Source organism: Pipistrellus hanaki (genome assembly GCF_964339955.1).
Source record: "Pipistrellus hanaki genome assembly, chromosome: 5".
Classification (NCBI taxonomy): Eukaryota; Metazoa; Chordata; class Mammalia; order Chiroptera; family Vespertilionidae; genus Pipistrellus; species Pipistrellus hanaki.
Window position 1 is genome coordinate 88,813,098 of NC_140507.1, and position 70,323 is coordinate 88,883,420.

Sequence of the window (70,323 nt, forward strand, 5' to 3'; positions counted from 1 at the left end):
CTCACCTTCTCCAACACTTGCTTTGTCCAATGTCTTCATTTTTGCCAGTTGAATGGGTCTAAAATGGTATGTCTTGATTGGCATTATCCTGATCATGAATGAGATTGTCTTCATGTGTTTATTGGTCATAAATGTCTTCTCTTCTGTAAGTGTGCACTGTGTATTTTTCCCTATTTTCTCTTTAGGTTGGTTGTCCTTTCTTTATTGATTTGTAGGCGCACTAGGGAGCTCTTGATGTCTCTTTAGAGATGAAGATGAAATGCACCTGTCCTGCCAGCGAAAGCCCAGCTCCCCTCAATGGCACGTGCCTTAGCAGCTCCCTTCCCCTGCAAACATCGCCACCAGAGGGCGCTGTCACTTTTGCCAGGATAGCTGGTGAGAAACAATTTGTCATTTTCATCTGCACTTTAAAAAAAAGTTGAGCATCTTTTTTATTTGCTGCAAGGCCAAATTGCACCTTTCCCCTCTGAGTAACCTGTTCATCTTCCCATGCCTCCTCCTCTGCTTTTCTCTCTCAATATTTACTGCAACATTCCTACTTGACAACCCTTTCACACCCCGGCTTTTCCCACTTCGCCATTTCTCAATTTTCTCTCTCCCCCACCCTCCCAATATACTTGCTCCTCACAAATCCTTCTGACACTTCATTCATCCTCTCTCCAGTGCCTTTCCCTCCCATGACCCCGATGTCCCTTGTCCCCATACCCCTACCCCTCTGCCCTCTATCTGTTCCTCACCCGCCCATCTTTCTAGTCCCTCTTTCCATCATCTTAAACACCCTTTCTCTCTCCCTCCACCCTCATCTCTCAGTGGAGACAAAACAGAGACCTTCCTCCTCTCTGCCCCGTGTCCACACTCCATTCTCTCCCGTTGGTTTGCCTCCCAGCTCCTGTCCCTCAGCCCAGTCTTGACAGGGTGTCTCCCCTGGCTTCTCCTGTCCCTCTCCCACGGCCCCCTCTCCTAGCCATTTCCTCTCACATCTGCTCCTCTCTGACCGTTTTCCTCCTCTCAATGACTTGTCCTCCATCTCTAACCCATCTCCTCCCCCCCTTGTCCCCACGCAGTGCCCTCCTCTGCCATTTCCTACTTCTTTAGTTTCTGCCACTCTTCCTCTTTGTTCTCCTGAGGGCAGCATGCTCCGGCCCTGCACGGGGCAGGCTGGCTATGGTTTCGGGGTACGGGACACAGCCGGCCTGTGTCAGCAGGGGGAGAGGGGGCATCTTCCTGTACAGCTCCGAAGAGAAAGTGACCTCGCCCAGGCTGACCCGGGGAGGCCCATGGGGGCGGGGCTCTGCCCGCACTGAGCAGGAGCTGCAAGGACAGGTACGAACCTCCCTTCGCCCTTTTGCTTGGCCTCTGACCTCTGTGACCTCCAGCTGTGAGCCGGGTAAGAGGCTGGCTGAGGCTGTCTGGGAGGCGGGCGGTGGCTCCCGCTCACGAGCTGCCTGCGGTCTGGGTCTCGTGGGGCCGGGCATGTGTGTCTCGGGGTGGCAGTGAGTGTCCTGTCAGCGGGGTATGCAAACAGAGTCCGGGCCTCCTCGGGCCTCTGAGGAGCTGGGACAGGGACACAAACTGAGGCAGAGAATTTGGCTCTGTTCAAGTTTTATTGTCCCCCTGACTGCCCGGGGATGGCTCCGGCGGGCTGCAGCACCCGGCTGCTGCCCGCCCCCAGCTCTGTCTGGTGGCCTGAGGGGAGGCGGGAGGGGAGGCAGAAGGAAGGGGCTGGAGACAGATCATCAGCCCTCCTCCCGCCCTGGGTGGGGCCCTCTCTGTCTCCAAAGAGCTGGCCCAAAGGCCACCAGTCCAGGCGCCCCACAAATCCAAGGCACTGGGGCGGCCCTCACAGCCAATCCTCGGCCAGCTACGAGGCCACTGTGTGCCCATTGGCCAGCCGCCCGGCCGCCCGGCTCCGAGGGCCGTCCGTGGGGGCTGCCTGGGGGCCCTGCGCTGCTCCATTCTTGAGCTGCGGGTGCTCCTCCCCTTCGCTGGAGGCCGACTCCTCCACGTCGCTGCGGATGTCCTTCTCCATCTGGGGAACAGGGAGGGGGCTCAGGCTCGGCGGGGCCCCGGGCGGCGGACAGGAGCCCACCCTCGCGCGGCCCTACCTGGCCTTTCTTTACGAAGCTGCGGATCATACGGAGGATGAGGCAAGACCAGAACACGTGCAGCAGCTGCAGTATCGCCAGGAGCGCGTTGAAGAAGTAGTAGCCGAAGAAGGGGCCGGAGTTGGCAATGGACTCGTAGTACGTGGTATAGAGGATCCTGGGGCAGGAGGGAGGGAGCAGCTCTCACTTGTGTGACCGTCCCTACTCCAGAACCTTCCATGGCTCCCCGTGGTCCCCAGACTGACACCAATGCTTCAGCTGGGCATGGAAATGCCCCTTCACTGGGTGGTGAGCCGGTCACACAAGCTTACTGACTGGCCTGTGCACAACCACGAGCCCCGAGGGAGCAGCACTTTGTATCCCCACTGCTCTGCTGGGGTCTTTCCACACCTTCCCTCCTCTTCTCAGGCCCCCCCCCCCCCAACCCCCCCCAGCAGGCTTTCGCCTCCCGCCACCCTCCCCCAGACCAGCTTGTAAGATCTGCTTGGCTCATGCAGCGGGCCCAGCTGGCCCTCCCTTCTCCCCGGTACCCTTTCCTCCAATGCCTCAGGGACCCACTCCCCCACCCCCACTTCATGCCGCTCCCTCTGCATCTCCCTTGCAGGCTCCCCTTGACCTGCAAACACCAGGGGCTCCAGCACTGAGACCCTGTCCATACCTGGCCCCTGGATGACCCTGTCCAGTCCCATGGCTGCAAACACTCTCCAATTGGTGTGCCCACTGTTTCCTCACGTCTTTTCTGAGGGTCTCTGGAGGCCCCTCAACCCCAACACAGAGCTGAGCTCCTGATCCTGACATGACAACTCTGAGCTCATAACCATCTCCTGACCCCGAGTCATCTCTGAGTCCACCCACTTCACCTGTGCTGTTCTGGACCCATCATCGCTCCCCTGGATCAGGGCAGTGGCCTCTGCTCTGGCTCCCAGGCTCCTGGGCCAGGGTTGGGATGGGACGTAGGGGTCAGGGTGTTGGTTCTGGGGCTCTCACCAGCTATTCACTCTGCAGCCACCAGAGGGCGCCTGTGAGCACCCGAGTCAGGTCCCCTCGCTCCTCTACTCAGAATCCTTCACTTCACTTGGTGTAAAAACCCGTCTTTCCCAGTGGCCCATAAGGCCCCCGCTCAACCTGTCTGGCCCCTACCTGCCCTCACAACCCCCCTCCCAGTGTCTAGCTCACTCTGCTCCTGTCACGTGGGCCTCCTTGCTCTCAGGCCCAGTGCAGCCTCATCAGGGCTTTTGCCTGTGGTGTTCCCGCGGCTCTTCTGCTGTGATCAGCACTGCCCTCTCCCTCACCTCCCTCCAGGCTTCCTGGAGGGGCGCTGTCAGCGACACCCCTGACCGTCCAGATCCACACTTCCTGTGCCTGACTTCACCTTCTCTTTAACACGATCCACTCCCTCACACGCTTTCTTTTCTACTTGCCTGCCTTATTTCATCCCCCGATGGCAGCTCCATGTGAGCAGAGGCCTTTACATCGCTCCCTCCGCTGGGAGAGGCCCAGCAAGTGAACTGGGCAGACCTGAGCGAGCTGGGGTCCGACCGGCCATCCGCTCCACGTTCCGGGCCCACAGGGGGTGAGGATGGAGCCCAGCTTTCCGCCCCTTTGCCCCGGGCCTTGGCACGTCAGTGCCCGGGGCTGGGAGCACAGCACCCTCCCAGCAGCACCCCTGCGGCCGGTCTGGCTCCCGGCTGCGCCCACGCCCCCGGTCTGACTCACTGCGTGGGGAAGAGCACGAGGCGGGTGTAGAAGAAGACCACGGAGAAGAGCAGGAAGAGGGTGTTGCACACGCGCCGCCGGTGCGTGTAGTTGAACATCTTACAGGCCTGGCGGAGGGAGACAGCAGAGGGGCTCAGGCGGGGTGAGGTGGGGGTGGGGGAGAGCCAGGTAGGAAAAGGGGCCTGGGGCAGAGCCTCATGTCCAGGAGCTGCCTGGAAAGGGACAACGTGGGTCTCTGAGTGAGAAGCTTCTGCTACCAGAATGAAGGGGGGGCCTCACCTCCTAGGCAGACGGAGGGTCAGGGACACAATTCCTAGAAGCCTGAGTAGGCGGGGCCTCCTCTCCCGGGAGGCTGAGGGGCAGGGCCCCGCTCGGGGGACACCAGGGAGGGTGGGGAGGGGGGGGGACCGGGGAGGGGGAGCACAAGGGAGGGTGGGGGGAGCACCGGGGAGGGTGGGGGAGGCCACCGGGAAGGGGGGGGTGAGGGGGCACCGGGGAGGGTGGGGGGGCACCGGGAAGGGGGGGGCACCGGGGAGGGGGGTGGCACCGGGGAGGAGGGCACCGGGGAGGGGGGGCACTGGGAGGGTGCGGGGGCACCAGGGAGGGGGTGGGGGGGCATCGGGGAGGGTGGGGGGGCACCGGGGAGGGGGGGCATCGGGGAGGGGGGGACAGCGGGGATGGTGGGGGGGCACCGGGGAGGGGGGGGCACCAGGGGGGGCACCGGGGAGGGGGGACAGTGGGAATGGTCGGGGGGCACCGGGGAGGGGGGGTGCGGAGGGGGCGGCTGGGGCTGGCCCACCTCCAGCAGGTAGTCCGCGGCGTCGTGCAGCAGCAGCACCAGCGAGCCGATGCGCAGCAGGTTGGCGCTGTAGGAGAAGGTGATGAGGATGATGGTCACGAGGTGGTGCGCCACCTGCTCCTTGAAATCCTGCGAGAGACAGCGGGTGACCCCGGGACCAGGCCGGCCGGGGGCCCTCTCGGGGACTGGCTGCACCCTCTTCCCGCCCGAGGCAGCGGAGGGTCCCAGCGGGGGCGAGGCCGTCCCTCCCCACCGCCCTGGATGCCGCCCCCCGGACCTCCCTGCCCCGGGAACCTGCCGGTCCTCACCTTGCGCCGGATGTCGAAGGGCAGCGTGATCAGCAGCGAGATGTAGAAACTCAGCTCCAGGAGGTACCAGCAGTACAGGGCCGGCTTCAGGGGCTGTGGTGGGGGTGGACAGGGTTAGCTGAGGGAGGGGACCTCTCAGGCCCCTCCCCGATTCGCTCAACATCAGGACAGTGAACCCCAGTGAGCGAAGAGGTGTGAGATCCTATCCCCGGAGGTGACCGAGGGCCCCTCCTGCTCCGACTCCTGCCTCCAGCCCCTCTGCGTTCCGCGGGGGAGGCAGGACAGACGGCGGGCTCCGAGGGGGACCAGACCTTCATGTCCTGGTGTGGTCCTGCCGCCTTCGGCCACAGGGACCCTGGCTGCCCCAATCCTCTCTCCAGCCCAGGCACACGCCACTCACCTGGTTTGGGTAGTTTTCCCAGCACATTGCTGGCCTCCACAGCCATGACTCCTGCGGAGGGGGGAGGGGGGAAAGAAGGGAGGGGCACAAACACAGACATCTGAAGCTGCCCGAAGATCAGACCCCAGGTCCCCATCCCGGGCCTGGGGGATGGGGAACTGGGGCCTGGGACCACCTTGGCCCTTGAGGTGCTGCTGTCACTCATCTCTGATCTTTTTTTTTCTTCCTGCACACCTGCAGGGAATTGAGCCCGCAACCTAGGCATGTGCCCCGACGGGAGTCAAACCAACCACCTCTGGGTGCACGGAACGATGCCCGACCAGTGAGCAACACCAGCCCGGCCGCTCCGCTCTGATCTTTCCCGCCTGGTCACGTCTCCGCTCTCACCACGGTCTGCCAAGTTCTCCTCCCGCTGCTGTGCACAAGCTTTCCCCACGGCTCACCCCCTCCACCCGCTCGCCCCCAGGCCGGGCCCAGTGCCCAGCAGGTGCCTGCGGGGCAGGGGAGGGACAGGAGCAGCCAGAACACTCACGTGGTAGAGGACGGAGAGGCCGCCGATGAAGGAGCACAGATAGAAGAGAAACCGCCAGCTGCGGACAGATGGGAGCCCTGAGGGGGCTGCTGACCCAGCGGACCCGCCCCTCCCCACACCTCCTGAGCCCCACCCCGCACCCCACACCCCCCACCCCCGACCCCTCACCCCTCACCCAGGGCTGACCTGGCTTCACAGAACTTCTTGGTCAGGCAAGGCCGGTCCTGGTTCCGGCGTCTTCGGAACCAGCGCTGGGTCTGCCGCAGCGTGAGGCCGCACTGCGTGGCCAGGACAGCTATCCGAGGCTGGGACAGGGGCGATGGGGGCCGGGTCAGAGAGGTGCGCCCCATTCCTGTCCCAGGAAAGCGGGGACCCAGCTCTGCTACTCCCTCCCCTGCAGCCCCAGACCCCACCGGCGATGGAGATGGGGGCATAGTGGGGTGTGGGGTAGGGCCCCCCAATAAGCCAGGCCTCTGAGAACCCAGCCCTGCTCACAGGACAGGCAGATGACGGAGGGGGCTGGGATTAAGGAAGGGGCTGGGGCATGGGGGCGGCTCCCCAGAGGTTTTCCTGAGCCCCCCATAGAAGAGAGCGCTCTCAGCCGCTCCAGGCGGGCAGCGGGGACCTTGTGCGGACCCCGCCCCGCAGAGGGGGGCTGGTCACAGGCTCTCTGCTCTGCAGGAGCTGAGCCCCCCACCCCCACCCCAGGGTAGGGAGACCTTTTCCCTCCCTCTTCCCGCTCAGGACCCACGGGCAGGACCTGAGGAAGTCACATGACTGCAGAACCCCCAGAATAGCCAGCCCTTCCACTCTTCCCCGAACGAGAGACCCCCTCCCCTCCCCCTCTCCAGGCCCCGGAGCTGCCAGGTGGCCAGCCAAGCTCCCTGATAAGGGGCCCGGTGCGGTGGGCGTGGGGGGGGGCTGCCCTGGGTTTCTCTGTCCCCGGGAAGCGGGCCACATGCCACCCGCAGCCCCGCCCCCCGGCAGCCCCCGGCAGACGGGACGGAGGGCTGCAGGGTGCTCACCTTGTCGGGTTTCCATCCTTCCAGGAGGAAGTACTTCTCCAGCGTGGCGTTGGGCTCCACCGGCCTCCTGGCCTGGTTCTGCACACCCAGCCACCGGCTCAGGGGCAGGCCGACGAGTCTGGGTGCAGGGACACAGGGCTTGTCAGCCGGGTGAGAAGGGGAGGACATGCTAAGGCGGGGAAACTGAGGCCCGGAGGGGCCAGCACATACCCGGGGCCCTGGAGAGCTTGGCTGCCGCTTTAAACGGAACGTAAGAAAGGCAGCTGGACTGGTCTTCAGAATCGGGGTGTGGTGAGTTTTGGGGGTGCCAAAGCACCTTCCTTCAATCTAATCCCAAACCAGGCGTCAGAGTCCCCTCACTGCCTGTCTCATGGTGGCCTACATCCTGGTCTGGCCCCCACCAGGCTGGGGCTACCCCTCTCCTCTCCCGTCCTCCCCGACTCCAGGGTGGACGCTTGGAGGAGCCGGACTCTGATCAATCCCCACACTGCCCACAAGGGGGCTCCTCAGGCCGGGAGTCAGGACTGAATTTCCCATCTATCGTTCTAATATCGAGGCTTCATTTGGGGAAACCGAGGCTCAGAGCAGCCCTGCAAGGAATGCATCCCAGACTCAATCATGATGGGAGGACAGCATGCACTGACATACGTTGAGGGCTTACGATCTGTCAAGCACTTAACCCTATGTCATTCCCGTGTCCTGGGACAAAGGCTCAGGTCAGAAATGTGCCCGAGGAGACACTGTGGGTGGGAAACCTGGAATTCAAATTCGGGATTCACTTTCCCTTTAATGAAGGGGAAAACCCTGCCTTCCACCCACTGCCCTTGGCAGCCATCGGTGCCTTTGGGATGTGGTAACACTTCCACATCAGTCGGGGCCATCAGTCAATGGGGCCATCAGTCAATGGGGCCATCAGTCAATGGGGCCATCAGTCAATGGGGCCATCAGTCAATGGGGCCATCCGTCAATGGGGCCATCCGTCAATGGGGCCATCCGTCAATGGGGCCATCCGTCAATGGGGCCATCAGTCAATGGGGCTATCCGTCAATGGGGCCATCAGTCAATGGGGCCATCCGTCAATGGGGCCATCAGTCAATGGGGCCATCAGTCAATGGGAGTCAATGGGGCCATCAGTCAAATACGCAAGCCTCCCTTGGGGAGCCAGCAGTGAACCTGGGCACACCCCTCCAGCACGCCCCACCCTGTGGGAAAGCAGACCCCTCATCAAGGACTGGCTAACGTGCCTCCCAGAATAACAGGCTCTACTGGCCAACCCACTGTGTGGCCTCACGCAGGCCCCCGGACCTCTCTGTGCCTCCCTGTCTTCTGTCCGATGGGGATGGCAACAGCAGTGCCACCTCTCGGGGCGGCAATGAGGGCAAAGTGGGTTAAGACACATCAACTGTCTTAGCGGCTGGCACAGAGGAAGTGCTCAAAGGGTGCCTGTGAGATAAATTCACCGGTGGGTCCCCCGTGTCCGAGGAGCCCGTATCCAGGAAGCTCCTGATGCGGGAAGAGAGAAAGATGCTCCCACGTCCCTGTGGCCGGGGCTGGACGGGGGTGGGGGAGTGAGGGGGAAGGAAGGAGGGGGGAACCCAATGTGGCCGAAGGGGGTGAAGGGCTCTGTGGTGGGAGGGACAGGGCAGGCTCCCCTGGGACCCAGCCTTAAAGGAGCCGCAAAGGAGGGTGTGCAAACCAGGGGTGGGTGAGAAGTGGAGGAAGCGCATGTGGAGAAAGGAGAGGGAGAGGGATCCGCCCCTGGTAAGGCAGGTCTAGGAGTCATGAGCACAGCACTGGTCCCAGGGGAAAGGGCAGGACTTCCCAGGACGGGGAGGGAGCCTCGGAGAGATGCCTAACCCAGGAGGACACCCAGGGAAAGAGGGAGAAGCCCAATTCTGAGCAGCGTCCGGGTCATCTGAGAAATGAATGAACATCTACAGGGTTTGGCAATGGGGAGGGGCGGGTGCCAGGCTGAGGAGACGGGGTGAGGGGAGGGAATCCCAAAGGGAGGCCGAGGCTCCTCCTTTGGCTGAAAGGGGCAGGAGGAGGAGGGGGAGAGGAGCAATGGGGAACCAGAGAGGGTGAGGGACTGGCTTGCTTGCAGAGGAAGAGGAGGAGGGAATGGACCGGAGCTTCCCTGCTGACCGACCGACCGGCCTCTGCAGACCTGTCCTTGGCCAGCAGGTGGGGCACGTGCCCACCGGGTCCTGAAGACGCTGGCACAGCGGACTAGGGCTGCAGGCAGAGTTGCCATAGGACAGCCACCAGAGACCAGAAGGAACGTGGGTGGTGGCAGCGGGGGGCAGGACGGAGGGAGGGGCAGTGTGGCCCAAAGCCAGAGGCGCCTCAGGACAGAGCCCTGCACCGGGTGGCCGCTCAGGACCGCAGCGGGCACTCACCTCTCGAAGGTGAAGCGCATGGCGACCAGGGCCAGCGCCAGGGGCAGGGCTGCCAGCAGGTCCTGGGGGTGGGCGTAGACCAGGCCATCCCGGTCCTCCAGGTCAGCCCACGTGTGGTTGGGGGGGAGCCAGAAGCGGTCCTGCCACAGCCACTCGTTCAGACTGGACCACATCCTGCGGACAGACGGACAGACGGGGTGAGGGGAGCTCACCGTGGGGTGGGCGAGGCTGGGCGGCCCCCACCCGGCCCGCGCCCCGCACCTGCCGCCTGCAGCTTATTCCAGCCAGTGTTAGCGGAGCTCGGTCCGGTGTCTTCAGACAGATGACCCGATCGCTCCGGACCTCAAGTTCATCTGTAAAACAGGGGCAGCGATACCCACTGCTCAGCGGGGCCCGGTCAGGCACACAGGCGCTCAGCCTGGCGCCCACCGACCTCTGACAGCCCGGCCGATGACAGCTGTGGTCACTCTGCACTTGGCAGACAAGACAACGATGGACGAAGTTAAGGACGTAGGGTCACGACCTCAAGTTGTCAGACGTCGGGAAATGCAACCCAAATACCAGAAATGTAAGGAAACCTATCACTCCCTCGCTGGTTACCCTTCCCAAGGCGGAGCCCCTGTGAGGAATGAGTGCCTCCTGTGCTCCCCCAAACCATGGTGGCAGCTGGGCGAGAACCAACAGCAAGACCGAGCTCCTGGGAACGGAGCAGGAACAAAGGGGGGCCAGCCCCGCCCCCCTCCCGCCCGGCTACACGGGACCAGCCCATCTGCAGACCCTGAGTAGCTCAGTTTCTCCCTTTCTCCAGACCCTCCTGCCTCCCCCCCCCCCCCCCCCGTAGGGACCCCTGAGGTTACTTTGGGCCCCACAGGTAATCCAGATGCAATTACTCCCATCTCAAGGTTAGCCCGTCAGTAACCTTAATTCCTTCCGTAAACCAACTCCCCTTCGCTACGTGAGGTAACATTTCCCAGGTCCGGGGTTAGGACAGGGACATCGTTCAGGGGCGTTGTTCTGCCGGCCACGGAGAGAGGGGCTGCCCTTGGGGACAGGGAGCGACCGAGGGGCCTGTGGGGGGGCTGGAAGGCCCAGCCCTCAGTTAAGAAAAGTGAGCTGTGTGTGCTTGATGTGGGCCCTTTTCTCTGCGCAAATGAAAACACTTGTATTTAAAAAGTCTCTATAGTTCTGCCACCTGGCGTGGCTCAATGGTTGAGAGTCAACCTATGAACCAGGAGGTCATGGTTTGTGTCCCAGCCAGGGCACAGGCCCAGGTTGGCAGGCTTGATCCCCAGTAGGGGGCGTGTGGGAGGCAGCTGATTAATGATTCTCATCATTGATGTTTTTATCTCTCTCCCTCTCCCTTCATCTCTGAAATATATATATATATATATATATATATATATATATATATATATATATTTTTAAGTTTATAAATCTGATTTTAGGTCTGACATGGGGGTTTTCTCCTGGCACCAGCAAGCAATGCTGACACCACACAGGAGACAATGTCAGATCCCACAGGTTACGGACGCTGTCCTGCAAGACTGCCGCCCCCCCCCGCCCCACCGTCACCGGCTTCTGACTGACAAGGGCTGCAGATCAGGTTGCCGCCATCCCGCTCTCGGGTCCGAGGCATTTGCTAGAGCGGCCCACAGAACTTGGAGAGAGTCTACCTGCTAGGTCACTGTTTGTAAAGGATGCAGCTCAGGAGCAGCGGAGGGGAGAGGCGGGGGGCCAGGATGGGGAAAGGGCAGAGCTCCATGCCCCCTCCACGCACCCCTCCCCCAAACCCCCATGCGCTCACACCTGGAAGCCCTCCGAGCCCGTCCTGTCGCTTATGGAACCTTCACTGCACAGGCATGACCGATTAACTCACTGGCCATTGGTGACTGACTCAGCCTTAGCCCCTTCCCCTCCCGGGAGGTCCTGGGAGGGACGGGCACATAGATGGGTCCCCGGACAACCAGTCCCATCCTTAGGTGACTAAGGGGCTTTCCAAAAGTCACCTCATTAACCAGAGAACTCTATCTGTCTCAGTTCCCAGAGTCAGGAGCTCTGTGCCAGGGCCAGTGACAAAGCCAGATTTGTATTTATTATTATTAATCACAAATGAAATACAGAAAAAAATAAAAATTCTTAAGAGTCTGAGGAAGTGAGTGAACCAGGATGGGTGAGAGGATTTTGGGGTAGTTGGGTTCAGTGTGGAGAGACAAGCTGGGTGTGTGTGTGTGTGTGTGTGTGAGATGTCCCCGTGGACACACAAAGGAGGCAGAGCTCCTCAGGCCGGGAAGGCCAGGCAGGACTCATGGGCATGGGTGGACCTGCACATGTGTGTGAGGCGGGGTGTGTGTGTGGCTGAGGAGCAGCCCCGGTCACAGGGAGGACCAGCCTCAGGCTTCAGTGAGGGAGGAGTAGTGACCACGGCACTGGACGCTGGTGGGGGAGGGGCGCTAGCCGGCAGCAGCCTGGAAAGCAATCAAGGAGGTGAGGCACTGACGAGTTAATTTTTTTTTTTTTTACTATTATTGTTATTTTTTAGAATTACCTCCCTGAAACTTGCATTTTATTTGTTATTATTTTTTTAATTTTTAATATATATATTTTTATTTCAGAGAGGAAGGGAGAGGGAGAGGGAGAAACATCAAAGATGAGAATCACTGGTTGGCTGCCCTGACCGGGAATCGAACTGCGACTTCCTGGTTCAGAGGTCGATGCTCAATCACAGAGCCACGCCGCCGGGCGCAGGGACAGTTTCGACCACGAGGCTCAGATAACCCAGAGGAGAGACAGATGGGAAGGCACGTGCGAGGACGTCTGTCCGGTGGCTGATCTCTGGCAAAGGAGCCTCCTCACTAACAGGAAAGGCTGGCTTGACTCCATGTACCCACCGGGGCCGAGGGCACCCACCCATCCTGGACTCCGGCCCCGCACCCACCGCGGGCATCTCCCGCCTCTTCCCGGCGCTGTCACAGCATCCGATAGGCACCCCACCAAGAGCAGATGGGAGTGGGCTTGGGGTCCAGGCCTCCAGCCCCATGTTCTCCCCCCACCCAGGGTGCCAGCTGGGTCCGCTGAAGCCAGGGTGCCATTGAGTCCTAATCTCAGCCGCTGCTGATGTGTGCAGCCTCAAAGTCCACCATTCATCGCCTGACCCTTTGCTCCCATCACACCACACTGTTTCACACACCCATGCTGCCCCGGCCTGGGAGCCCCAGATAATGTTTATTGCCCCCGGCTGGGTGCTGAGGGCACAGAATAGTGGGGAGAGAGGGCAAGGTCTCTGCCCTTGCAGGTAGTTTAGTTGTCACTTCCTCCTGGAGGCCCCAGCCTGGGCTCCACTTAAAGAACCTCCCCAAGCCCTGCCTGGCTCCCTGTGGTGCTGGGAGCCGGCCAGGCAGTCCTTCCGACCAGGCAGTCCTTCCGAGGCGGGAGAGGTGGGAAGGACAATCAGCCTCAAACCCGTCCGCCCCCTCAGGTGAAGCAGGCCCAGCCCTTTCTGGCCCGAGTCTTCCGACGGGTATACCCCACCCTGACTGCAGAGGTCTTGGCCCTGGAAGTCCTACCTCCCTCTAACCCCAATGTCTGTCATCCCTTTCCTCCCCCACCCTCTTGATAAAGAAGAGACATCGGTTTGGGAAGAGAACAGGGTCCAGAGCCCAGCAAAGTGGCCAAGTCCCAGGTCCAATGCTCCCAGCCCAGGGGCCTCAATTGCTTCACCCACCCAGGGAGGCCGGGAACCTGACACCCAGGGGGGCCGGGAGCCTGGCACCCAGGGGGGCCGGGAGCCTGACACACAGGGGGCCGGTGGGGCCCAGGGGCAGCGTGAACAAGCAGCTGCAGCCAGCAGGGCCTGGACTTCTCTTCTCTCCTGGTCCCCCACCACATGCCCTCTTCCCAAAGGACGGGAGGAAGTGGGGTTCTGGGGAGCCCTGCTCCTCAGTCTTCACTTTCTCTTTTGGACACCTCCACAGGGACGCTCTGCCTCCTAGGGCGTCCGCTACCCTGTCTGAGGACGAGTCCAGACCGGTCTCCTGCCTCACCACACACCCTGCGCGCTGGCACTGCCACACACGGCGCTCCTGTCTCACGCATTTCCCCGGGCTGCTGGCCTGGCTGCGCTGTGCTTCTGTTTCCTCATCTGCACACAGAGTGACCACGGGCCCTTCCACACAGAGTGGCTGGAAAGAAGCCAGGAGAGGAGTGGGCGCGACCGTCAGCAGCAGGGAGGGGCGGGCTGGGGAGTGTTCTGGGTGGTTCCTCCCCAACAGGCCCTGGCCTCAGAGCGGTACCGAATGGACTCAGGCTGGGCTCAGCCAGGCCGCAGAGGGGCCACTGGGAGAACGACCACGTGGGCGGCTGGGCCAGCCTGAGCCTTCATCCCCATCACCATCAGTCCGGCTGCATTGTGAAGCCTCGTTGGCCTTGTTCCCAGCCCTGCCTCTGCCACCTGGAGCTCAACTCTGATAATCCTTCTTAGAGGCTAAAAATATCCCCCGATTGGGGGGCAGAGAGATTAGGGCTTGTGCTGACGTGAGGAGGGGGCAGGAGAGCAGAGGGTCCCGGGCCCGGCTCAGGGGTCTGAAAGAGTCCCTATTAGTCCCCTGCACCCTCAAAGGTCCCACCAGAGAGGACTGTGCACACAAGTTTGTCTTATTTTCAATCTGGCTGGAAACAGGACTAGCCTGAGTTGTTTAATTGAAATAGGAAATCAATTCAGACTCCAGATGTCCAGGTCCAGCCCAGGGACAGACAGACAGACAGACAGACAGACACATACACATACACTCACACTCACCCGCCCCTACAGCCTGGCCTGCTGCCTGGAGTCACCTGACTCATGCAGCTGGAGGCCTGGCAGAGAACACATGATGTGCTGAGTGGGGACTGTTTGTCGATAACCACCGTTGCCCCTGTCCTGGGCCCTGGCTGTCCCCTCCAGATGGCCCTGGCTCCCCCACTCTGGACCTCTCTGATCAGGGTGCCCGAGGGGTGCTGATAGCCAGCGATGCAGCCAGTCCAGACACTACCATACTGCTCCCTGCAAAGATTCAAAGAAGAGCCAGTCCAGGGTTCTACCTTGCCCCAGCCTATTTTATTTTATTATTATTATTTTTAAATTTCTTTATTGATTAAGGTATCACATATCTGTCCTTAACACCCCCCATTCCATTCCCCCACCCCCACCCCACTCATGCCCCACCCCCCTATTGTCCTCGACCACTGGTTAGACTCATATGTGTGCACACAAGTCCTTTGGTTGATCTCTCCCTTTTAGCCCCGCCCTCCCTCTGAGGTCCAACAGTCTGACCCATGGCTCCTTATCTCTAGGTTCTATTTTATTAAAAAAAAAAAATATATTGACTTTCAGAGAGAGAGGAAGGGAGAAGGAGAAAGGAAAACATGGATGTGAGAGCAGAACATGGACCAGCTGCATCCTACACGCCCCCTACAAGGACAAAACCTTTTGGTGTCCAGAATGATGCCCAACCAGCCGAGCCACACCAGCCAGGGCTGCCTTCGCTCATCATTCTTCTCAGCTCACCCATCACCTCCTCAGAGAAGCCTTCTCAGATCGCTCACGACCCAAGAAGCCATGTTTTTAGTCCATCTCTTTACCCCGTTTCGTTCCTTTAGCCCTGTCATCTCCATTGATCTGTTTTTTTTACTCACCTGTTTGTCTGCCTCACTACAAGGCACAAGCCTCATGAGGGCATGGATGCTGTTTTAGTCACTGCCCTGTCCTCAGACAACATTAGGCACTGACTAATGAGTAAATGAATGAGTGGATGGGACAGACACACTGACAAGGGGGTGGACATGAGGACTTCAGGTCACGTGGCCCAAGTTCCTAGAAAAATATGCCACTTTCTGTAACAGGCAAGGTCAGCTTGATCCCCACTAAGTGGGTGTACTGCCTTCCTGTAAACTGGGAAGCCTGAGGCTCAAAGCCAGAAGCTACTAGAAATAGGTCACTCAGCCAGCAAAGGGGAAGAGTCAGGGTTGGCAACTCCCTCAGGGGGATTAGGACCCCGTGGGGGCCTCTCCAGGCCCGCTTCTGCCTATCAAGGTTTCCCGGCCAGCTCAGGGGCCTGGTGTGCTGAGTCAGATACCCTGGTATCCCCAGCCCACTAGCCACCCTTCATGACCTCACCCACCCACCCACTCCCCTGGCGCCCCTCCCCCCACCAAACAACCAGCAATGGGGCCATGAAGTTGCTGTTTTCCAGCTGCCTGGCCGGCCTGCTCTCCTAGCACCGCTCCCTCCCTCCCACAGCTCCATTCAAGTCTCCCCTATTCCTCCCCCAAAAAAACACCCAGGTCCTAGGGTGCTCAAGAGCTTCCCCCGGTGGTCCAGTCTCAGTCTCAGGGTCTTTATCAGCCTTTTGCCAGAAATGCCTCCACTCCCTTTGCTAGTTCCTGCTAGCCTTCCGGACCTCGATCAGATTAACTTCCCTTCTCTGCCCTCAGCAGAGCCCCTCAAGCTTTTTTTTTAGCCTCAGCTGAGGATATTTCTCCACTGATTTTTAGAGAGTGGAGGGGAGAGGGACAGAAACATCAATGTGAGAGAAACACTTGATCGCCTCCTGTACAAGCCCCAATTAGGGCCCAGGCCAGGGAGGAGCCTGCAACCAAGGTATGTGCCCTTGACTGGAATCAAACTCATCAAACCCGGGACCCTTTGGCACACAGGCCGATGCTCTAGCCACTGAGCCAAACCTTCTAGGGCCTCAAGCCTTTAAGATCTGTGTTTTGGCCTGGTCAGACTCCATGGAGCTTAGAGAGCTAGGTAGCTCTGAGTCTCCCTCAACAGTGAGCACCAAGCAAAGAGACTTCTGGGGTCCCCAGCATCACCTAGTGTGGTGTGTGTTGGGGGTCAGTCAGGGGCTTTCCAGGACTGAGGGAGGAGGGAGGATCGGCCTACACTACAACACACTACAACACTACTACACTACAACGGGTTTGACCTGCATTTGTGCACACTACATGCAGATTTTTCACATCTTGTAAGCAGAGACAAACTTACATATTGATAAATATATACAGAACTAAAGATGCATTCTCTTCTTAATGATTTTCTTCAGAACATTATCTTTTATCTAGCTTAGTTTACTGTAAAAACACAGGATGCGTTTGTTGGCTATTTATGTTATCAGTAAGACTTCCAGTCAACAATAGGCTATTAGTAGTTAAGTTTTGGGGAAGTCAAAAGTTAAAGATAGCCGAAACGGTTTGGTTCAGTGGATAGAGCGTCAGCTTGTGGACTGAAAGGTCTCAGGTTGATTCCAGTCAGGGGCATGTGCCTTGGTTGTGGGCACATCTCCAGTGGGGGGTGTGCAGGAGGCGGCTGATCGATGATTCTCATCAACATTTCTAACTCTCTATCCCTCTCTCTTCCTCTCTGTAAAAAATCAATAAAATATATTAAAAAAAAAAAAAGTTAAAGATAGCCCTAGCTGGTTTGGCTCAATAAATAGAGCGTCAGCCTGCAGAAGGAAGGATCCCTGTTCAATTCCAGTCAAGGGTACATGCCCAGTAGGGGGCGTGCAGGAGGCATCAGATCAATGATTCTCATCATTGTGATGTTTTCGTCTCTCTTTCCTTCTCCCTCATTCCTCTCTGAAATCAATAAACAATATATACCTCTTATATAAAAGGCCCATGGCTGACCCGCCTTAACGCCAACATGACCAAACCAGCAGCGGCTCTCACAGTGAGCAGGGCGGGGCGTGAGCTACTGGCAGCAGAGAGCTACCAGCAGGGGCGGTGAGCAAAGCAACGAGCTGGGCAGGGCAGCCAGCTGAGGCAAGTGGAAGCAAGCTACCGGCCCAGGAAAGGGGCCTCTAGTATCCTATATAATAAAAGGGTAATATGCAAATTGACGCCAATAGCAGAACCTATGACACACACTGACCACTAGGGGGAGCACCACTCAGCCACAAGCTGGGCAGATGGCTGCAACTGCCTCTCCCACCTCCTCAGCGGTGCTAAGGGTGTCCAACTGATAGCGTTGGCCCCATACCCCAGGGACATCCCCTGAAGCTCCTGGGCTGCAGGAGGACTCAGGCCAGACTGAGGGATTCCCTGTGAGTGCACAAATTTTCATGCACAGGGCCTCTAGTGAAATATATATGTAGAAGTTAAATGTTCATGAGGTGAGGATTCCTGACTACGCATTGTTCAAGGGTCACCATCACTTCCTTTAGTTTCCTCGTGCCCCTTCAGATTCCTCCCTCTTGCCCTGCCAGGGAAAACTTTGATGTCCAATATCTGGGGATCAGGAGCCTCAGTGTTCCACACGATGAAATATTAGGTATGCGTTTAAAAGGAGGAAGACACATGGATGAGCCTTGGGGACATTATGAGCCGTGAAATAAGCCAATCACAGAAGGACAAATAGGACAGGACACCATACAGCACGTCCCTAGGGGAGTCAGAGCGATGGGAAGTTATTGTTTCATGTGGTAAGAGCTGGTTTTGCAAGATGAAAAGCTGTGGAGATGGGTTGCACAACAATGTGAACCTTCTTAACACGGAACTGTGCCCTTAAACACGGCCGCGATGGTCAATTTTTGTTATGTGTACTTTACCACAATTAAAAACATTTTGTAACTTAAAAATTTATCAAAGGATGCCAAAACCGGTTTGGCTCAGTGGATAGAGCGTTGGCCTGCGGACTGAGAGGTCCCAGGTTCGATACCGGTCAAGGGCATGTACATTGGTTGCAGGCACATCCCCAGTAGGGGGTGTGCAAGAGGCAGCTTCTCTCTCATCGATGTTTCTTTTTAAAAAAATATATATTTTATTGATTTTGTACAGAGAGGAAGAGAGAGGGATAGAGAGTTAGAAACATCAATGAGAGAGAGTCATCGATCAGCTGCCTCTTGCACACCCCCTACTGGGGATATGCCCGCAACTAAGGTACATGCCCTTGACCAGAATCGAACCCGGGACCTTTCAGTCCCCAAGCTGACACTCTATCCATTGAGCCAAACCGGTTTCGGCTCTCATCGATGTTTCTAACTCTCTATCCCTCTCTGTAAAAAAATCAATAAAATATATTTTAAAAAATTATCAAAGGAGGAGGGAAGAAGAGGAAAAGCTATTCTCACTGACTTGGGAGGATCATCAAACTAAAAAAAAATAAAAGCAGAGACAGAGAGACACACTAATGGCCTGACACATAGATTACGAAATGGACAACCTCCAAGATTTCTGCTCTGGTAACAGCGGAGTTAGCCACATCAGACCAGTGCTCTCAGAGATTAACAAACGCTAAACTATACATTACAAAACAACGATCGCTGCAGTACTCCGTTTGGCTCAGTGGATAGAGCACCTGCCGAATGAAGGGTCCCAGGTTCGATTCTGGCCAAGGACACATGCCCAGGTTGTGGGCTCGATCCCCAGTAGGGGATGTGCAGGAGACAGGCGATCAATGATTCCCTCTCATCATTGATGTTTCTATCTCTCTCCCTCTCCCTTCTTCTCTGAAATCAATAAAGAAATATATTAAACAAAAACAAAACAACTATAGCAAGTCCTTAAATAACGTCATTTCACTACAACATTGATGAAATGCTGTAGGAACTTAACTCTGTTTATTAGCCTTTGGTAAGTTGGCTTCGGTAGACGCCATTTCACTTAAAGTCACAGAACTGATCAATGCTAAGTGGGGACTTACTGTACCTGAGGCTCTGGTGCAGCAATGTCCCATGTGGGAGCCACTAGCCTAATATGTGACTATTGACATTTCAATTAATTAAAATTACATATACAAATAAAAATTACATATAAAAAATTAAAATTAAATATACAGTTTAAAATTCAGTTCCTCAGCTGCACCAGAATCATGTCTATGCTCAACAGCCGCTTGTGTCAACTGCACGGACAGTGCAAACAGGGAACATGTCCATTGTGCACACAATCGCTGCTCGAGAGCGACTCCAAACACGGGGAAGGCGGATGGGAGGCCATACCCGGGGTAAGGGGACAGCATGAGATGAGTTTCCCATTTTTTACTGTTATTCACTGAAAATAGAATCTGGCTTGAAAAATAAGAAGATGGAGACCACAGAGACCATCACAGCTCAACAGCAGATGCAACATAGACAAAAAAAAAAAAAAAAAAAAAAAAAAAAAAGCAGCTCCAGGTCCTATACAAAACCTGCAGAAGCTGAACCACACAGATCCCGGGCAGGCTCCAACCAGCCCAACTGAGGTTAAAAGAAAGAGTGAGATTTCACCCGTCACCACCATGGCAGAACAGACTTGGGAGCTTGAATCCAGATAGGTTAATTGCCTGATAAAATTAAAATAAAAAAAAAATCGATGGTCTTCTGAGGAACAACAGAATCCAGAGTCTCGGCAACATATCTTTCACAATGCCCAGAATACAATCCAAAACACCTGGCATATGAAGAAACAGGAAAACATGACCCAGACTCAAGAAAGGAGGACACGGATGGGGACGGTCCTGAGGTAACCCAGATGCTGTAATGAGCAAATAAGGGCTTTGCAGCAGCTGTTGTACTCAGTATAGTCCAGGACGTGAGGAAAAACGACCTCCTCATGAATGAACAAACACGACACCTCAGCAGAGAAGCAGGAACTGTAAAGAGGAACCAACGGAAATCCTAAAACTGAAAGTACAATGTGTGAAATGAAGTTGTGTGGGCTTTCAGCTCTGCCCCGCTCCAGCCGCCCCCCACCCACAGAACGTGCTTTCTTTCTCCAGAGGCTTCTTGGCCAAGATGCCACTGCCCATCCCAGGCCCGCCCCCTGCCCCTGGACACTCAGCTACTCATCAAGTCCTGCCATTGTACCCACGTCCCTCGTTACTGAGCAGGAAGTCCCTGCTGATCGGCTCACCTCTCCATCTCAATCTCTGTGCCCTCTGCCCGGTCCCCCTGCCTGTGGGTTTTGCCTAGGCCACCACCCTCCATCAGCATCCAGGCCACCCTTCTAGCAGGCACATCAGACCCCTCCCCCCCGCCCCTCAGCTTTAAATCCTGTACGTGCTCTCACCGACCTGGCCTCACACACTCAGCACATCTTTAGGCCTTTGCACATTATGAATGAATGTAGTTCTTCTTGTTGCCAAAGCTGCCATTCTGAATTTTGAAACTGTTGCCTTTTTTTACACCACAAAATTCACATGACTCTACAGAAGTTTTCAGATGCTGGAGTAGTGTGGGTCCCCATCTCCCCCGCCCATAATGCCTTTCCTTTCTGCCTGCCAACCCCTCTGGTTCTTCAAGAATGTTCTCCACACTTCTTCCAGGAAGCCTGCCAGGTGCCCTCACACTGGGCTGGGGGCCCTTACTGTGGCTTCTCCTACCACCTTTCTCAGAAATTTTGGGGCAACTCTGTCTCTTCCCAGTAGCCTGGTGATGGGGCCTGGCCTCTCTGTGTCCCCAGCACCTGACACAGGCCTGGTGCCCAGAAGCTGGCCACCCAAGACGACTGAAAGAAAAAGGCTGAGCTGAGACGCTGATTGGTTGCTGACACAGGGCCTCGGAAAACAACTTAGCTCCAGTCTCAGTCCTCCCCACTTCTCCCACCCCTGTGATTACACACTCACTTTTTTTTTCTTCTTTTTTTTTCTAATTCCATTTCTTTTTAGAGAGAGTGGAAGGGGGCAGGAGAGGAGGGGAGAGAGCCTCCCGCATACCCTTACTGGGGTAGGGAGTCGAACCCACAACCCAGGCACATGCCCTTGACCGGGAATTGAACCTGCATCCCTTTGGTCCATGGCCCAATGCTCTAACCACTGAGTACACCAGCCATGGCCCAAAAGGGTCACCTTTTTAAAAAATATATATTTTATTGATTTTTTACAGAGAGGGAGGGAGAGGGATAGAGAGCTAGAAACGTCGATGAGAGAGAAACATCAATCAGCTGCCACGTGCACACCCCCTACCAGGGATGTGCCCGCAACCAATGTACATGCCCTTGACCGGAATCGAACCTGGGACCTTTCAGTCCGCAGACCAACGCTCTATCCACTGAGCCAAACTGGTTTTGGCAAGGGTCACCTTTTTTCCCCAAGTACATTCATTTTCAGGTTGCTTTTCACCTGCTAAGAGAAAGCCAGCTGTAGCAGCATGTGCAGACAGTGGGCATAAAACAAAGTGAAAACAAGATGACACTCAATCCTGGCCAAATTCTGAAGGTCCTGAGGCATAATCTTTATACCTATTTCTGAAATTTCCATTGGCTGTGCTCGCTTGAGTCCTGGATGAATATGGCCCAAGGTTGAACTAGGCCGACCCAGGTGAACAGGTACAGCCTTTTTGTCTCACTCCAGACGCTACTGCAAGCATCTCTCTTACTGCATCAACACTCTTCCTGCAGCCCTGGAGAACGTTCTGGAAACCCTGAACCCTCAGAGCCAGGTTCAAATCTAGGAAGAGGTCTTCCGCAAGGAAGAGGTCTTCTCCCCTGTGTTATTGAGGCGAGCTCTCAGATTGAATAAATACATACCACTCCACCCATCTGAATGCTTCTGTGGAGTCATGTGAATTTTGTGGTGTAAAAAAGGCAACAGGTTCAAAATTCAGAATGGCGACTTTGGCATCGAGAAGAACTACACGAAGCAGACATGTGCGTGAACAACCGGACCCCTCCTCCAAGAACCACCTTATAACCTCGCAGTCCAGAGGCACTCGGCGCCAGAGAAAACCTGGCCCTCAGCAGTGGAGGGGAAATTGGTCTTGAACACCTTCTACACTAATAGAAGAGAAAGATGCAAACTGACCGTACCTTTGCGACACACACGAGCCAATCAGGAGTGAGAATGCAAATTAACCCAGCAAAGATGGCAGGAGCTGCTTGCCATGGTGATGACGCAGGCATTCTGCACCACCCCAGCAACTCCAGGCCTCTGGGCAGCATGGGAAGGCGGGAAGACGGCTCTGGGTGGAGTGAAGGTGGTGCCGGCAGCCAGGGGAGGGAAGCCCATTCTTGCACTAATCTTCGTGCCTTGGGCCTCTAGTCAGAAAGAAGCCATTTGGAAAAAAGCTACTGCTAGCTCACATCCTAAAAGGGTCATTGCATTTGTCCTGGAAAATGGTCTATGAAACGTTTTATTTGTATCCAAAAGAGAAAGATAAGCAAGCTATTTAGAGAAAAACAACAACAGCAACATATACATGACCTCCTCAGAGAGGTTCTGACTACCTCAAGTAAAGTACCCCACCCCCCCAACACATTTTTGAAAATTCTAGGACTATGTGGGGATATATTAAGTGCCCTCCCTCTGGGTCTGACTTGCCCCCAGCTTTTTCCAATTTCCAGCTAAGCCCCCAGGAGGCTACAGCAGGAGTCCAGTGCCAGGAGTTTCTGTAGTGTGTATTTTGGAGATGGAGAAACTGAGGCACGGGATAGAAAGTGGAAAGCTGGGATCTGAATCTAAGCCTGACACCCTATGCACCCCACCGCCCCTCCAGGTCCCTGCCCTTCCAAGCCAAGCCTCTTAGGACGTGCCTGGGATGCCGTCATCCTTTCACAAACTTGTACTGGGTGCTGGCTGTGTGCCAGGTGCTGGCTATACACCGGGGTGCCAGCAGGATACCGACTACCACAGGATTTCCACCATATCCAGAACCTCAGCTCCATGAGGGTGGGAGTTGGAGATGGCAAACAACAGATATTTTATTAATATACTAGAGGCCCAGTGCACAAAATTCACGCACAGGTAGGTTACCTAGGCCTGGCCAGCAATCAGGGCCTATCAGATTCCCCACCTCCCCGCCTCCTCCTTCCCTCTCTCCCTCAGCACCCCGCCACCACCACTGGTTGCCTGCCATGTTCCACGGCGCCCACTGGTGGTCAGTGCACATCATAGCGAGCGATCGAACTCCTGGTCTCCTGGTCAAACTCCCAAGGGGACACTTTACATATTAGCCTTTTTCATATATAGATTTTGTTTCATGATGTCAGGTAGTAGAGCAAAAAATAAGGAAGGAAAAAGATTAGAAGTTGATCAGTAAGGGCTGCAGTTTTAAACAGGAAGGCCTCTCTGACAAGATATTTGAACAAAAGAGTTGAGGAAGGAAGCCAAGGGGACAGAGCATTCTAGGCAGCTAGAACAGCTTGTGCAAAGGCTCAGATTGATGGGGCTGGAACAGAGGAGAGAACGGGGAGAGAAAACAACAACAGCAGCGAGGAGAGGGTAGGGAAGGGACAGCCAATATCTAACCAGCATCTCAGATGGAGAATGAGACTCAGAGGCAGACATTTCCAGAGCCTGTCCTGCCTGCTCTCTCCTGTCACTCAAGCTCCCTGGACCCTGCCATCTCCATAGTTTAGCCTGACTCCTTTGCTCCATCTGTGGTCCCATGGCACCTGCCAGGATCACTGCCATGGCTGAGCCAGGGCCGTAGGGAGCCGCTCTCGGTGCACCCACCCCCATTTTGGAGGGTGATGGGGTGGTGGAGGGAACAGTCCCAACCACGGCGTGTCTTGGCTCCGATGAAGGTTCCAGGGCCCAAGTGTCCAAAGCCTCTGAAGCCAGAGGGGTCTGGGAAGATCTGGGTCAGTGATGGGAGTGTGGGGGGTCACCAGGCCCAGATGACTGGCCTTTTCATAGGGTGTGGGGGGGAGGGGAATGGGGGGGGAGGAAGAGGTCGGGGGAGGGGCAAGTCCTTTTTCTCAACCGGGAAAGGGAGTGACAGTGGCTGGTGGCAGGGCCGTCACAGGGCCAGCCTGGGTTTTTGCTGCTTGTCCTGAGGCCTAGTCAGACCCCTGCCTGCCATCCTGAGTCCCTTAGGGCTCCTACCACCTTTTAAGAGCATCCTACCTTAACACCAGCTCTGAGGCCTGTACAATCTGCCTGGCCCGCAGCCCAGCCACCAGTGCCGCCTCCCCCCCCCCCCCCCCCATCATTACCCTCCCTCTGGCTACTTTCCTCCACTCCCTCCAGCCCCTCCAGGGAGTCTCCCAGGTCAGCTGAGCCCCACAGAGCAGGGGGAAGGGGGTGGTCTTCCCTCCTTCCAGTCCCCTCAGGCTTCAGGGTCCCAGGACTTCAGAGCAGAAGGACCGGTGCACACCAGGGGCAGAGCACCAGAGCAATACCCCCTCCCTGCAAACCGCAAGGCCGTCCCGGAGCAAGGACACTCCTGGGTCTGCTGCTGCACCTGAGAGGCGGTCTCCGCATCTGCTCCGCTCTCCGCCTCGCTCACTCAGCTCCAGACACACCACCCCCTCTCTGCCTCTAACATGCCGGCCTGGTCCTGCCTCAGGACCTTTGAACATGCTGGGCCTGCTGCCTGACGCTCTTCCTTCAGATGCCACCCACCCCCAATCTGACTGGCTCCTTCTCATCCTTCAGGTCTCGATCCCCTTCCAGCTTCCCTCCTCCCAGAACAGCAGTTCAGGGGAGAGTGGGGGAGGGGGGGGGTTTGTTTTGTTCACTACTAGTCCCCACTGTCCCCCAGTGCAGGGACTGCGTAAGTATGGGCTGAATGAAGGCGGAAAGGAGACAAAGCCAGGCATGGCTGGCAGGAGACCTCTACTCAGATACACACAACAGGACCTGGGCCAAATAAGTTTTGAAAGCCCAGAAGGTGGGGAGAAAGCCAGACTCCTGCTGGTGCAGGCGGGAGCTGGTCTGAGGTGCAGCTTCAGGTGCAGCCTCAAGGGTGGCAATGAAAAGGGTGGCAGTTCTGAAAGACTTGGGGTGGGGGTGGGGGGTGGAAAAGGGCAAACAAATAGGGGAGGCAGACCCTGCCAAGGGGAGGCATGGGAAGCGGGGGATTGAGAAACATGGCTGAGGCTGACCTCTCCCTCCTTTAAAAAAATTCTTTTTTAGTGATTTCAGAGAGAGGAAGGGAGAGAGGGAGGGAGAGAAGAGGGGGAGGGGAAAGAGAGAAAGAGAGAGAGAGAGAGAGAGAGAAAGAGAGAGAGAGAGAGAGAGATAGCAATGATGAGAGAGAACCACCAATTGGCTGCCTCCCACACACCCCCATTGGATCCAGCCAGAAATTCCGGCAAGTGCCCTAAAAGGGAATCCAACTGTGACTTCCTAGTCAATGCTCAACCACTGAGCCACACCGGCCGGGCTCATCCTCCTTTTTTGAAGCCCTTGCTCCTTCGGCTTTTAAAAATATATATTTTTTTATTGATTTCAGAGAAGAAGAGAGAGGGGGAGAGAGAAACATCAATGGTGAGAATTATTGATTGGCTGCCTCCTGTATGCCCCTACTGAGAATCGAGTCTGCAACCCGGCCATGTACCCTTGGCTGGAATCCAACCTGGGACCCTTCAGTCCGCAGGCTGAGGCTCTCTCTATCCACTGAGCCAGACCAGCTAGGGCTCCTTCGGCTTTTGACTTGTCACCCACTCCTAGTTTCCTTCCGCCCTCTCTCCAAACCGCACAACCCCCCCCCCCCCACCCCTTGTGGGTATGTGTTCCAGGCGCCAGGCTTGCTTCTCCAAAGCCTGCCCTGTGCCCAGCCGCACCTCACCGCCACCTGGGCCTCCAGCAGCACCACAGAAACATGGCTACTTGAACCCGAGCCTGCTTCCATCGCAGCAGCTTCTGCACCCCGTCCAACTGCACAGCTGCCCTGGACCCACCCACTTCTCACACATCCACTCTCCCACCTGGTCCAGCTCCCTCCTGATCTGGACCAGGGCAGGGCCCCTGCCTCCACGCTGGCTCCCGCAGGCAGCAGCTCCATGGACCCTGCAGCCCCTCCCTCCGCACCTCAGCTCACTGCTCTCTGCCCATTAACTCTTAGTCATCTTACTCATCATTACTCACCAGTCCAACAGCCACCTCCTCCAAGCAGCCTTTCTGACCCCTCCCCGCCGAACCAGGTGCCTCCTCTGGTCCCCTACCCCCGGCGTTCTCTCTTACCACATGCTCATTGCCCAAGAGCCGGACAATGCGCTCACCACCGAAGTGATGGTTGTCATTATTCCCATTTTGCAAGGAAGAAACTGAAGCACAAAGGAAGTGAGGTCACTCGCCCGAGGGCACTGACCTCAAACTGGCAGGACCTGGTCTGTGGCCACAGCAGGAAAGGGGACAGCCTGCAGCACCCGGATAAGAGGGCCTTCCCTCCCCACCCCCACGCCTGCTTTCCGGTGGGTGTCCCCGGGGTAGTGGGGCTGGGAGGAGGGAACCAAGGCCTGCTCTCCCCTCTCCCCCCCCCCCAACTACAGTCATCCTAGCGGCTCCTGTGCCAGCGTTCACTCCATGCCAGGCACCGGGCCAACTAAACACTTTGCGCGCCTGGCTCAATCTGCAAATGGCCTGGGTGCAGTTACCCACTCCCACTCCCATTTCTCAGAATAAGAAATGGGGGCTCGTGGGGCTGTGAGCTCCCGCTGGCTCTGGAGTCTGCCCCTCCCCCCCCTCCACCCCAGTCATGAGGCTGCCACCCACTGGGATGGCCAAGCCCTTTCCTAGCCAAGGCTTCTTTGGACTCCCAACACTCCATCAAAATGGGTCAGATAGGAACTGCTGACCCATTTTGCAGATGGACAAACTGAAGCTCAGAAAACTTTCCCAAAAGGCCAGTTCAAGGACCAAGGCTCCCAGCTCATTTCCACCGCCTCTTCCCTCTCCTCTCAAGACACCTTTGCCGGAGCTGGGAGGGCAGGCAAGGAAGGTCTGAGAGCCTCCTCCCACACGTCTGGGTAGGCCAGGTGTGCTGCCGGAGGCTCTAGGCACTCACTGGCTTATTCACAGCAGCTGCTCTTGGGAGGGGACTGAGTTGCAGCGGGGATGCCAGGAGCTTCAAAGACAGCCCCATGCCCCGAATTTCTAACTCAGCCGGCCCCAAGCTACAGATCCAGCCCTCCCCCCCCCCCCCCCCCCCCGCACGGGGCCAGCTGGGGCTCAGCTGCTTGGGGCCTTGCCTGGGCTCCCCCACTCCCCCATCAGGTGGCATTCTCATGGGGTTTGCACATCAGACTTGGCCAAACAGCGCTCCCTCCCCCCCCCCCCCCGCTCCCGCTTCCTGCCCCCCCCACCCCCCATACATTATCCCCTCAGGTTCCCTATGCAGCCATGACAGGCCCCTCCACACTCCAGCTGCCCAACAACCATCTCCTCTGGGCACCTTCCTCCATGCCCCACTTCCGAGCAGGGAGGAGATAATGATGTTCTGACAAATTAACCCCCACCTCACCTAGTTTCCACCACCCCTGCCAGGCCGGCCCCGGGCAGCAGCCTCCTCCCATCTGCTCTGCGCACAGCAGCTGCTGGATCTCCTTTAGGCTACCTCACCGCTTTGCCCTAAGCCCCTGTGGACGCCGCGGGCTTGGGAATGGGAACCTCACACTCCTCGCCGTCCATCTTCGGGCCGGGCCAGCCTCTCCCACCTCCAAGCCCCGCGCTCCGGCCACGCCGGCCTCTGCAGACGCGCCCGGCTGGGCCCCACCTCGGAGAATTGCTGTCTCCGGGGCCTGCACAGCCCTCGCCGGCTGGTCTCTCCGGCCCGGACGGACGGCGCCTCCTCCGAGCAGCCTTCCCCGCCTTCACTCACCCCATCGCCCAGATGCACCGTCCTCCCCGCGCTCGGCGGGGGCTAGAACGACCGGTTCCTGTTTACGCGGCTCCTAGCGGTCTACGCGGCCCCGGCTGCACCCCCCGCCCCGGCACGTCTATGGCACCGCTTGGTCGCCCGGGATGGGTCACAGGTGCGGGACCGGCCCTCGCGCCCCGGCTCCCTCGGTCCCGGTGCCAGGCCGGCCCCAGCCCCTCCGCCCGCCTCGCAGCCGCATCCCCGGGGGCGCGCGGCGCCGGGGCCCTCCGGGGAGCGGGGCTCCCGGGGAGGCAGCCCGGGCCGGGCCCGGGACCAGATGGGAAGCCCCGAGACGCCGACGGGCAGGGCGCTGGGGGGTAGGAGGGGTTGGGGGGGCGAGCTCGGTCACGTGGGGCCGGGCCGGGGCGCCATGGCGGTGGAGGAGGGGCTGGGCCGCCGCGGGGGTGGCGATCGGACGGGCCCCGGGCCGGGGGCCCGCTTACCTGGGGGCGGGCGGCCGGGAGCGCGGGGCGGGGGTCCGCGGGCCGCGGGGAGCGCGGGAGCGCTGGCAGCCGGACTCGGCGGCGCGGGGCCGGGGCCGCGGGAAAAGGCTGGCGGCGCGGGGCGGGGCCCGGGAGGGCGGGGCGGGGGCGGGGGCGCGGGACGCTGGATCCTGGGCGCTCCGCTCCCTCCCGCCGCCGGCCGCTTCCCTCCGCCCGCGGGCGCCGCGGACCCTCCCGCCGGCCCCGCCCCGAGGCCTCCTGGCCGCGCTCCAGCCTCAGATTTCTGCCGGAACCTCCCCGCTCGCCGCGGAGTACGGCCCTGTGGCTGCGCGATCGGTCTGCCCCCCGCCCCTGCCTCTCCTCCGTCAGCTGCTCGCACCCCTGCCCCCCGCCGGAGTCCCCTCTTCTGGCCCGGCTCCGGCCCGGCTCTGACCCGGCTCCGGCCCGGCTCTGACCCGGCTCTGACCCGGCTCCGGCCCGTGCATCTGCCAGCACTCCGGAGGCGCCCGATCCCCTGCAGCGCACGCCGGGCGTCGCGGGGAAGGCCCGGCCGCCGCCCAGGCCCCCGGGGCGCCTCCCGCACCTGGAGTCTGGGTCCCTGTGGGACCGGCGCGTGGTGCGGGAGCCCCCGGCGCGCCCAGAGGCCGTTCCGGAGGCCAGGAGGCGGGGAGGGCCGCCGGGCAAAGTCTGCGGGCTGGAGTCGCAGCAGGAGATTTAACACCCCACTGGCATCGGGGGAGAGATCTTCCAGACACACTCAGCCAGGAACCGGCAGCCTGAAATGACACGCCAGACCAGATGGACCTCATTGATGTCTGCAGAGCCTTCTACCCCAAAGCGGGAGAATACCCATTCTTTTCAGGTGCACACGGAACATTTGCTAGGATAGACCACCTGTTAGGACACATAACAAGTGTCAATAAATTTAAGTTTGAGGGGGAAAAAAAAAAAAAAAAAGATCTGCGGTTGGGTGGGGTGTAAGGGTCGGGCAGCCCAGCAGAGGGCAACAGAGGAAGGTGCTGGGCCCCCTCTGGCAGCCGGAACCCTGACCCCAATCAGCGCGCAGGGGCGTGAAGCCTGCGTCCGCTGTGTGTGGAGGACACCCCGGTCTTCTCTGCACACCTGAGGCCCACCGGACACAGGTCCAGCTGTTGCCGGCTGGAGGAAAGGGGGTTCCAGAACCGCTGTCCAGCCCGTGTCATCTGGGCAAGTAGCTCCACCTTTGGACACAAAGCCTCTCCCTGAAGCAGATCCCTGGGAGGCAGGGGAAGTGCTGATGTTCTGGGCTGTGGGGCCGCTAGGCAAGTTCCGTTGGCCACTGATGTTTGATTTCCACACAGAAAGTGTGGGGGGAGCGGGGGTGCAGAGGCCTTTGGTTGCAAGTTTGGAAGAAGCTGTCCCTGCCCCTCCAATCCAGCTTCTAGCCTGGCATTGGCTGTCCCCCTCCCTGTCTCCCTCAGGCCTCAGTCCCCTCCAAAGATCCCCCACCTCCACCTCTGCCCCACCCTCCGGCCAAGAACTGATTTGCATATCAGAAAAGGAACCGGTAACTTTTCTCAGCCGTGAAGACTGGGAACTGTCTGGTAACACCAGCCTTGCACCTGGGGCTGCTCAGAACAAAACAGTCATGTGTGTGACTCCCCCTGAATGGGGACAAGTGGCAGATTCTTTTTTCTTTTAAAAAAAATATATTTTATTGATATTTTACAGAGAGGAAGAGAGAGGGATAGAGAGTCAGAAACCAGAAACTTTGATGAGAGAGAATCATTGATCAGCTGCCTCTTGCACACCCCCTACTGGGGATGTGCCCGCAACTAAGGTACATGCCCTTGACCGGAACGGAACCCGGGACCTTTGTCAGCAGGCTGACGCTCTATCCATTGAACCAAACCGGTTTGGGCAAGTGTCAGATTCTTGGTGAAGTGCAGCGAGAGGCCCTCCAAAGGGGATGGGGTGAGCCAGGGCCAAGGGAAGACTTCAGGTGGGAGGTACTCTCCTTTTCCTGGTCCCCCATTCCCCTTCCACGGAGGGGAATGCTTCCTGGAGGAGGAGGTGACCTCAGTGGGTAGGGATTAAGCTGAGTCAGGGTCTGGAAGTGAATGAGGAGAGGACAGTGGGATGGGTCCTAAAGACCCTCAAAGGCCCTCTCTGGAGAGGCACAGTTTTTTTAGTTATTTAGTTATTTACTAGCGGCCTGGTGCATGAAATTCGTGCATGGGGAGGGGGAGCAGAACGCTCCTCAGCCCAGTCTGCACCCTCTCCGATCTGGGACCCCTCTGGGGATGTCCAACTGCTGGTTTAGGCCCAATCCCAGGGATCGGGCCTAAACCGGCAGTCAGACACCCCTCTCACAATCCAGGGCCACTGACTCCTAACTGCTCACCTGCCTGCCAGCCTGATCACCCCTAACTGCCTCTGCCTGCTGACCTGGTTGCCTCTGCCCGTCCCCCTGCCGACCTGGCCATCCCATTCAGCCTGCTGTTTAGTTGTTACTGTGATGGCATCCTGGACAATTTACATATTCCTCTATTATTAGTATAGATTTATTTATTTGTTCATTTAACATGTTTTTATTTATTTCAGAGAGGAAGGAACAGGGAGAGAGAGATAGAAACATCAATGATGAGAGAGAATCATTGATTTGCTGCCTCCTGCACGCCCCCTACTGGGGATCAAGCCTGCAACCCAGGCATGTGCCCTTGACTGGAATCAAACCCAGGACCTTTTTTCAGTCCACTCTAGCCACTGAGCCAAATTAGCTAGGGCGTGGCACAATTTAAAATTAGACCCAGGCAGGTCAGATTTAAAGTGAGTGGGCAGTGAGAGCAGCTGGGGCCTGATATGGAGGCTGCAGATGGAATGGAAGGAGGGACTCCAGAGGGATTTAAAGATAAAATTGTCAGGGGAGGGGTAGGAATCAGGGAAGGCCAGAGCCTGGTTAGTGGGAATGGGAAATGGGGCTGTTTCTAAGCTGGCCTGGCCAGTGCAGAGTGGGGTGTTTTGGGAGAAGACCCTAAAGCCCAGAGCTCAGACCTGAGGGGTGAGAAGGAGCTCCTTGCCTCCCTCTCCTCCCCTCCGGACCTCACAGGAACAAGAACCCGAAGATCTTTTTGTCCCTACTGCTTGTCAGTCCACTTGTCCCAGCCACATTGGCCATTTTCATTATGGCCAGGCCTGGAAGCTGGACCCTGGACTCTGAACCCTGTGACAGGTGGAGAATAGCTATCCGGTGCTGTCCATGGGGCCTAACGCCTGGAACCTGAGACTATGTGACCTTATATGGCAAACGGGACTTTGCAGATCTGATTTTGAGGATCTGGAGATGGGGAGATGATCTTGGGTTATCCAGATGGGCCCAGTGTCCTTATGACAGGGAGGCAAGAGGGTTAGAGAGACTGGAAGATGCTAAGCAGCTGACTGTGAAGATGGAGGAAGGGACCATGAGCCAATGCATGCAGGCAGCTTCTAGAAGCTGGAAGAGTTACAGAACGTTCTCCTCTCGAGCCTCCAAAAGGACCACAGCCCTGCAGACACCTTGATTTTATCTCAGTGAGACCCATGTTGAACCTCTGGCCTCTAGAACTGTTAGATAATACATGTGTGATGATTGTTATTGCAGCCATAGGAGACCCATACAGAATCTGAGCCCCCTATTCACAGCCCTGCTTCCACTATCAGAACTCCCTCCCTTCCCAAGTTGACTCATTTTCCAAATAATCACCGCTCTGGCTGGCCCCCTTTCCGGGGCTGATGCTCTCCTGTTCTGGAGGGTTGGGGACTGAGGTCCTGAATGTCTGTCTGTCTGTTACTGCCTCTCTGGGCCCGGCAGTATCCATCCAGTTATGTAGCTCTCACTCCAGCGCATCCTGCAGGGCAGGTGTCTGCCGTCCCAGAGTCTGACTGTCCTGTCTGGCCCAGACTTTGCCAATCAAGATGTCTGCCCTTGGAATCTAAAGAGTAAAATAAACGAACAAACGAATCAGAAACAAACTTATAGATACAGAAAACAGTTTGATGGTTGCCAGATGGGTGGGAGGCTGGGGGCTGGGTGCAAAAGGTGAAGAGATTAAAAAGTACAAAATACTCATAGGAATATAATATATAGCACAGGAAATATAGTCAATAATATTGTAATAACTATTGGTGGTGCCGGGTGGGTACTAGACTTACTGGGGGGTCACCTTGTAAGTTATATAAATGTCTAACCACTATGATGTACACCTGAAACTAATAAAATATTGAATGTCAACTGTAATTGAAAAAAACTTCTGCCCTCAATAGGGGTGAATCTACTCCCTGAAGACAGATGCCCCCAATTCAGATAGACCTGGGCCCCCATTTGTGCTGTGTGACCTCAGGGGTGTTACACAGCCTCTCTGAGCCCTGAGATGTCCCCATTTGTGGAATGGAAGGTAACCAGGCCCAACAGGGGGCTGGTACCTGGAGGGACCACTTTCTCCGTGAGCCTGTCCTACCCGTTCCCCTCCAAGTGGCCTGAGTGGGAACTAGGGGAGGGGATTAGGGGGGAAGAATGGGGAATGGAAAGGCCTCGGCACTGGCTGTTCCCTCTGCTGGAATGCTCTTCCTGAATGTCCGCAAAGCCCCTCGCCACCTCCTTGGGCCTTCAGTCACAGGCCCCCAGCTCCCCCATCCTGCCATCCCATGATGGCTCCCCAGCCCTCCTGCCTCTTGTTCAGTATTTTTTAAATTTGTTTTCTTTTCTTTTTTAAAAAAAAATATATATTTTATTGATTTTGTACAGAGAGGAAGGGAGAGAGATAGAGAGTTAGAAACATCGATGAGAGAGTCATCAATCAGCGGCCTCTTGCTCACCTGCTACCGGGGATATGCCCGCAACCAAGGTACATGCCCTTGACTGGAATTGAACCCGGGACCCTTCAGTCCCCAAGCCGACACTCTATCCATTGAACCAAACCGGTTTTGGCTAAATTTGTTTTCTTAACCCTAACTCTCACCCGAGGATATTTTTTTTGATTTATTTACAGAGAGTAGAAGGGAGGGAGGGAGGGAGAGAGGAGAGAGAAACATCTATATGAGAGAGACACATTGACTGGTTGCCTCCCACATGTGTCCCCAACATGGGTCAGGGATCGAACCTGCAACCCAGGTATGTGCCCTTAACCAGGATTTGAACCCTCAGCTGTGACCACTGGGTAACACTGGCCAGGACCCTCTTGTTCAGTATTGATCCTTGCACTGGCAGCCTCCCTGGACAGTGTCTGCCCCCCACGGGCAGGGACTCTGCTTTGATTGCCCTGTGATGCTGACACCGAGAACAGGGCCCAGCGGGTGCTTCATAAATACCTATTAGGGGCAGAGACGATGAAATAGGCAAGACAAGAAATAGGGGTTGTTGCGAAAAATGTTTCAGAGAGAGGGCTTGCTGAGTGTCTATATGTCTGTCTGTCTGCTGGGTCTCTGTGTGTTTCTCTGTATTTCTGTGTCTTTTTGTCTCTGTAATTGTCTGAGTGTGTATCTAGGTGCATGTGTGCCTGTGTATGAAGGTGTCTGTCTGATTCTGGGGTATCCCTGTGTGTCTGTAGGTCTCTGTTTTCTTTGTGTGTTTGTTGGTCTGTCTCTCGCCAATGTGACAAGAGTCCTATCTTGTCTTCATCAGGCCCAGAAATAGGACTAGTGTCCAGATATTTTGCGCCATTGGTTCAGCTCATGTCTCTGTTCTTTTTTAAAAAAAAAATCTTTATTGTTGAAAGTATTACATATGTCCTCTTTGCCCCCCCCCAAAAAAACCCTCTAGCCTGCCCCTGCACTCCTCTCCCTCCCCTGCCTCTCCTCCCGGCCTCAGACCCTATTGTCTGTGGGTTATGCATATGTGCATTCAAGTTCTCTGGTTGATTTCCTCCCTCCCACCTACCCTCCCCCATTCCCTCTGAGACTCCTCTCTGTTCCATGCATCCATGTCTCTGGATCCACTCCCATCATCAGTTTATTTTGTTAATTAGATTCCACATTTGAGTGCAATCATGTAATAACTGTCTTTCTCTGACTGACTTATTTCACTTAGCATGATACTCTCCAAGTCCCTCCATTGTGTCTCAAAGGGTAATAAATTTTTCATTTTTACTGCTGCATAGTATTCCTTGGTAGAAATGTAGCGCAGCTTTTATATATATATATATATATATATATATATATATATATATATATATATATATATATAATTGAATTTTTACAGAAAGGAAGAGAGAGGGATAGAGTATCAGAAACATCGACAAGAGGGAAACATCAATGAAAGGGAAACTTCGATCAGCTGCCTCCTGCACACCCCCTACTAAGGATGTGCCCACATCCAAGGCACATGCCCTTGACCGGAATCAAACCTGGGACCCTTCAGTCTGCAGGCTGAAGCTCTATCCACTGAGCCAAACCGGTTAGGGCTGCAGTTCTTTTATTCACTCATCTACTGATGGGCACTTGGGCTGTTTACAGATCTTAGCTATTGTACATTGTGCTGCTTTGAACAAAGGGGTGCATACATTCGTTCTGACTGGTGTTTCAGGTTTCTGAGGAGATATTCCTAGAAGTATGATCACTGGGCCAAATGGCAGTTCTATATTTAGTTTTCTTTTAGGAAACTCCATACTGTTTCCCATAATGGCTACACCATTCTGTATTCCCACCAGCAGTGTACTAGAGTTCCCTTTTCACCACATCCTGGCCAACACTTGCCATTTGTTGATGTATTGATGGTAGCCATTCTGATAGGTATGAAGTAACACCTCATCGTCATTTTTTAAAAATATATATTTTACTGATTTTTTACAGAGAGGAAGAGAGAGGGATAGAGAGCCAGAAACATTTTATAAAAAATGGGTGTTGGATTTTTGTCAAACACTTTTTCTGTGTCTATTGATCATGTGATTTTTGTCTTTTAATTTGTTTATGTGATGTATCATGTTTATTGATTTGGGTATATTTTACCAGCATCTCACTTGGTCATGGTGAATAATATTTTTAATGTCTTGCTGGTTCCAATTTGCTAATATTTTGTTGATGATTATAACATCTATGTTCATCAGGAATATTGGTCTGTAATTTTCTTTCTCTGTGGTATCTTTATCTGTTTTTGTAATTAAGATAATGCTGGCCTCATAAAAAAAAAACTTAGAAGTGTTCTTTCCTCTTGGACTTTATGTATAGTTTGAGGAGTATAGGTGTTAGTTCTTCTTTAAATATTTGGTAAAACTCCCCTGGGAAGCCATCCAGACCCGAGCTTTTATTTGCTAGGAGTTTTTTTTGTTTGTTTGTTTGTTTTCTGTGTTTTTGTTGTTGTTGTTGTTTTTAGTTATTGCTTCTATTTCCTCATTTGTTATAAACTTATTCAGGTTTTCTGATTCTTCCTAATTTAGTTTTGGAAGATTGTATTTTTCTAGGAATTTATCCATTTCATTCACATTGTCCAGCTTGTTGGCATTTAGTTGTTCATTGTATTTTCTTACAATCTTTTGTATTTTTGTGATGTCAGTGGTTATTTCTCTCCTTTTGTTTCTGATTTTATTTACTTGGGTCTTCTCACTTTGTTTCTTTTCTCTTTCTTTCTTTCTTTTCTTTTCTCTTTCTTTCTTTCTTTCTTTCTTTCTTTCTTTCTTTCTTTCTTTCTTTCTTTCTTTTTTTTTTTTTTTACTGCTCCAGTTGACAAAAGAGAAACTTTATTGAGGCCCCAGGCCACAAAGTTCAGGTAGGTTCAGCCTGCCCTGTGGACCCAAGGAGTTGGTGGAAGGGCCTTATTTAACATTCTCTTGGGGTGCAGATTGTTGGTGTGGCCTCACTTCTTCTTGTGGCAGTTGACAGCATAGAGTGCAGGCAGGTGTAACACTTGCGGCAGATCATCTTGTTGCAGTTGTACTTTTGTATGAGTTGGCGGTGAGAAGGTTACAAAGGGCTAATTCCAATGTAACCCTAATATTTGGGGGGATAGCAATCTATGCCAGCAAGCTCAGTGTATATTCTTAATAACCTATAATTAAGTCACTACCTCTTTATCAGAAACTGGTCTTGCAGAACCTGTTACAGAGGCCATAAAACTGTGAACAGTGCACTGCCCTGAGGGAGGGTTATTAATGCTGGTGCCAGACCAGGCCATCAGATATGGCCTGGAGACCCCCAACACCTGGGAGCCTTCTTGCAAGGCCCGAGAAAAGGATCAGAAGCATAATCCATATTTACAGGACAAAGACCCCAGGAAGATATAAAAGAGAAGCCCCCTACATGTTACTTTACTCAGATTTGGAAAGTTATTCCCTGAGTCTGCCAGCATAAATAAAAAGTGTCCCTCCTTTTCTTTAAAGCATTGCTTGGTTTTTCTTTGGTCTTCTGCAATAGCAGAGGAGGGATCAATGATGCCACCCCTCAGACGAAGCACCGAGTGCAGGGTGGATTCTTTCTGAATATTGTGGTCTGAGAGAGTATGGCCATCCTTTAGCTGTTTACGCACAAAAATCAGATGGTACTGGTCAGCGATGCCCTCCTTGTCTTGAATTTTAGCATTGACATTCCAAATGGTGTCACTAAGCTTAACCTCAAGGGTGATGGTCTTGCCAGTCAGGTCTTCACAAAGATATGCATCTCTGTGTCTGCTGGGGAGGCTGCTCCACTGCCTCATTGATGAGTCACTCTTAATGAGTATGGCTAATGATTCGTCCATCTTGTTTATCCTTTCAAAGAACCAGCTCTTGGTTTCTTCTTCTATTATTATTATTATTATTATTATTCTAGTCTCTATGTCATTTATTTCTACTGTAATCTTTATTATTTCTTTCCTACTACTTACTCTGGGCTTTTCTTGTTCTCTTTCTAATTCTTTAAGTTGTAAGGTTAAATAGTTTATTATTAATTTTTCTTGATTTTTTGAGGTAGGCTTGTAGTGCTATGAACTTCCCTCTGTGGATTGTTTTTGCTGTGTCTCGGAGATTTGAGGTTGTTGTGTGTTCATTTGTTTCTAGGAAGTTTTTATTTGTATTTTTTAAAATTATTTTTTATTTTTATTAAAAAATATATATATATTTTATTGATTTTTCACAGAGATGAAGAGAGAGGGATAGAAAGTTAGAAACATTGATGAGATGCCCGGAATCGAACCCGGGACCCTTCAGTCCGCAGGCTGATGCTCTATCCACTGAGCCAAACCAGTCCTGCTGTTTCTAGGAAGTTTTTATTTCTTTCTTGATCTCATTGGTAACCCATTCATCGTTTAATGACATACTACTGTGTTTCCCCGAAAATAAGACATCCTCCGAAAATAAGACCTACTTACAGGTTTCCTTCTGAGTAAAATATAAGGCATCCCCCGAAAATAAGGCCCCCTAGGCTAAACATGAGCGATTTGGTCCACTGATTCTGAAAGAAATGGAGTCACAAGAAATTCACCAGGAAATTCAGGAATTGGATTGTTATGATGATGTTCCAGAAGATGATGACATGATTGTCATTGAATAAATGAGTAAATTCTTGATACTGTAGGATTTATAGTTTGTCTGGTTTGTGTTGACAACTACCGTACTACCGTACCGTATATAGGTAATAAATTTCCTTTATTTTCATTTAACAATAAATGTGTACCATATTCTTCTTCATGGAAAAATAAGACATCCCCTGAAAATAAGAACTAGTGCATCTTTGGGAGCAAAAATTAATATAAGACACTCTTATTTTCAGGGAAACGGTATTTAGCTTCCAGGTATTCGAATGTTTTTGGGTATTTTTACTGTAGTTAATTTATAATTTCATTCTACTGTGATCTGAGAAGATGGTTGCTATGATTTCAATCTTCTTGAACTTGTAGAGACTTAGTCTGTGTCCTAACATGTGGTCTATTTTTGAGAATGACCCATGTGCATTTGAGAAGAATGTACATTCTGCTGCTTTGGGGTGAAATGTTCTATAAATGTCATCTAAACCAGTGTGTCTTTTAGAGTCACTGTTTACTTGTTAATTTATTTTAAATATATATCTCTTTATTTATTTCAGAGGAAGAAGAGAGAGAGAGAGAGAGAGAGAGAGAGAGAGAGAGAGAGAGAAATATCAATGATAAGAGAGAATCATTGATCGGCTACCTCCTGCACGTCTCCCACTGGGGATCAAGCCTGCAATCCTAGCATATGCCCTGGGCCAGAATTGAACTTGGGACCCTTCAGTCTGCAGGCCAATGCTCTATCCACTGAGCCAAACTGGCTAGGACTACTTATTAAATTTTTTTTGAAAGATCTATCCAGTGAAATTCGTGGAGTGTTAAAATCCCCTACTATGACTGTATCATTGCTCTCCCCATTAAAGTCACTGGAAGTATTTTGTGTGTGACCTTTGTTGTCTCTTATGATGGCCTTCATTTTGAAGTCTATTTTGTCGGATATGAGTATTGCTACTCCAAATTTTTTTTTCTTTTCCATTTACATGGAAACATTTGTCATCCTTTCACTCTCATCCTATGTGTGCCTTTTGTTCTGAGGTGGGTCTCTTGTAGACAGCATATAGTTGGGTCATGTTTTTGTATCCATTCAGCTACCCTGTCTTTTGATTGGAACATTTAATCCACTTACATTTAAGGTTATTATTGATAGATACTTGTTTATTGCCATTTTATTTTATTTTATTTTATTTATTTATTTATTTATTTATTTATTTTTATTTTATTTTATTTTTTTTTAAATATATTTTATTGATTTTTCACAGAGAGGAAGAGAGAGGGATAGAGAGTTAGAAACATCGATGAGAGAGAATCATCGATCAGCTGCCTCTTGCACACCCCCTACTGGGGATGTGCCCGCAACCAAGGTACATGCCCTTGCCCGGAATCGAACCCGGGACCTTTCAGTCCGCAGGCCGACGCTCTATCCACTGAGCCAAACCGGTCCCGGCTATTTTATTTTATTTTAAACAGCAATTCTTTTTAAAAAAATATATTTTATTGATTTTGCACAGAGAGGAAGGGAGAGAGATAGAGAGTTAGAAACCGATGAGAGAGAGTCATCGACCAGCTGCCTCTTGCACACCCCCTCGTGGGGATATGCCCGCAACCAAGGTACATGCCCTTGACCGGAATCGAACCCGGGACCTTTCAGTCCCCAAGCCGACGCTCTATCCATTGAGCCAAACTGGTTTTGGCTGTTTATTGCCATTTTAATTCTGTATGCCTATATTTTTATCTCTATTTTTTCTTATAATTACAGCAGTCACTTTAGCATTTCTTGTAGTGCTGGCTTGGTTGTGATAAACTCCTTCAGCCTTTTTTTTTTTTTTTTTTTTTTTTTTTTGTCTGGGATGCTCTTATTTCACTGTCTATTTGAATGATAGTCTTGCTGGATATAGTAATATTGATCTCAGATCCTTGCTTTCCATTACCTTGAATACTTCATGCCATTCCCTCTGGCTTTTTGAGTTTCTGATGAGAAATCAGATGACAATCTTCTGGAAGCTCCTTTGTAATTAGCCATTTGCTATTCTCTTGCTGCCTTTAAGATTATATCTTTGTCTTTAATTTTTGGAATTTTAATTATCATGTGTGTGGGAGTGGGCCTCTTTAGGCTTATCTTGCTTGGGGTTCTTTGTATATCTTGAACTTTTGTGACTTTTCTGTTTCACCAGGTGAGGGTAGTTTTCTGCAATAATTTCTTCAAGAACTTTCTCTATCTCTTTCTACCTTTCTTCCTCCTTTGGTACACTTACTATTCAAATATTGTTATATTTCATGTTGTCCCACAACTTTCTTAACCTGTCCTCCTGTCTTTTAATTGGTTTTTCTTTTTGGTTCTATGATTGAGTGATTTTTTTTCTATCCTGTCTTCTAATTCACTGATTAAATCTAATCTGCTATGTATTCAGTCTCCTAATCTGCTATGTATTCCTTCCAATATGCTATGTAATTCTTTACTTCTGACTGTTCTGTTTTCATAGTTACTATATATTTTCTCATGCTGTTGAACATGTTTACTATCATTATTCTGAACTCTATATCAGATAAATTTCATATCTCCATTTCATTTATCTTCTGGATAATTCTCGTGTTCTTTCATTTGGGGATTATTTTTTTGTCTCCTCATTTTGGCTGCCTGTTAGGGTTTGTGACTATGTATTAGATCTGCATCTCTCAATATCTAGTGAAGGATAGTGTCAAAAGATGTTTTGCACTAATTAGATCAGGCAAAGACTCCAAGTGTCCAGAGACCTGCCTCTGCCTGAAGACTGATTGGATCCAGTCTTTTTTTTTTTTTTTTAATAAATTAATATTAATATCAGAAAGGAAGGAAGAAGGAGAGATAGAAACACCAATGATGAGAGAGAAGCACTGATCAGCTGCCTCTTGCATGCCTCACGTTGTGTATCTAGCCCACAACCCAGGCATGTGCCCTGACTGGGAATCGAACCATGACCTCCTGGTTCAGGGGTTGATGCTTAACTACTGTGCCATGTGGGCTGAGGTGGATTTAGTATTGAATAGCACTCAGGTAATTCTTCACAGGTGTGGCGAGAGTTTTTTTGAACAGGGTGGGGCAGTCGCTTTTGCCTGGAGGCTTATTGTCATTGTCAGTCTCTTAGTTGGTGAGCCTCACCAACTCCACACCAAGATGCAAGGTGTTTTCCAATGGGGTGAGTCAACTGTCTTATCCCCAGACAGATACCACCAGGATAGCAATTGTCTGCCGGAGCAAACTGTCCTCCACATTTTACCTTGGTTGCAGGCTCAAACCTCAACCTTGGTCCTTGGCCCTGGTCATGGAGCATGTGTGAGGCCACCCACCAATTGATGTGTGTCTCTCGCATCAATGTTTTTTCTTCTTCTTCTTCTTTCTGTTTCTCCTCCTCCCTACCACTCTCTTTAAAAATCAATGGGAAAATATCCTTGGGTGAGGATTTACATAAGTAAATAAAAAGGCCCTATGAGATTGACCTGCAGCATTCCAGATGCTGCAGTAGACATGGGCATCTGTACTGAGAGTGCCAGTTTGAATAATGGATCTTAAGGTAAGACTTCTTGGGGAATGAAGAATAACCTGTTGTGCCAGCACCCCAGGACATACACCATGGAGCTATTGTATTAACCTGGCCTTGGGTAACTTCAACTTGTACCCTTTGGTGCACTCTCATAGCCCCATGGGGGGAGGGTCTTCCCCAAGACTTGCTTATACAACCTACCATAACTGGTAAATGGCAAACTACTATTCAAGTAAATAACCCTAAGAAACTTATTTGAGTAGGTACCTTAATTATTTCCACCTGGCAGATTCAGACTCTTCCTCTCACGCTAGCATTCTAGGCCAGGGGGTGTCACCAGTAAAAGTTATGGTATAGGAGACCAGGGAGACCACCTGAACAAGGATAAACAGGATAGAGCAACAGTCTTTAAACTACCCGGTGGTGCTGATGTGCCTCTGTTGATCCCTGCTAAACATTTGTCTTATTTTCCTTAGGTCAGTGCAGGCTGACAGCTTTGTGAGATGGGCTGAAGAAGTGGATCTCCGGTCCAATGTTTTGGATTGTTGGGTATATTGAAAGGTTCCCTGCTCTGCTACTGCTGGGCTATTTTGGAACACAAATCCAGTCAACGATCCTATCTCAACATGGTTTGGAAACTTGTCTTGGGGCTGATGATCAGCTTTATATATTCTGATACTGGTATGTATAAGTCTGTTCTTCTTTTGCTGTATATTGTTGCTGTGGTATATGAACACAATGCCTCACCCATTTTCCTCCCTCCCCAGGGTTTGCGAAGATGTAATGGGCAGATTACAGAGAGTGGAGAAGAAAGGTACCCATGTTGGGATGGAGCCTGTGAATTGATATGTGAATACAGCAGGTCCTCGGGTTACGCCAAAGATCTGCTTCTATGGCGCAACGTAACTCGATTTTCGACGTAAGTCGGAGCCCACCTACATAAGCACCTACGTCACTCACATGGAGCACATACACAGCAGTAATGAAGTGAAACAGTAAAAATAATGTAAAAGAAAGATAACAATTTCTGACCTTTACTTGTGGTAAATAAATAATAAAAATCGTAAAGCACATGTGGACACACGTCGAAATGACAGACTTCTTTTTTTCCCCACCCCCCGAATTTACACAAATACTTTATTAACAGTGGAACATCTTCCCCGTGGGCTGTGTGTTCACCCAGCCAGCCAGGACCCAGACACAAGTTCAGCGCAGCCTCCGGGCCTCTCGCTCGGACTCCAATAGGGTGAGCACGTCGCCCCCGCGCACAGGGCCTTTCACGTTGCGGATGATGGAGCGGCTCCTGTCGTCCACGCGGACCTTCGAGCACTGTCCCTGGGAGCCGGTCCTGCCTAGCACCTTGGTAACCAGGGCCAGCTTGATAGGCTGCACGCCACTCGTGCCCATGATGGCGGCAACAGTCAGGCGGAAAGGATTTTTTTTAAAATAAATAAATGGGAGATGGCGACCAAAAAGAGACTGTTTCTGGATGTGAGCCTGGATTGTACACACGATTACTCTGCTTGCTTTGTTTTTTGTGCTCTATATAATCCTGTAGTGAGAAAGTCCGTGTTGCAGAGCCTTCATCTGTAGGCTGCCCGCCCCTGCTCCCCTCCTGCACATGTGGGTCCTAATAAACGCATGTCTTTCACAGCTAGTCCTCTGCGTTTTATCTACTTATTCATTTTTCATTTTTAATCAGCAAGAGTTAACAGTCAGCCAAAACCGGTTTGGCTCAGTGGATAGAGCGTAGGCCTGCGGACTGAAAGGTCCCAGGTTCTATTTGGGTCAAGGGCATGTACGTTGGTTGCGGGCACATCCCCAGTATGGGGTGTGCAAGAGGCAGCTGATCGATGTTTCTCTCTCGACGATGTTTCTAACTCTCTATCCCTCTCACTTCCCCTCTGTAAAAAAAAAAAAAAAAAAAAAATCAATAAAATATATTAAAAGAAAAAAAAAGAGTTAACAGTCAAACCTCAGTTCTCGACTGTCTTCCATCTTGAATAATTCACTTCTCACCCTGACAATCTTTTCATGCTGATACCTGTATGACCAGTCATGTGTCTCTCAGGCAACCGAGAAGAGGAAGTGCCAGTTTGAGTTAGTTTGCCACTAAACCTCACATTGTTAACATCAGAAAATGGTGCTGTGCATATTCTTGTGGGTTTTTTTTTTTTTTTTTTTTTTTTTTTTTTTTTGCTGGGGCTCGGCGTTTTTTTTTGTTGCTGTTTATTATTATTACATTTTCATTTTTTACCGTATATTTCATTTCCTTTTTGTTAAATTTTCATTTCACATCCTTTTTTAAAAAGTGTTTATTTATAGATCAATCAGTACATTAGACATGTACTGTGTATAAGAAAGGTTAAGACAGGGAATCATTTGAGGGTCTGGAATGGATTAATTAAATGTATGTTTCTCATGGGGAAAAAAAGATTTGGTTTTTGAACAGCCTTCCAAACGAATTATGTTTGAGAACTGAGGTTCCACTATACACCGAAGCCTTCTGGACCTTGGCTGTTTGCATAACAGGATAACCAGCAGTCCTGGATTGTGAGAGGGATGTCCGACTGCCCATTATTTTTATTTTTATTTTAAAATATATTTTATTGATTTTTTACAGAGAGGAAGGGAGAGAGATAGAGAGTTAGAAACATCGATGAGAGAGAGTCATCGATCAGCTGCCTCTTGCACATCCCCTACTGGGGATATGCCCGCAACCAAGGTACATGCCCTTGACTGGAATCGAACCTGGGACCTTTCAGTCCGCAGACCAACGCTCTATCCACTGAGCCAAACCGGTTTCGGTTCGACTGCCCATTTAAAAAGGGTGGTTGGACATCCCTCGAGGGGTCCCAGATTGGAGACAGTGCAGGCTGGGCTGAGGGACAACCCCCCACTTGCTCCCATGCATGAATTTCATGCACCAGGCTTCTAGTTAAATATAAAACTTTAGGGGCAAAAATGCCCCCTCCAAAAAAACACTTCAGTGAATTCATTTCTTCTTTTGTTTCAAGAATTAGCTTGTGATTTCAGTTATAGCCTTCATCTGGTGCACTAGGAAGTAGAATGAATTCTTTGTCATAATTTGGACACTGCTTTGAAAGACACAGTTCCTTCCAACCGACCCTCTCATTTCCTCCTCTGGGTTTTGGTGCCTGTGTTTTGGAGGGCCTTTTCTCTGGGACCAGTGACCCAAAGGTCATGAGGAGGCCCGTGGGCCATTCCATGTCCGTGTGCTGGGTGAGTGATGGGGGGTGTAGGGAACAGAATGTTCCAGATGTGGGTATGAGGTAGGGGTGACCTTCTCAAGGGTGGAATGTCTTTCTGCTGAAGGGGCAGTTGGGCAGGGATGGGGGTGCCGGGGAGACAGGGCTCCACTGAAGCAGAAAGCCCAGTGTGACCTGAGGGGCAATCTGAAGCGGACTGTTCACTCAGGCCTGTGGGATCCAGGCTCTGATCTCATGGAACCACTATCAGGTTCTTTTTAAAATTTTTATTTATTTTTAATTTTATTTTTAAAATATAATAAATCTTTATTGTTCAGATTATTACAGGTGTTCCTCTCCCCCCCACCCCCAGTTCTCCTCCACCTGATTCCCCACCCCACTCCATGCCCTTACCCCCTGCCACTGTCTTCATCCATAGGTGTAAGATTTTTGTCCAATCTCTTTCCGCACCCCTCAGACCCCCTTCCCCACTGAGAATTGTCAGTCCACTCCCTTTCTATGTCCCTGATTCTATTATATTCACCAGTTCATTCTGTTCTTCAGATTTTTTATTCTCTTGATTTTTAGATTCACTTGTTGGTAGGTAAGCATTTGATGTCTTTTTGTTGCTATCAGGTTCTTATAGAGAGTGCCATGCTCTGGTTTGCAATCACAAGGGTCACGGGAGGTTCTCCAGAAAGGCCCAAGCCTTGTCTCCACGAGGGCCCTTGGCGCTGGCAGGACCAGGGGAAGGGAGGAGAGGGAGATGGGAGGGAGATCTCCTGTGCGGGCTGGACTGTGCACCTAGCACTATGTCCCTCCGTGGCTGGGCTGACCTGTGGGCAGCACAGGGTGCCAGCAGATTTGGAGGGAGAGACTGGGCTGGATGGGAGGGGTCCAGACATCCTGGAAGGCATGAGCTGGAAGCCCACTGTGTCTGTTTGAGCTGGAGATGCAATGCCCAGGGGGGACAGCCTCTGTGGGTGAGGGCAAGAGGAAGGAGTATGGGGGAGGCTCAGCCTAACTGCAGGGGGACATCTGGCTGGTGCTTACCACTTCCCCCTCATGCCAGCTGCATGGCCACCCTCAGCACCCAGGCCGGGGAGGCCACTCAGCAGCTTTGCTGGGCAGATGAGGCTGAAAGACCAGTTCAGACTGTTAGGGGCAGAAATAGAATGGCAGGAACTAGCTATAAGTATAGTCGGAAGGAAGCACCAAGGTTGGACCTGGGACTGAAGATAGCCCAGGACAGTCTTCTGTGCTGATGGGTAGCCGGATAGAAATATTAATTATGCTCTGTTAACCAGGCTTATTCTGTTCTGATGAAAGAAAGCACATTTTAACTCGGCTGGGAGCTGTATGGCCCCAGGACATGGGCGTTAACACTGGAATGCAGTCCATTCTCCTTTTCTGAGAACTGCCTATCTTCATGGAAAGATTAACAACCTTATTGCTGAAACCATGTGGCCTTGGAGGTGCCTCTGCGACCTGCCCACCCAGCCCACATTGCCTGCCACCTATAGCCATTATCCCGTGCCTACTTCCCCATGCCTGCAATTCCTGCTTTCCTGTGTGCTCTTTATCCTTCCACCCGCTGTAAGCAGCTAGTTTATGGGCAGAGGCAGAGCTGCCGGCATTATTGGAGTAAATGCTCATACGTGATTCACCTCTGTCTCTGCTTACTTGGCTCAGGTAGTGACAGGCAGCCCGGATCCCGTGGTTTTCTGGTTTCAAGACCTTGGACTCGAAACTCCAGACAATCGTGGGTCAGGTGCTGCATGGAGACAATCAGAAAGGAGGAGCAGGATGGGGGTGGGAGGGGAGGGGGGAAGAGATAGCACTTATTGCATTTACTGGATCATTTACCAAACACAAGGCCTATCCTAACCTCTTACCCAGTAAAAACAACAACAGTTGACCATTGTCACAGGATGCTCATGTGCCAGACACTATTTCATTTTCATTTATTTATTTAAAAAAAACCCGATTTTAATCTACACAATGGAATACGATGCTTCCATAAAAAGAAGGAATTCTTACCATTTGCAGCAACCTGGATGGAATTGGAGAACATCATGCTAAGTGAAATAAGCCAGTCAATGAAAGAAAAATACCACAAGATCTCACTTATTTATGGATAATAAAGATCATTATAAACTGATGAACAAAAAGATAAATACCGAGACAGTAAAGCAACAAACAGACTGTCAAATTATACTGGGAAGGTTAGGGAGAGGTGGGGGAGATAAGAGATCAACCGAAGGACTTGTATGCATGCATATAAGCATAACCAATGGATGAAAACCACTGAGGAGTGAGGGCATGGGAGTGAGGGGGCAGTGGTAAGATATGTACACATATAATACCTTAATAAAAAAAAATGAAAAATTAAAATATAAAAAAAGAAAAAACGATTTTAAATATAATAAAGTTACATGAAATAAACATTAATATTTCAAAAAATCTTAAATATAATAATGTTACATGCAATAAATACCAATTATTCAAGAAAAACTATCTTAAATATAAAAAATGATCTTAAACATTAATATTTCAATAAAAAAAGGATTTTAAGTATAATGATATCACCAAAACTGTACTAACATAGTATGATATCACAAAAGTTGTAGGAAATGTTAAAAATCTGCAAATAACAGGGTTACTTCTATTATATTCTAAAATATTTTTTTTCTTCTGGCTCTACTTTTGTTCATCAGTTTATGCTGTTTATTATATTCCACAAATGAGTGATATTTATCTTTCTCTGACTGGCTTATTTCGCTTAGCATGATGCTCTCCAGGTCCATCCATGCTGATGCAAATGATAAGAATCCCTTATTTTTTTACAGCAGCATAGTATTCCATTGTGTAGATGTACCATAGTTTTCTAATCCATTCATCTGCTGATGGGCATTTAGGCTGTTTCCAAATCATAGCTATTGTAAATTGTGCTGCTATGAACATAGGGGTGCATATATCCTTTCTGATTGGGGTTTCTGCTTTCTTGGGATATATTCCCGGATGTGGGATCACTGGGTCAAATGGGAGTTCCATTTTCAGTTTTTGGTTTTTTTTTTAATAAATTTTTATTGTTCATATTATTACAAATGTTCCTTTCCCCCCCCTTCTCACCCCACCCTCTGTCCTTTCCCCACCCCCCATTGTCCTCATCCATAGGTGCACAATTTATGTTCAGTCTCTTCCCACATCTCCCTCTCCCCTTTTCCCCAAGAATCATCAGTTCACTCCCCTTCCATACCTCTGATTCTATTATATTCAACAGTTAATATTGTTCTTCAGATTTTTTTTTTTTAGTTTCCTTGGTTTTTAGATTCACTTGTTGATAGTTATGTATTTGTTGTTCATAATTTTTATCTTTATTTACTTTCTCTTCTGAAAGAACCCCCTTCAGCAATTCATATAATTCTGGTTTGGTGGTGATGAACTCCTTTAGCTTTTTTTTATTAGTGAAGCTCTTTATCTGACCTTTGAATCTGAGTGATAGCTTTGCTGGATAGATTATCTTTGGCTGTAGGTTCTTACTATTCATCACCTTGAATATTTCTTGCCATTCCCGTCTGGCCTGCATGGTTTCTGTTGAGAAATCAGCTGACAATCGTATAGGTGCTCCTTTATAGGTAACTACCTGCTTTGCTCTTGCTGCTTTTAATATTCTCTCTTTGTCTTTTGCTCTTGGAATTTTAATTATGATTTGTCTTGGTGTGGTCTTCTTTGGATTCCTTTTGTTTGGAGTTCTGTGTGCTTCCTGGACTTGTAAGTCCAATTCTTTCACCAGGCGGGGGAAGTTTTCTGTCACTATTTCTTTCAGTATGTTTTCGATATCTTGCTCTCTCTCATCTTCTGGGACCCCCATAATTCTGATGTTGGATCGTTTGAAGTTGTTCCAGAGGTTTCTTACATCATCTTCAATTTTCTGGATTCTCTTGCCTTCTAGCTTCTGCAGAGGAGTGTCTTCTGGCTCTTTATGTTCCAAATCTTTGACTTGATTCTTGCGATCTTCTATTCTGTTTTTAGGACTCTGTAAAATATATTTTATTTCAGACAATGTATTCTTTATTTCTTGTTGATCCCTTATCATTTCTTGTTGATCCCTTTTCATATCCTCATAGGTCTCATTTATTTTATCGGCCTTTTCTAGGAGACTCTTGAAAAACCTTATAAATCTATATCCAGTCGCTTTTTGTCCTCCATTTCTTTCGTTTGTGATCTATTTGGTTTAGGCAATTTGCAGGCAGCTTTCCTGATGGGGTGGGGTTTCAGGGTGGAGCCTACAGCCTTGGCTTCCATCAGCCCCGCCCTATGCGACTCCTGAGACTCAGGGTCCTTCAGTACTTGTTGCAAGCGCCTCTGAGAGAAAGGTGCCCTCGATTTTCGCCTGCTGCCAAACTGTCTATGCTCTCCCCCAATGAGTCCGATATTGGGGTTCAGTTCAGTTGGAAGTGGAGTTGGAGGTGGCGTTCAGAGCAGTCTGGAGCCCCTGTCTCCTTCCCGTCAGGCCGGCCCTTCTCTGCACGCACTGTGCGCGCCTCCAGGACCTCCTCTCGCTGTTCCCTGGAGTTCCGCCTTACAGCCCAGCTCCCTATGGGTGAGCCTGGGTCCCCAGGGTCTGGCCTAGAATTGAGGTTCAGAGCAGTTGGAGCTGGGCCCAGCACAATCGGAGCTTTTCTCTGCTTCCCGCTTGGGAATGCCCGCCAGGCACTCGGCCTCCCTCCTCTCCGGCTCCGTCCTCTCTGCGCGCCACGTGTCTCCGTACCTTAGGCTTTTACAGCTCCTCCGCGCTTCCTTCTGGTTTTCTCCTTGCTTCTTGTAGGATTTCCAGTCAGTCGACTTTCCTGTAGTTCTGGGTAATGTCCATTTTATATTTTAGTTGTATTTTTTGAAATTGTTGTGTGCGGCTGCGGCTAGTTGCCTACCCGAGCAGCCATCTTGGATTCTCTCTCCATTTTCAGTTTTTTGAGTAAACTCCAGACTGTTCTCCACAGTGGCTGCACCAGTCTGCATTCCCACCGGCAGTGCAAGAGGGTCTCTTTTTCTCCACATCCTCACCAGCACTTGTCATTTGTTGATTTGTTGATGATAGCCATTCTTTGTTTTTTTGTTTTTGTTTTTTTTAATCAATCTTTATTGTTCATATTATTACAAAGGTTCCTCATTTCTTCCCCCCTCCACCAGGTTCCCACCCCACCCTCCACCCCCTCCTTATCCCCCATTGTCCTCATCCATAGGTGCACAGTTTATGTTCAGTCTCTTCCTCCCTCCCTTTCCCCGATAGTAAATCCCTTTTCAGATAGTAAATCAGTTACTTAGCATTTTCTCATATCAATAATACCTCCACATGCCCAATGATACACTTCACACAAAAGACATTTCCAATGATGATAGCCATTCTGACAGGTATGAGATGGTACCTCATTGTCATTTTGATTTGCATTTTGATATCTCAGATGATTAGTGACTTTGAGCATGTTTTCATACATCTCTTGGCCTTCTGTACATTCTCTTTCGAAAAGTGTTTACGTCCTTTGCCCATTTTTTGATTGGATTGTTTATCTTTCTTTTGTTAAGTTATATGAGTTCCCTGTAAATTTTGAAAATTAAACCCTTATTGGAGGGTCAAATATGTTCTCCCATGCAGTAGGTTTCTTGTTGGTTTTATTGACGGTTTCTTTTGCTGTGCAGAAGCTTTTCATTTTGATGTAGTCCCATTTGTTTATTTTCTCTTTAGTTTCCATTGCCCTCGGAGCTGGATTGGTAAAGATAATGCTATGACATATGTTTGATATTTTGCTGCCTATGGCTTCTCCTAAGATTTTTATGATCTTTTGCCTTATGTTTAAGTCCTTTATCCACTATTCTTGTATATGGTGTAAGTTGTCATCTAGTTTCATTTTTTGGCATGTATCTGTCCAATTTTCCTAACACCATTTATTGAAGAGACTGTCTTGACTCCATTGTATGCTCTTGCCTCCTTTCTCAAACATGAATTGAGCATAATGGCTTGGGTCAATTTCTGGGTTCTCTGTTCTGTTCCATTGATCTATATGTCTGTTCTTGTGCCAGTACCAGGCAGTTTTGAGAACAGTGGCTTTTTAATATAGCTTTATATATGGTATTGTGATCCCTCCAATTTTGTTCTTCTTTCTCAGGTTTTCTGCAGCTATTTGGGGTCTTTTTTTTTTTTTTTTTTTTTTTTTTTTAATTCCAGATGAATTTTTGGAGAGTTTATTCTAGGTCTGTGAAATATTCCATTGGTATCATAATGGGGAAACATTGAATCTATAGATTGTTTTGTGTAATACGGACATTTTAATGATGTTGATTCTACCAGTGCATGGACATGGTTATTCTTCCATTTGTTTATGACTTCCTCTATCTCTTTTTTTATTTTTTATTTATTTTTTTAAATATATTTTATTGATTTTTTTTGCCCCCTCCCTCCCTCCCCAGAGTTTTATGTCCATTGGTTGTACTTATATGCATGTACACAAGTCCTTCGGTTGATCTGTTATCTCCCCCAGATCTTCCTCTCCTCCCCACTGTAATTTGACAGTCTGCCTGTTGCTTTACTGTCTCTATATCTGTCTCTTGGTTCATCAGTTTATAATGTTTTTTATCATCCACAAATGAGTGAGGTCATGTGGTGTTTCTCTTTCATTGATTGGCTTATTTCACTCAGCATGATATTCTCCAATTCCATCCAGGTTGCTGCAAATGATGAGAATTCCTTCTTTTTATGGCAGCATAGTATTCCATTGTGTAGATGCACCATAGTTTTTGGATCCAATCATCTGCTGACGGGCACCTAGGCTGTTTTCAAATTCTGGCTATTGTAGATTGTGCTGCTATGAACATAGGGGTGCATATATCCTTTCTGATTGGTGTTTCTAGTTTCTTGGGATATATTCCTAGAAGTGGGATTACTGGGTCAAATGGGAGTTCCATTTTCAGTTTTTTGAGGAAACTCCACACTGTTCTCCACAGTGGTTGCACCAGTCTGCATTCCCACCAGCAGTGCACGAGGGTTCCTTTTTCTCCGCAACCTCACCAACACTTGTCGTTTGTTGATTTGTTGATGTTGGCCATTCTGACAGGTGTGAGATGGTACCGCATTGTTGTTTTGATTTGCACCTCTCAGACAATTAGTGACTTTGAGCATGTTTTCATGTGCCTTTTGGCCTTCCTTCTGTCTTCTTTTGAAAATATTCTATTTAGGTCCATTGCCCATTTTTTAATTGGATCATTCATCTTCCTTTTATTTAGTTGTATAAGCTGTCTATAAATGTCGGAGATTAAACCTTTATCAGTGGTATCATTTGCAAATATGTTCTCCCACACTGTGGGCTTTCTTGTTGTTTTGTTGATGGTTTCTTTTGCTGTAAAAAAGCTTTTTATTTTGATGTAGTCCCATTTGTTTATTTTCTCTTTAGCTTCCATTGCCCTAGGGGTAGTATCAGTGAAGAAGTTCTTTTGGCATACGTCTGAGATTTTGCTGCCTGTGGATGCTTCTAGTATTTTTATGGTTTCCCGTCTGATGTTTAAGTCCTGTATCCATTTTGAGTTTATTTTTGTGAATGGTGTAAGTTGGTGGTCTAGTTTCATTCTTTTGCCTGTATCTGTCCAATTTTTCCAACACCATTTATTGAAGAAACTGTCTTGACTCCATTGTATATTCGTGCCTCCTTTGTCAAATATTAATTGAGCATAGTGATTTGGGTTGATATCTGGGTTCTTGATTCTATTTCATTGATCTATATGTCTGTTCTTGTGCCAGTACCAGGCTGTTTTGAGAACGGTGGCTTTGTAATACAGTTTGAAGTCTGGTATTGAGATCCCTCCTACTTTACTCTTCTTTCTCAGGATTGCTGTGGCTATTCGGGGTCTTTTATTGTTCCAAATGAACTTTTGGAGAGTTCTTTCTAGGTCAGTGAAATATGTCGTTGGTATTTTAATGGGGAGTGCATTGAACCTAAAGATTGCTTTAGGGAGTATGGACATTTTGATGATGTTGATTCTACCAATCCATGAACATGGTATGTTCTTCCATCTCCTTCCATCTTCCTCTATCTCTTTTTTCAGTGTCGTGTAGTTTTCCGCAAATAGGTCCTTTACTTCCTTAGTTAAATTTATTCCTAGGTATCTTAATTTTTTTGGTGCGATGGTAAATGGAATTGCTTTTTTAGTCTCTGTTTCTGTAGTTTCACTGTTGGTGTATAGAAATGCCATGGATTTCTTGGCATTAATTTTGTATCCTGCTACATTGCCAAATTCATTTATTAAGTCAATTAGTTTTTTAATGGAGTCTTTTGGGTTTTTTATGTACAATATCATGTCATCTGCAAATAAGGATAACTTTACTTCTTCTTTTCCAATTTGGATGCCTTTTATTTCCTCCTCTTGTCTAATTGCAATGGCTAGTACTTCCAGTACTATGTCAAACAGGAGTGGCGAGAGTGGGCATCCCTGTCTTGTTCCTGTTCTTAGAGGGAATGGTTTTAGTTTTTGCCCATTGAGTATAATGTTGGCTATGGGTTTATCATATATAGCTTTTATTATGTTGAGGTATGATCCTTGTACTCCCACCTTGTTAAGAGTTTTATCAGTAAAGGGTGTGGGATTTTATCAAATGCTTTTTCTGCATCAATTGATATGACTATATGATTTTTATCTTTCAATTTGTTTATGTGATGTATCACGTTTATTGATTTGCGGATATTGTACCATCCTTGCATTCCTGGAATAAATCCTACTTGGTCATGGTGTATGATCTTTGTGATGTTCTTCTGGAGTCGATTTGCTAGAATTTTGTTGAGGATTTTGGCATCTATGCTCATGAGGGATATTGGCCTGTAATTTTCTTTCATTGAGTTGTCTTTATCTGGTTTTGGTATTAGGGTGATGCTGGCTTCATAGAAGGAGTTTGGAAGTGTTCCTTCCTCTTGGATTTTTTGGAATAGTCTGAGGAGGATAGGTTTTAGTTCTTCCTTGAATGTTTGGTAAAACTCTCCTGTGAAGCCATCTGGCCCTGGGCTTTTGTTTGCTGGAAGCTTTTTGATGACTGTTTCAATTTCTTCCCAAGTCACTGGTCTATTGAGATTTTTAGATTCTTCCTGATTGAGTTTTGGAAGTTTGTATTTTTCTAGGAATATGTCTATTTCCTCCAGGTTGTTCAGTTTGTTGGAATAGAGTTGTTCGTAGTATTTTGTAACAATCCGTTGTATTTTGGTGGTGTCTGTTGTTATTTCACCTCTTTCATTTCTGATTTTGTTTATTTGGGTCCTCTCTCTTTGTTTCTTGGTTAGCCTGGCTAGAGGTCCATCTATCTTGTTTATCCTTTCAAAGAACCAGCTCTTGGTTTTGTTGATCTTATGTATTGTTTCTTTGGTCTCTATGTCGTTTATCTGTGCTCTGATTTTTGTTATTTCCTTCCTTCTGCTTACACTGGGCTTTTCTTGTTGCTCTTTTTCTAACTCTTTGAGTTGTAGAGTTAGATCATTTGTTACCATTTTTTTTTTAGTTTTTTTGCAATAGGCTTGTAAGGATATGAACTTCCCTCTCAAAACTGCTTTTGCTGTGTCCCATAGATTTTGGATTGTTGTGTTTTCATTGTCATTTGTTTCCAGGATGTTTGTAATTTCTTCCTTGATTTCTCTGGTAACCCAGTCCTTGTTTAATAGCATGCTGTTTAGTCTCCATGTGTTTGATTTCTTTGGATTATTTTTATTGTAGTAAATTTCCAGTTTTATGCCATTATGATCTGAGAAGATGCTTGATATGATTTCTATCTTCTTGAATTTGAAGAGGCTTTGCCTATGTCCCAAAATGTGATCTATCTTTGAGAATGTCCCATGTGTACTTGAGAAGAATGTATATTCTGTGGCTTTGGGGTGGAATGTTCTGAAGATGTCAATTAATTCCATCTGGTCTAGTGAGTCATTTAGGATTGATATTTCTTTGCTGATTTTTTGTTTAGATGATTTGTCGAAGGGTGACAGTGGCGTATTAAAATCTCCTACTATGATTGTATTGCTATTAATCTCTCCCTTAATGTCCTCCAGCAGTTTTTTTTTAATGTATTTGGGTGCTCCTGTATTGGGTGCATATATATTTACCAGGGTTATTTCTTCTTGTTGGATTGTTCCCTTTAGTATTATGAAGTGGCCTTCATTGTCTCTTGTTATGTCCTTCACTCTGAGATCTAATTTGTCAGATATAAGTATTGCTACCCCAGCTTTTTTTTCATTTCCATTTGCCTGGAAAACTTTTTTCCATCCCTTCACCTTCAGTCTGTGTGCATCTTTTTTTCTGAGGTGGGTTTCTTGTAGACAACAGATGTATGGGTCTTGTTTTCTCATCCAATCTGACACCCTATGTCTTTTGATTGGAGCATTTAATCCATTATATTTAAGGTTATTATTGATAGGTACTCATTTGACGCCATTTTTATTTTATACCCGTGTTCCTTCTTCACTTCCTATTTCTTTATTTTTACAGTAGACCCTTTAGCATTTCTTGCATTGCTGGTTTGGTGGAGATAAATTCCTTCAGTCTTTTTTTGTCTGTGAAGCTCCTGATTTCCCCTTCAATTTTGATTGATAGCCTTGCTGGGTACAGTATTCTTGGATTCAGACCCTTCCTTAGCATGACTTTGTATATTTCATCCCATTCCCTTCTGGCCTGATATGTTTCTGTTGAGAAATCAGTTGCTAGTCTGATGGGGGTTCCTTTGTATGTAACTTTCTGTCTCTCTCTGGCTGCTTTTAAGATTCTTACTTTGTCGTCGTTGTTTGCCAATTTATAATGTGCCTTGGCGTCTGCCTTCTGAGATTTATTTTGCTTGGGACTCTGCGAGCATCTTGGATTTGTGTGGGTTTTTTCTTCCCTATCTCAGGAAAGTTTTCTGTCATTATTTCTTGAAATACTTTTTCCATGTCTACCTCAGTTTCCTTTCCTTCTGGAACCCCTATTATTCAAATATTATTTTGTTTTGTATTGTCCCAAAGCTCCCGTAGGCTCTCCTCCTGCTTTTTAATTTTTTTTTCTAGAAGCTGCTCTAATTGGGTATTTTTTTCCATCTTGTCTTCTAGCTCACTGATGCGGTCCTCTGCTTCATCTAGTCTACTCTTGATGCTTTCTGTTGAGTTCTTCATGGTCGTGATGTCATTTTTCATTTCTTCTTGGTTCTTCTTCAATTCCTCTTGGTTCTTCTTAAATTCCTCATGGCTCTTCTTCAATTCCTCATGGTTCTTCCTCATTTCTTCTTGGTTATTGTCAAATTTATCTTCCATTCTTTTTAGCCATCCTATGATCATTACTCTGAATTCTTGCTCTGGTAGGCTGCATGCCTCTTACTCGTTTACTTTCTTTTCTGGTGATGCCTGCTTTTCTTTCATGTGCGGGCTATTTCTCTGTCTCCCCATGGTCTCTCTTTTCAGGATGTCTGGTTTTGTGGTGTTCCTTCTCCTTTCCGTGGGTGATTGAAGAACTCCCTTGAAACCACGTGTTTGCGACGATTGGGGCGTCACAGCTGCTCGATGGACTCCTCTGCTGTGGGTTTTTCCCTCTATCTCTTTTTTTAACATCCTGTAGTTTTCTGAGTATAGGTCTTAGATTTATTCCTAGGTATCTTAATTTTTCTGGTGCAATGGTTATTGGGATTTTTTTTTAATTATTATTAGTTTCTCTTTCTGTGAATTCATTATTGGCCAGCATTATCCTAATTTTATATACAATTATTGGTATATAAAAAGGCCATAGATTTCTGGGTGTTAATTTTGTATCCTGCTACATTGCTGAATTCATTTATTAAATCTAGTAGTTTTTTTTATGCGTCTTTGATGTTTTCTATGTACAGTATCATGTCATCTGTGAATAATGACAGTGTTACTTATTCTTTTCCAATTTGGATGCTATTATTTCTTCTTGTTGTCTGATCACTGTGGCTAGCACTTCCAGTACTATGTAGAACAGGAGCGGTGAGAGTGGACATCCTTGTCTTTTTCCTGTTCTTAGGGAAAATGATTTTAGATTTTGCCCATTAAATATGTTGTTGACAGTAGGTTTGTCATATATGGCCTTTATCATTTTGAGATATGCTCTCTCTATTTCAACTTTGCTGAGAGTTTTTATCAAAAATGGGTGTTGGGTTTTGTTGAATGCTTTTTTTTCTGTCTATTGATATGATCATATGATTTTTTTTTTAATAAGTTTTTATTTTTCATATTATTACAAATGTTCCTTCCCCCCCTCCCCCACCATTGCTCTCCTCCACCAGGTTCCCACCCCACCCTCTGCCCTTTCCCCTCTCCCCATTGTCCTCATCCATAGGTGCACAGTTTATGTTCAGTCTCTTCCCACGCCCCCCTCTCCCCTTTTCCCCAAGAATCGTCAGTTCACTCCCCTTCCATACCTCTGATTCTATTATATTCAACAGTTAATATTGTTCATCAGATTTTTTTAATTTCCTTGGTTTTTAGATTCACTTGTTGATAATTACGTATTTGTTGTTCATAATTTTTATCTTTGTTTACTTTCTCTTCTGAAAGAACCCCCTTCAGCAATTCATATAATTCTGGTTTGGTGGTGATGAACTCCTTTAGCTTTTTTTTTATTAGTGAAGCTCTTTATCTGGCCTTCGATTCTGAGTGATAGCTTCGCTGGGTAGCTTATTTTTGGCTGTAGGTTCTTGCTATTCATCACCTTGAATATTTCTTGCCATTCCCTTCTGGCCTGCATGGTTTCTGTTGAGAAGTCAGCTGACAATCGTATAGGTGCTCCTTTATAAGTTATTACCTTCTTTGCTCTTGCTTCTTTTAATATTCTCTCTTTATCTTTTGCTCTTGGAATTTTAATAATGATGTGTCTCGGTGTGGTCCTCTTTGGATTCCTTTTGTTTGGAGTTCTGTGCACTTCCTGGACTTGTAAGTCAAATTCTTTCACCAGGTGGGGGAAGTTTTCTGTCACTATTTCTTTCAGTATGTTTTCGATATCTTGCTCTCTCTCATCTTCTGGAACCCCCATAATTCTGATGTTGGTTCGCTTGAAGTTGTCCCAGAGGTTTCTTACATTATCTTCAATTTTCTGGATTCTCTTGCCTTCTAGCTTCTGTGGAGGAGTGTCTTCTGGCTCTTTATGTTCCAAATCTTTGACTTGATTCTTGCGATCTTCCCTTCTGTTTTTAGGACTCTGTAGAATATTTTTTATTTCAGACAATGTATTCTTTATTTCTTGTTGTTCCCTTATCATTTCTTGATGGTCTCTTTTCATATCCTCATAGGCCTTATCCATCTTTTCTAGGAAATTCTTGAAAAACCTTATAAGCGTAGATTTGAACTCTATATCCAGACGCTTTTTGTCCTCCATTTCTTTCGTTTGTGATCTATTTTGTTGTCGCATTTCGCAGTTACAGATGGGACGGGGTTTCAGGGTGGAGCCTGCAGCTTTGGCTTCCGTCAGCCCCGCCCTATGCGGGTCCTTCAGTGCTCGCTGCCGGCGCCTCTGAGAGAAAGGTGCCCTCGATTTTCGCCTGCTGCCAAACAGTCTATGCTCTCCCCCAATGAGCCCGGTATTGGGGTTCAGTTCAGTTGGAAGTGGAGTTGGAGGTGGCGTTCACAGCAGTCTGGAGCCCCAGTCTCCTTCCCGTCAGGGCAATCCCGTGGCACAGCCGACCGTCCCTTCTCTGGGGACAGTGTGCGCGCCTCCGGGACCTCCTTTCTCCGCTACCCCGGGGTTCCGACTTACAGCCCAGCTCCCTATGGCTGAGCCTGAGTCCCCGGGGTCTGGCCTAGAACTGGGGTTCAGAGCAGTCAGGGGCCCAGCACAGTCGGAGTTTTCTCTCCTTCCCGCTTGGGAACGCCCGCCAGGCACTCGGCCTCCCTCCTCTCTGGCTCCGTCCTCTCCGCGCGCGCCGCGTGTCTCCGTACCTTAGGCTTTTACAGCTCCTCCGTGCTTCCTTCTGGTTTTCTCCTTGCTTCTTGTTGTAGGATTTCCAGTCAGTCGACTTTCCTGTAGTTCTGGGTAATGTCCAGTTTATATTTTAGTTGTATTTTATTAAAATTGTTGTGTGCGGCTGTGGCTAGTTGCCTACCCGAGCAGCCATCTTGGATTCTCCCTTATTTATTTTTTCGATCATATGATTTTTGTCTTTCAAATTGTTTATGTGATGTATCACATTTATTGATTTGAGAATATTGTACCAACCTTGCATCACTGGAATAAATCCCACTTGATCATGGTGTATGCTCTTTTTAATATATTGCTGAATGCTATTTGCTAATATTTTGTTGAGGATTTTAGCATCTTTTAATCAGGGATATTCGCCTGTAATTCTCTTTCTTTGTTGTGTCTTTATCTGGTTTCGGAATTAGGATAATGCTGGCCTCATAAAAAGAGTTTGGAACTGTTCCTTCCTCTTGTATTTTCTAAAATAGTTTGAGGAGTATAGGTGTTCTTTGAATGTTTGGAAAAACTCCCCTTGAAGCTGTCCAGATGTGGGCTTTTGTTTGTTGGAAATATTTTGATTATTGCTTCTATTTCATCAGTTATTATTGGCCCATTCATGTTTTTATATTCTTTCTGATTTAGTTTTGGAGATTATATTTTTCTAGGAATTTGTCTATTTCATCCACATTGTCCAGCTTGTTGGCATTGTCCAGCATAGTTGTTCATAATATTTTCTTACATCCTTTGTATTTCTGTGATGTTGGTGGTTATATTTCCACTTTTGTTTCTGATTTTATTTACTTGGATCCTCTCTCTTTGTTTCTTGATGAGTCTGGCTAATGGTTTATCAATTTTGTTTTTCCTTTCAAAGAACCAGCTCTTGGTTTCATTGATTTTTTTTTGTATTTTTTGTATTTTTTTAAAAAAAATATCTATGTTATTTATTTCTGCTCTAAATCTTTATTATTTTCTTCCTTCTATTTACTCTGGGTTTTTCTTCTTGTTCTCTTTCTAGTTCTTTAAATTGGAGGGTTACATAGTTTATTGGTGATTTTTCTTGTTTGTTTGTTTTGAGGTATGCCTGTAGTGCTATGAATTTCCCTCCCAGGACTGTTTTTGCTCTGTCCCAGGGGTTTTGGGTTGTTGTGTGTTCATTTTCATTTCTTTCTTGATTTCATTGGTAACCCATTCATTGTTTAATAGCATGCTATTTAGCCTCCATGTGTTTGAATGTTTTGGGGTGTTTTTACTATAGTTGATTTCTAATTTCATTCCACTGTGATCTGAGAAGATATTTGATATGATTTCAATGTTCTTGAACTTGTAGAGACTGGTTTTGTTCTAATATGTGGTCTCTTTGAGGATGACCCATGTGCACTTGAGAAGAATGTATATTCTTCAGCTTTGGGGTGAAATGTTCTATAAATGTCTATTAAGTCCATCTGATCCAGTGTGTTCTTTAGAGTCTGTGTTTTCTTGTTAAGTTTTTGTCTGGAAGATCTGTCCAGTGAAGTCAACGAGTTATTAAAGCCCCCTACTATGACTGTATTGTTGTCACTCTCTCCATTAAACTCCTCTAGAATTTTTTTTTTTTTTAACATATTTAGGTGTACCTACCAGTATATTGGGTGCATACATGTTTACAAGGGTTATATCCTCTTGTTGGATCAATCCCTTTAGTATTATGTTGTGACCTTTGTTGTCTCTTGTGATAGCCTTCATTTTAAAGTCTATTTTGTCAGATATGAATATTGCTACCCCAATTTTTTTTCTTTTCTATTTGCATGGAAATTTTTTTCCATCCCTTCACTTTCATCCTGTGTGTGTCTTGTTTTGAGGTGGGTCTCTGGTAGATAGCATATAGTTGAATCATGTTTTTTTATCCATTCAGCTATCCTATGTCTTTTGATTGGAGCATTTAACTCATTTACGTTTAGGGTTATTATTGAGAGGTACTTATTTATATCCATTTTAATTTTGAATAGCTTGGTTTCTCTCTCTGTTTTTTCTCAGCAATCCCTTACAGCAATCTCTTTAGCATTTCTTGTAATGCTGGCTTGGTGGTGATGAACTCCTTTAGCCATATTTTTGTCTGGGAAGCTCTTTATTTGACTATCTATTTTGAATGATAGCCTTGCTGGATATAGTAATCTTGGTCTCAGATACTTGCTTTTCATTACCCTGAGTACTTTATCGCATTCCCTTCTGGCCTGTAGAGTTTCTGATGAGAAATCCCGTGTCAGCCTTGCGGAACTCTTTTGTAGGTTAACAGTTTTCTCTTTCTGCCTTTAAGATTCTTTCTTTGTCTTTAATTTTTGGCATTTTAATTATGATATGCCTAGGCGTGGTTCTTGTTTGGGGTTCTCTGTGCCTCCTAAACTGTGTGACTTTTTCCTTTGCCAGGTTAGGGAAGTTTTCTGCCATTATTTCTTCAAACACTTTTTCTATTCCTTTCTTCCTTTCTGCCTCTTCTGGCACACCTGCTAGTCTAATATCATTATGTCTCACGTTGTCCTACAGCTCCATTAAGTCCTTCTATTTTTTAATTGTTTTTTTTTTTCTTTTTGGTTCTCTGATTGAGTGATATTTTCAATTGTCTTCTAATTCACTAATTCAGTCCTCAGCTTCCCCTCATGTGCTGTGTTCTTTCCAATGGGTTCTTTATTCGTATTATGTCATTCTTTATCTCAGACTGTTCTTTTTTCATAGTTACTATATCTTTTTTCATACTGTTGAGCATTTTTACCATTATTGCTCTGAACTCTGTTTCAGATAAATTTCTTATCTCTGCTTCATTTATCTCTTCTGGAGAATTCTCTAATTCTTTCATTTGGGGGTTGTTTCTTTGTCTCCCCACTTTGGTTGTCTGTTTGGGTTTGTGACTATGTTTTAGGTAGATCCTTTACATCTCTCAGTTTCTAGTGCAGGATTGTGTTAAAGGCTGTTTCTAATTAATTGGATCAGGCAAAGACTCAAAGCCTCCAAGAGACTGCCTCTGTCTACAGAGTAATTGAATTGCCACCAAGCAACAATCCTCAGATGTATCAAGATTTTTTTCAACAGGGAGGGGCAGTTGCCTCTATCTGGAGGCTAACTATTACTTTAATCTCTTAAGTGGCCTCAGGGCAAGGTGTTTTCTTTTTTTTCTTTTTCTTTTTAAAAAAAATATATTTTATTGATTTTTTACAGAGAGGAAGGGAGAGAGATAGAGAGATAGAAACGTCGATGAGAGAGCAACATCGTCCAGCCGCCTCCTGCACCCGCCCCACCGGGGATGTGCCCGCAACCAATGTACATGCCCCTGACCGGAATCGAACCTGGGACTTTTCAGTCCGCAGACGGACGCTCCACCACTGAGCCAAACCGGCTTTGGCAGGGCAAGGTGTTTTCTAATAGGGTGTGTCTATTAGAAATTAGACATTCACCAGCAAGGTGAATGTCTATGTGGGAAAGATGTCCTCAACTTTGTGAGGGAATAACTCAGCCCAGAAATCTTGGGGTGTCTGCCTTCTGAGCTCTATCTCCAAGTCTCCAGTCCCGGATTCTGCTCTCACAGTTCCAGTCTGCTTCACCCTCCCTCTGCCAGAGCACAAGGTGTGTGGCTTCACAGGGAATTTCTGTGCATTGGCCCTCCAAGAGGGTGCCTGAACTTTCAGCTGCCACTTCCTGGTAGACAGTACCCCACTGCTATAAGTAGCTAGATGTGATGTGAGTACCTTCCTCAGATTTGGTGCTCTCTGCTGGGGAGCCCAGCTTGGGAACTAGATCCCAGAGTTCTCATTGGCACCCTCCCCCCAACACACACACACACACACACACACACACACACACACACAGCTGAGGTATCTCTCCAGGACTTCAGTTGCCATCTGTGGACACCTTGCCAGCCCTTTCACGCCTCTGCCCCTCCTACCAGTCCCTATGTGGTCTCCATCTTCGGTCCCTGGGTATCAGGTTTCTCTCCTGTGTGTTTTCCATTGATTATTCAGGAAGCCTTTCCATATTTCAGTTGTAATTCCAGTTTGTTCCTGAGAGCATCCAGACACTACTTTAAATAAACTCATCTGATCTCTTAATATCCCTGTGAGATCGGTATTCTTCTTATTTGTTTGTTTGTTTGTTTGTTTGTTTATTGCAGCTGAGGAACCAGACCCACAGAGAGGTTAGGGCACTGTCCCAAGGTCACAGAGCCTGTGAGCGGTTGAGCTGGAAGTGAATCCCTGGGCTGTGTTTCTGCTCTACTGGCAGTGAGTCAGTGGCAGGTGAGCTGACGGAGCCCTTTGTCTGAACGAAGTTTGGCTCTGATTGAAGCCTGTCACCGGGGGTGTGAGCTGGAGGTGGGACCAACCTAACCACTTCCTTGGAACTTCTTTCCCAACCACTTCCCGGTCAGCAACAGCTGCAAGCTGGGGAGGTGGGGGGAAGGGAATTCTCTGAAATGGGGGAGGTGAGAGGAGGTAGCCAGAGCTGGGAGAGGAGCCTGGGGATATGAGGTTGGGGGACACAGGAAGGGCCGGCCAGTGTTCAGAGGGGCAGTCAGTGTTCAAACTCAGGACCTGTGGAGTCTCTGCCTTGTCCTCCCCCACTGGGGGAGGGGCAGTCTTTAGGCAGAGGCTGGGGGAGGGGGAGTCTTTAGGCAGAGGCTGGGGGAGGGGGTGGGGGGGGGGTTCCTGAAGGAAAGGATCCTAGGGTGAGTGGCTACACTTTTGCATATTACTTAATGCTTTCTCTTGTATTTTGCAAAAGTGTGTGTGTGTGTGTGTGTGTGTGTGTGTGTGTGTGTGTGTTGACTAGAAGAAAATCAGCTATGATCCCAAGCTTCCTGTCTGGAGATCTGAGCTGGGGCAGAGGGAAGGTGGGCATCTGAGGTTCCAGCGCAGGGACACTGGAGCTGAACCTAGAAGGCAAGAGTGTGTCTGGGCAGTCAGGCACAGAGGACAGCAGGTGCAAAGCACTGGCCGTTTGAAGCAGCATGTTCTGGGATGAAGGTTAATTTCATGGTGCAAGGAGCAGAGCGGGCAGGCAGAGATGAAACTGCAGAAGAAGCACCAAGAAAGTCCTTCAAGACTTGTATCTGATCTTGGGGGCAATAGGGAGCCACGAAAGGTTATAGAGCAGGAAGGGACACAGTCCTATTTTTGTGCCCCAGAGATCTCCTGGCTGCTGTCTGGAGGACAGGCAGGGGGGAGGTGATGGCAGTTGCTTAGTGCAAAGTTGAAAAGGCTTGAACAGGGCAAAGTGGTAGAGGGAAGGGGATTTTTTTTTTTAACTTTAGAACCTTTTATTCAAATATAGCACACGAGCAGAAAAAGCGCACAAGCCACAACTGTCCAGGACAAAGTTTTCTCCATGTAAACATGCTGTGTAGCCAGCGCCCAGGACAACAGCATACCATCACCAGCCCCTGGAAGTCTCCACCGTGCCTCCTTTCCTTCATCCCACCCATGGAGCCACGGACTTGACTTTGCACAGCATAGAATCATTTTCCCTCTCATGTCTGGCTTCCTCTGCACAGCATTAGGCTGGTGAGCGTTATCCAAATTGTTCTAGATTGTTCTAATCTGTGTCTATTTATTTTAAAAAATTTATTGTTTAAAGTATTACATATTATATATTAGTACATATATCTCCTTCCCCCCACCCTATTGACCTTCCCCAGCCTCCCCTAACCCCTGTCGCATGCCCTCATCCCACCCACTCAGTGTCTTGTGTCCATTGATTGTGCTTATATGCATGCATACCAGTCCTTTGGTTGATCTATTTCCCCCACCCCTCCCCAACACTCCCCTGCCTTCCTGCTGTAATTTGATAGTCTGTTCCATGCTTTACTGCCACTGTATCTATCTTTTTGTTCATCAGGTTATAATGTTCTTTATTCTCCATAGATGAGTGAGATCATGTGGTATTTTTCTTTCATTGCCTGGCTTATTTCACTCAGCCTAATGCTCTCCAGGTCCATCCATGCTGTTGCAAATGGTAAGAGTTCCTTCTTTTTTACAGCAGCGTTCTAGTCTGTGTTTGTTGTCATTGTTGTACAGCAGGGCCGCTCAATCACTGATGGCATCTGGGGCTGAATGATTCTTTGTGTGTCTGTCCTATTCATTGGAAGACGTTGAGCATTGTCCCCATGAGATGACAGCACACACCCCTCCACGTTATGACAACCACACATGTCCCCTTAGGTTGGGAATCACCCCTGGGTGAGAATCACTGCTATACAGTGTTCCATTTTGGGATGTCACTGCACTTATTGACCCACCTTGTTTGTTGGGTATTTCAATTGTTTCCAATTTGGGGGTTTTACAAGGAGAGGTGTTATGAACATTCTTGTGGAATTTTTATGAACATAAATACACATTTCCTTTTAGCTTATTCCTCAGAGTCAGTGTAGGTGTTTGTTCAGATTTATGAATACTGCAGTGTTCGAAAGCACTGACCACCTGTTCCCCTGAGTCCTCATCCCCAATTTCCTATGATTAAGAGGACCCCAAAAATAGTTATCAGGAGAGTGGAGACAAGAATGAACAGCATGGGAGGTTATCCCACCAGCACACCAGCGTCAGAAGCAGAGGACTACCCTATCTATATATATAAAAAGCCAGCAACTGGAATGCTGTAATGACCGGTTGCTATGATGCCCACTGTGGCCACTGAACCAGCCAATGAGGGCCCCTCTCCCCCACCCCACGGCCAACCTCCTGCAGCCCCTCCCCCCAACCCTATCCCCGATGAGCCCCCACCACCCCATTGGCCTTCATGGGCCCCTCCCCCTGACCCCCATCAGCTCCACCCTCCAATTGGCCATCCCACTGGATCAGCGGCAGGGCCAGCCTGCCAATCACCCATGGCTCCTCCCCCAAGTCTTTGGCCCCCCATTAGCCCCAGTACCCCTTTCAGGGGTACGGCTGGCCCACGGCCCACAGCCCCTCCCCATAGCCAGGCCACCCCCAATTGGCCCCCCACCCCAGTCAGGGGTGAGGCCACTGGCCAATCACCGGTGACCCCTCCCCCCAGCCAGCCCAGCCCTGATCAGCAGGTTAGCCAACCTTCCACCATCTCCTTCTCCCGCCAGGTCTGGCCAAAATCCACTGATTGGGGCTGAGCAGCTGTGCATGAATTCATGCGCTGGGCCTCTAGTCTTTAATAAAAACCTACACCCAGACCTCATCCGTATGTCTCCTTCTCCAAGATTGCCCATGTTCACTTCTCATGTGCATATCATCACTTTAATAAATTTAGTGTGCTTTGTTAAATATTTCGGTCACAATCTTGAATTCCTTCTTGTCCCATGACAAGGACCTGGGTACAGTTGAGGCCTCCTTTGGCCTCCCTGGGTGCTGCCCAGCATCCAGGATCACCCCAAGTCCATAGTTTACATTGGAGTTCATCCTGATATTGTACATTCTATAGGTTTGAACAAATGTGTTACAATATGCAGCCATTGTTACAGTATCACACAGAATATTTTCACAGCTCTAAAAATCCTCTGTGTCCCACCATTCGTCCCTTCAGCTCCCAAACCTGGCAACCACTGATCCTTTCGCTGTCTCCATAGTTTCATCTTTTCCAGAATGTCATGGTGTTGGAATCATGTAGCCTTTCAGACTGGCTTCTTTCACTTAGTAGCATACGTTTAAGCTTCCTCCATATCTTTTCATGGCTGACAGCTCATTTCTTTTTCACAATGAATAAATATCCCATTGTCTGGGTGTACACAGCTTGTCTATCCATTCACCTGCTGAAGGGCATCTTGGTAATTTTGGTAATTATGAGTAAAGTTGCTATAAACACCACAAGTAGGTTTTTTTTAAATTTTAATTTAAGTTTTTTATTTTTAAATAAATCTTTATTGTTCATATTATTACAAATGTTCCTCATTTCCCCCCCTCCATTGCTCCCCTCCACCAGGTTCCCACCCCACCCACTGCCCTTTCCCCAACCCCATTGTCCTCATCCATATATGTTCAGTCTCTTCCCGCACCCCCCCCCACTCCCCTTTTCCCTCGAGAATCGTCAGTTCACTCCCTTTCCATACCTCTGATTCTGTTATATTCGCCAGTTAATATTGTTCATCAGGTTTTTTAATTCCCTTGGCTTTTAGTTTCACTTGTTGATAGTTACGTATTTGTTGATCATAATTTTTATCTATATCTTCTTCCTCTTCCTAAAGAACCCCTTTCAGCAATTCATATAATTCAGGTTTGGCGGTAATGAATTCCTTTAGCTTTTTTTTATTTGTGAAGCTCTTTATCTGGCCTTCGATTCTGAGTGACAGCTTTGCTGGGTAGAGTATTTTTGGCTGTAGGTTCTTGCTATTCATCACCTTAAATATTTCTTGCTATTCCCGTCTGGCCTGAATGGTTTCTGTTGAGAAATCAGCTGATAATCGTATGGGTGCTCCTTTATAGGTAACTCCCTGCTTTGCTCTTGCTGCTTTTAATATTCTATTTAATATTTTAATAGTCTTTTGCTCTTGGAATTTTAATTATGATGTGTCTTGGTGTGGTCCTCTTTGGATTCCTTTTGTTTGGAGTTCTGTGCGCTTCCTGGACTTGTAAGTCTATTTCTTTCCCCAGGTGGGGGAAGTTTTCTGTCACTATTTCTTCCAGTATTCTTTCTGTATCTTGCTCTCTTTCTTCTTCTGGGACCCCCATAATTCTGATGTTGGTTCACTTGAAGTTGTCCCAGAGGTTTCTTACACTATCTTCAACTTTCTGGATTCTCTTATCTTCTTGCTTCTGTGGAGGAGTGTCCTCTGGCTCTTTGTGTTCCAAATCTTTGACTTGATTCTTGCAATCTTCCATTCTGTTTTTAGGACTCTGTATAATATTTTTTATTTCAGACAATGTATTCTTTATTTCTAGTTGATCCCTTTTCATATCCTCATAGGTCTCGTTTATTTTATCAGCCTTTTCTAGGAAATTCTTGAAAAACAGTATAATCGTGGTTTTGAACTCTATATTCAGTCTCTTGTTGTCCTCCATTTATTTTGTTTGTGATCTGTTTCCTTGTCTCGGCATTTTCAGAGCTTCCCTGAGTTGGTAGGGTGGCTTTGTGTGTTAAGGTGTCTTATATGGTTCAGTGGGTCAGCCTCCCAGTTACCTGAGGTGGACAGTCTTGGTGTAGCCCTTTGTGGGCTGTGTGTGCAGTCTTGTTGTTAAGCCTTGCTTGTTGTTGGTATCACTGGAAGCGTTGATTTCCAAGCCAATTGGCTATGAGGATCAGAAGTGTCTCAGCTAGGAGGGTTTCTGTATTCCACTTGGATGGGGCGGAGTCTCAGGGTGGCATAGCCAAGCTTTGGTGAATCCCGCAAGATTGGTTGCAGGCACATGCACCTCTTTGGTATAGGCACAGACAAGCTTTGGATTCCTGTTTCCCCCTCCCTAGGAGAGTCCTATTGGCAGTGAACGAAGAAGCTAGCCACTGGAAGGGCTTCTGTGCTCTGCTTGGATGGGGCGGAGTCTCGGGTGGTGCAGACAAGCTTTATTCAGCCCCTCCCTATGAGGGTCTGGTTTCTGAGTCCCGCAGTAATGTCCGCTGGCTTCACACACCTCTGAGAGATCTCTGCCCACTGTCTGATGGTCTTGCCTCTCCCTGTCTGGGGCCGTCTACCAGAGCAATAGGGTGGTTCTGTTTTCCTCCCGAACAAGAAAGCCAGCTGCGCATTAGCTGTCTGCCTTCTCCACGCACAGGGAGTAAGCCAGTAGCAAACTCGGCCCGCCCTCTCCGCACTCCGCAAGCAAGCCAGCAGCAAAGTCTGACAGCCGCCTTTTCACGCGCACAGTTCTCCGCACCTTCACAGTTCCTGAGGTTCAGCGTGCCTTCTCTCTCCTTCCCAGATGGTAGAGCCTCCTCTCAGCCAGCCGTCCGGTGCTTCAGGGCAATGTTTCCCCTGTTTTCCAGTTCTAAATTCAAATTTGTTGTGGTAGGCTGCATTCAGGTGTCTACCGTATGCTGCCATCTTGGTTTCTCTCACAAGTAGGTTTTTATGTAGACAGATTTCAACTCACCTGGGGACATATGAGGAGCATGGTTGCTGGACCATATGGTGAAGATGTTTAGTTTTGTAAGAAACCACCGAACTACCTTCCAAGTAACTGCACCATTTCCCCCACCATCAATGAAGGAGTGTTTCTGTTACTCCACAGGCAACAGGATTTTAGTAAAGCTAGTTTTATTAGAGACCTGTATTGTACATAAAATAATTTTATGTACATTATTTCTCTTCGGGGCAGTGGAGGATCTCCTTTTATTTATTTTTCCCCAGCTTTATTGTGATTTAATTGACATGGAACATTTTGTGTGACTGTGTGAGTTTAAAGTGTACAAGATATTGATGGATTTGATACATGGATATACTGAAATTGATAACCAAAGTAGAGCTGGCTAACTCTTCACATCATTACCATTTCCTTTCTGTGGAGAGCATGAAGATCCACTCTTCACGCTAGCAGGTTTGGCTCAGTGGGTAGACTGTTCGATTCTGGTCAAGGGCGCGTACCTCGGTTGCAGGTTCCCCAGCAGGATGCAGGAGGAACCTATCAATGTGTCTCTCTCACATTGATGTTTCTCTCTGTCTCTCCCTCTCCCTTCCACTCTCTCTAAAAATCAATGGAAAAATATTCTCGAATGAGGATTAAAAAAAAAAACCAAAAACACCCACTCTTCAAGTCTGGCAACTTCAAGTCTATAACACAGTATTAACTATAATCATCATGTTGTACATTAGATCCTCAGAATTTACCCAGATTTTAAAACATTTAATTTAATTTTTAAAATTAAATTTCTTGGGTGAAATTTAATAACACTACATAAATTCATTAATAACACTATATCAATTTCAGGTGTACAGCATTATAATATGACATCTGTGTATTCTACTGTGAGCTCACCTCCTGCAGTCTAGTCTCCTTCCATCACCACAACTTCACCCTCCTTTACCTTCTTCATCATTCCTTAGGCAGCAGGATTTTTAGTCACAGAGAAATCTAGAAAAAAAAAAAAATTGAATTCCACCCATATGCAGCTTTTTTCTTAAAATATATGAAAACACTTTCCACATTGTTGAAAAAAATCTGTTCATATCATTAGAAAAACCTCCCTATATTAAAAAATGCCTCCTTAGGGTGTGCGCTAATTGAACATCAAAATAATGCTCCACGAGTATTGTTATGTGTACATATTTGCCTACTTCTCATATTTCTTCGGAATGAATTCTCAGAAGTGGAAATACCGGCTTGCAGAAGATAAACATTTTATGATTCTTGGCACATGGTGTCAAATGCTCTCCAGATGGCTTTATGCTGAAAAGCAGCAAGCCAAAGCAAAATTTTGTAATTTTAAAAAATATATAGTTTTATTGATTTCAGAGAGGAAGGGGAAGGGAGAGAGAGATGGAAACATCAATGATGAAAGAGACACGTCCCCTACTGGGGATCAAGGCTGCAATCTGGGCAATGTGCCCTGACCAGGAGTCAGATCTTGACCTCCTGGTTCATAGGTCCATGCTTTACCACTGCACCATGCTGGCTGGGCTAAACTTTGCAATTTTAAAAAAGTCACTATTAAAATAGACAAAAAGATATCTCATTTTAAATTTGCAAATGTTATCTTTGAGTACTTGTGAGGTTGAACACCTTTCCTGGATGGATCAGCACCTTGTATATATATATGCATAACCTGGGGTGGGGGGCTGAGAGGGCTGGAGAGGTCAGTGGTTTGCTTTTGGTTTGCTTTTTTCACCCAGATATTTGTGATTTCTCCGCTCTTGGGCTTTTCTATTTCTTGGTTACAATAGTCATATCAATAAATTCATATTGAGTTTTATTCTTTTTAAAAAATATATATATTTTATTGATTTTGTACAGAGAGGAAGGGAGAGAGATAGAGAGTTAGAAACATTGATGAGAAAGAGTCATCGATCAGC

The 70,323-nt window shown here is 48.8% G+C and overlaps 2 protein-coding genes and 1 pseudogene across 6 annotated transcripts; all 3 read right to left on the bottom strand.

Annotated features, from left to right (window-relative positions):
• Nucleotides 1-1,587: 1,587 nt before the first annotated feature.
• On the bottom strand, nucleotides 1,588-29,013 carry CERS4 (ceramide synthase 4). 4 transcript variants are annotated; one of them, XM_084884841.1, is made up of 12 exons: nucleotides 28,847-29,013; nucleotides 9,546-9,637; nucleotides 9,285-9,458; nucleotides 6,886-7,003; nucleotides 6,047-6,165; nucleotides 5,861-5,918; nucleotides 5,329-5,379; nucleotides 4,929-5,021; nucleotides 4,621-4,749; nucleotides 3,822-3,928; nucleotides 2,106-2,262; nucleotides 1,588-2,029 (listed from the first exon to the last, which is right to left on the bottom strand). In XM_084884841.1, the coding sequence occupies exons 3-12, from the start codon at nucleotides 9,455-9,457 to the stop codon at nucleotides 1,862-1,864; spliced, it is 1,173 nt and encodes a 390-aa protein (XP_084740967.1). In that variant the 5' UTR covers nucleotide 9,458; nucleotides 9,546-9,637; nucleotides 28,847-29,013; the 3' UTR covers nucleotides 1,588-1,861. The 4 variants fall into 4 exon arrangements, with proteins under 4 accessions (XP_084740967.1, XP_084740964.1, XP_084740965.1 ...); XM_084884838.1 differs by lacking the exon at nucleotides 28,847-29,013 and adding an exon at nucleotides 28,264-28,415; XM_084884839.1 differs by lacking the exon at nucleotides 28,847-29,013 and adding an exon at nucleotides 27,782-28,124.
• A 6,973-nt stretch (nucleotides 29,014-35,986) lies between these two features.
• Nucleotides 35,987-36,867, bottom strand: LOC311622623 (ubiquitin-ribosomal protein eL40 fusion protein-like; annotated as a pseudogene). The gene is made up of 2 exons: nucleotides 36,626-36,867; nucleotides 35,987-36,165 (listed from the first exon to the last, which is right to left on the bottom strand). The product of its transcript is annotated as a ubiquitin-ribosomal protein eL40 fusion protein-like (transcript).
• A 5,485-nt stretch (nucleotides 36,868-42,352) lies between these two features.
• LOC311623114 (small ribosomal subunit protein eS28-like) lies at nucleotides 42,353-42,666 on the bottom strand. Its single transcript, XM_084884869.1, has one exon. It carries the CDS (start codon nucleotides 42,634-42,636, stop codon nucleotides 42,436-42,438), a length of 201 nt encoding a protein of 66 aa, XP_084740995.1. The 5' UTR covers nucleotides 42,637-42,666; the 3' UTR covers nucleotides 42,353-42,435.
• Between the last annotated feature and the right edge of the window lie 27,657 nt (nucleotides 42,667-70,323).

Excerpts from the sequence above, each read along its gene's own strand:
- LOC311623114 (XM_084884869.1), bottom strand. The coding sequence starts at position 42,636 with ATGGGCACGAGTGGCGTGCAGCCTATCAAGCTGGCCCTGGTTACCAAG.
- CERS4 (XM_084884841.1), bottom strand. The coding sequence starts at position 9,457 with ATGTGGTCCAGTCTGAACGAGTGGCTGTGGCAGGACCGCTTCTGGCTC. Across the intron at positions 4,750-4,928 it reads CCTTCGACATCCGGCGCAAG|GATTTCAAGGAGCAGGTGGC; the intron begins GTGAGGACCGGC and ends TGTCTCTCGCAG. Across the intron at positions 2,263-3,821 it reads CTCGTGCTCTTCCCCACGCA|GATCCTCTATACCACGTACT; the intron begins GTGAGTCAGACC and ends CTCCTGCCCCAG.